Source organism: Carcharodon carcharias, chromosome 4 (genome assembly GCF_017639515.1).
Source record: "Carcharodon carcharias isolate sCarCar2 chromosome 4, sCarCar2.pri, whole genome shotgun sequence".
Classification (NCBI taxonomy): Eukaryota; Metazoa; Chordata; class Chondrichthyes; order Lamniformes; family Lamnidae; genus Carcharodon; species Carcharodon carcharias.
In genome coordinates, this window is record NC_054470.1 from 130173210 (window position 1) to 130245298 (window position 72089).

Below are 72089 nucleotides of genomic sequence, written 5' to 3' on the forward strand. Positions count from 1 at the left end.
GCCTGAAGCTAAATGCAAACAAATACCCACCAATGTGAAAGTATCTACGCTGGTGGAGAGCAAGGGGGAATGATGTGGTACTGCACTTTCTGAAATCCCCTCCTCTTCCTCAGAGGCAGATGACTGCCCCCTAGAGATGGCAGTTCTCTGTACATGTTATTGACCTGTGAGAGAGAGCAGAAGGATCAAAAGGTTTTGTCTTTCCAAACACAAGTCTCCAGAATTTGCTGATGTTCAGATCTATGTATGTAGGGTGGAGGATATAGGAACACCACTCTGCACACTCTCCTAAGGCTCCTTCATGTCTACATATAAGGCTACTCACCCTCTTGTGACTCCTGCCTCACTGTCCATGATGGGACAGCCGTCCATGCTGCCATGCCAGTTCAAAAGATTCCTCCTCAATGGCTAGCAATGGATCCCACTGCTGGTTCTGGATCTTTCCTTTGATCTTGTGCCCTCTTCTCCTGCAGAAATACTGAAAAGTTTCCCCAGTTTCCCCACAAGAACAGACACAATGCCTAAGCAGCTGGAAGCCTAGCTGCTGATTTTGAGGCCAGTGCCATGCATGTGGCATTGGGCCATTCTGGAGTGATATTGGGAGAGTTGCCAAGGCCAGGGTCTTGCTCCTTGACAGAGCCACATCCATTCCTTTCAAAGGAGATGCTGCAATCTTGCCCTATTGTCACTGATATGGTTTTCTCTCCCCAACAGTCAAACAACTGAATATATGTCCCTTTGTTGAAAGACAGAAAAACTCTGTCTGGACTTCGCTAGAAAACTCTCGAGTCTCACCTTCCATCACCAGTATCTCTTTGCCACAACCACACAAAACTAAATGTGTGAAGGAATTAAAGACAAAAGACTACATTCCACATAAAAATATAGAACAGATGGACTATGAGACAGCCCAATCCCCTACTTTATAAATTCCATAAAGTATGTAAATTATTGAGAATTTAATTAACTCAACCTGACAACATATGATCTATGGACTTTAATACAAAATGCAGAGTGCAGCAGACCATTCATTTCTATTCTGTAAATTAAGGACACTTGAATTTTGTAAAGTATTGTAATTATTTGTATGTTGAAATTATCATAATTATACAATATTTTTATTATGTTACACTTTATTTTTGTTTGATTTTAATGATTATCTATAACTATGTCATGAATTATGATTACTTGTTTTACATTAAAATTCAGCACCTGCTGCCATGATCATTTTTCAATAAGCCAATTATCTGTCTCTCACACACTTATCCAGTTGCTGTGTACAGAGATTGGAGAAGGCTGTTGATCCACTTGTGGCACTGCAATCAGGTCCTTTGGATGATACCACATGCTGACCTCCCCTGTGGCCTCCATCTAGGCTTGCTTGATTAGGCAGGTAAGTCCTGTCCTGCTGTCCATGGGGAAGAGGACTTCCTACCTTGCCTGGAAGCGAACATGCAAGGAGTCATCACTGAACCATGGGGACACCTGGGAACTTCCTTCTGACAGGCCGATAAGTACCTACTTCCTCAGACCTTCACTACATCTGCCTTGTTGACATGTTGGCCTTCTCTCAGGTCTGCGCTGTTGGCTAGAAGTCTTGATGGGAATGGTCTGAGGAAGCTGTGGAGTAGGTCAGAAGCTGGTAGGCAAGAAGACCTGATGCTGAATTCTGGTGCTGGCAGACCTTTAGAGATGGCAATAGCAGATCTGACTGTGGCAGTTGACTATGTGGCTGCCAGCTCAGTTTCTGTATCACCTCACCACCACCTCCTGACCACTTATTTGCTGGCTGGCATGAGATTCCATTGAGGACAAGGCTCAGAACAGGAGCTTCAGCACCGCCGACTTCCAGTCCTACCTCCTACCACCCCCCCCCACCACACCCACACCCACCCCAGGTCGTGGAAAATTCCAACCAAGGGAACAGAGTTAGTCCATTCAATCTCTTGAGCCTGTTCCTCTATCCAATTTGATCATAACTGTAGTTCATTCCATTTACCCACACTTGATCTCTATTCCTTGATACAAAAACTATCATCATAATCTTGAAAATTTTAATCTATCCAGCAAAAACAAATCTTTTGGGGAGCAAAATCTGAATTTCCACAACCTTTGTGTGGTAAAGTGCTTCCTGATTTCACTGCTAAATGGCTTGGCTCTAAGTTCAAGTTGCAATAATTTCTCTGCATCTACTTTTTTTGGCTTCTCCCATTTTATTTGGGGTCACCAAAATGCTGGCAGATCACCCTTCTCCATCTCTTCCTGTCAGTCAGCATTCCTCTTCCTCCTGCTGCATCTAAGTCTCTTGTCACCACATATTTCCATCAGGTTCTAGGCCTTCATCTTCTCCTTCTTCCTGGCAGCAGGCCCATCACTCATCTAATAGCATCTCCTCTCTCTCTCGGTCTCTCTCCACTAAAGATGACCATATCATTTCAATTGCTTCTCAGTTACTTTCTTCAATGCTTGGTAATCTTCACTGGCTCGCTGATGCATTGGTTTCTGATCTTGTCCTTTCTTGTCAGTCCACATATGCATCTCAGCATTCGCATCTCATTAATATCCAGTCGTTGGTCTTCTCTCCTTGATCTTGCCCAAGTTTTTGCATTATATAACAAGGCCGGTCTCACAACTATCTTGTTGATTCTCTGCATCTGCCAAATCAAATTCCTTAATCATCTTAAGTGCTTTTCTTAAATCGATCATAAACCTTCTTAACTCAAAGGTATACTAGTCAAGTTTATGCAACCTGCACGTCCTTATATTTTAATCCTATAGCACTAGTGTAATTCTGTATCATATCTGCTTCAACGTCAATATATCTTTCCTAAAGTGCAGCCCCCAAAACTGAATACACCATTTCAGATAGTGTCTGACCAAGGTTCTTTGCAATTGAAATATTATTTTTCATTTTTGAATTCCAATCACCTTGAGTCAAAATACAAAATTCTATTTTTGATAATTTTTGTACCTGTATTAAATCTTAGTGATTTGTTCACATGATCTAAATCCCTTTACTCTCATGTGCCTCTTAGCATCGCACCATCAAGAAAAAAATCTGATTTGTCTAATCAAATCCAAAGTACATTTCCCCAAATAGAACTCCGTAGTCTATGTTCCTTTGTAAATCCGTTTCTCCCATCCACAAACTTAATGTGCCTTCTAACTTTTTATCATCTGAAATTTAAATATGAAATTCTTCCAAGTCATTAATAGAGAAATCTGAGGGGTGACTTGATTGAGGTGTACAAGATTATGAGGGGCATGGTCAGGGTGGATAGTGAGCAGCTGTTCCCCTTAATTGAAGGGTCAGTCACAAGGGGACACAAGTTCAAGATGAGGGGCAGGAGGTTTAGGGGGGATGTGAGAAAAAACTTTTTTACCCAGAGGGTGGTGACGGTCTGGAATGTGCTGCCTGGGATGGTGGTGGAGGCAGGTTGCCTCACATCCTTTAAAAAGTACCTGGCTGAGCACTTGGCATGTCATAACATTCAAGGCTATGGGCCAAGTGCTGGTAAATGGGATTAGATAGGTAGGTCACGTGTTTCACACGTGTCGATGCAAACTCGATGGACCGAAGGACCTCTTCTGCACTGTGTGATTCTGTGATATATATGGTGAAATGCTAAGGCCCCAGTTATGCTTTCTGGAGGACACCACTTATCACATCTGGCAATCAGAGAACAAAGCCTTTATCCTTACTTTCTAACCCCTACGTCCCAACCAATTATCGACCCATGTCAAAAGATTATCTCCAATTCCATGTGATCATATTTTTTGCTAATCTCTTGTGCGGAGCTTTATCAAATGTCTTTCAGAAGTCCATGAAGTCCGGCTGATGTGTGACTTGGAGGGGAATGTGCAGTCGATGGTGTTATCATAATGTTGTTGCTCTTGTCCTTCTTAAGCATAGAGATCAGAAGGGAGGAAGGTACTGTCACAGTTGCAGCCATGGTGAGTTGCTGAAGTACATCTCTATCAAGGACCAGAGGCAAGGTGAGGAGATTCTTTTATGCAGCAAATCATTATGATCTGTAATGCAATGTTTGAATTGGTGGTAGAAGTAGATTCAATAATACATTTCAAAAAGGAAATTTGATAAATAATTGATGGGGAAAAACTCGCAGGACTATGGGTAGTTGAGTAGGACTAATTAATTAGCTCTTTCAAAGAGCTAGCATAGGCATGATAGGGCGACTGGCTGCTTTCTGTGCTGTATCATTCCATGATTAATGAAAATCTTGAAGTTGTAAGAATATTAGCAGATCTTTTTTGTTAATGAATTACAGATATTGATAAGCAAGTATCAAGGTAGGTCAGTGAGAAATACTATCCCTAATTCTAATTTAATTTAGTTAACCACATTTTAATACCCAAGAAAAATGTTATAAGGATTCTTGTATATCTCTAAGAAATCCATCCACTAGTAAACTGCCTTTAATTGATGTTTTTAGTCCTTTGTGCTTCATCCATTATTACTTGGTTTATTTAGTCAGTTGATGCAAATTAGCAGTAATGACTAAGTGGTACTTTACCTTCAGTGCTAGCAGTGGTAGTCAGACAAAAAAATAACATTACCACATGGAGTGTAATCTGATAGAAAATGTTAATTCCCTTATGCCTGATATTTCATTGCTTCTTTCTCTCTTTTCTTGCTGGATACAATTGTTTCTGCTTGAGCCTAGCTTATAAATAAGCATAAGAAGAGACTATTCAATTCTTCTGATCTTCCCTCCCAGTCAAATCATTGTACAGGATCGATTTAATCTCCTTTCTGTTTTAACGTAAAATTCTTTCCTTGAACAGAATCAGAATCATTTTTTGAATAGTCAATCAAGTTTACATTCACCGAAAACATCCTAAACTGAAAGCATAACTTTACCAATCTAGCTCCTCATTTGATCCAAACATTTATTTCATTTTTGCTTTAAGTTCTGGTTGCTCTAGTTAATGCTAAAATTAAAAAAAAAAGATTAGACCAGCAGGATCATACATACTTTACAAGAAGTGAATACAATTTCAAATATTTTGGAGTCACCTTCACACCTAGTATAGCCATACAAAGCTGACTGAAGATGTTCTAAGCAATGACTTAATTAATCATAAGAATATTAGAAAATGTGTTACAACAAATGGTTGCTTTGATTGTCAAGTCAGCTTTTTCAACAGAGCATGTGCAATCTAGTCTGGAATGGATTCTATGCACCAATGTGGTCTCCTGTGGGGAGAAAAAGACAAAGTAATCCTTGATTCAAACAGGTGTTGAACAACACAAGAAATAGGAACAGGACAAGTCCAATCAGCCCCTTGAGCCTAATGTGTCACTCAATAAGATCATGGCTGATCATTGACCTCAACTCTTCTTTCCTGCCCGATCTCCAATCTCTGTAAAACAAAACAGAATATTTGGTTCTTCTTACTTCATCACTATTCAACCCTGGTCTGCTGCAACACCCATGCCAGCAATATGGTAATCATTAAAAAAGGTACCCTTGGTATTCACTGCTAATTGGAACAATGAAAAAAATCAAATAAATAAAAACTTGCATTTATACTGCATTCTTCACATCTCAGGAACTGCACTTTGCAGCCAATGAAATATTATTGAAGAGAAGCCACTGTGGTAATGTATTAAACTCTGTTGATGGTTATGGGCATGCAAAACCTTATTTTGTTGTCTGGATAGTTTGACTTTAGAAGTCACTTTAGAACATTACTAAAGTTTATTGTACTCCAGCTACTAACTGTTTACGACTAACACAATGGCCAGGATTTCTCGCTTATTGGGCAGTCGTGCACCGGACCCGAACGGGCGTAAAATGACGCATGATGACATTGGGCGAGTGCCCCGGCGGTATCACACACACTCGCACGATATTTCAGTTGGCAGTTGCACGTGGGAGTCGGCAGCATGCCCGCTGACAATTAAAAGGCCTGTTAAGGCCTGTTAAAGTCATAATTAAAAGAAATTTCTTTTAATTATGACTTTAATGGCCTTAACAGGCCTTTTAATTGTCGGCGGGCATGCTGCCGACTCCCACGTACACCTGCCAACTGAAATATCGTGCGAGTGTGTGATCCAACCTTATGGATGGTGGGCAGGTGAGAAGGCCAAGCAGCCTTTGGATTTTTTAGGAAACCTCATCCATGGGCAGTATGAGGTCTCCAACGCCATTTAAAAATTAAATTTAAATTGTAACATTTCATTAATAACATGTCCCTGCTGATGTGACAGAATTACTTGAGCGGGGACATGTTTTTTAACATTTTAAAATCCTTAATTTTTAATTTTTTAAATTGCCAGCTCCCTGAGGCAGCTCTGTGCTTCAGGAATCTTTTCCTGCCTGCACTTGCATGAAGCTCCCTACTCACTCTCCTGCCCCCAGCCCCCCCACCAAACAGGCAGAGCTGAGCACTGCAGCATGCGTTTCACGCTGGGTGGGCCTTAATTGGCCCGCCAGCATGAAATTGCGATCGTGGCCTGATTGCGGGTGGCAGTTGGCTTCCCGACTGCTCCCACTCGCCCCCGCGGAGCCCGCTCGACGAGGGCAAAATCCTGGCCAATGTTACTTTGTCAGATCCCAGCTCTTGGACTCCCATTCATGTGGTTTTGAACCGCTTTACCAAATATAGAATGGTAAGTGGTATTAATAAACTCAGATTCCCATAAGCCATGATTTAGGGAAGGGAGTAAATTAAATAAATGATAGTTTTGAGAGAATGTGTTAACAATGCAATATAGAGCAATTATTTAAGGTAACTTAAAATATACCAATCAGTCAAGTCAATACTAATTCTTCACATCTGTCAGAATTGTCTCAGCACTGATGCAGCAATGACTTTAATCTTGTAGGGGACTTTTAACTTTTGAGGGGGTGGCAAGTAACCACTAAGCTATCTTGTTGTGAGAAATAAAATTTAGGACAACATACTAGATTAACAGTTGAGTTGGAGTACTTGCTGAATCTGCAAACACTAATATAAAGTTTTCAGATAATATCAAAAACCACAAACACAAGCTTAAATAAATTGTGAACTTCACCTGAACTGCTCTGATTTGTAGACAGTATGCAATTCACTTAAACTAAGTAATTAAAGTATAAATATGCTGTATGAACATATAAATGATTATGGCACTGGATGCTACTTGTTTAGATATGGCAAACTTTTGCCATAACAGTCTTCTGTAAATAGTACCTGTTGTTGCACGATATGACAGAATGTTTTGGTGCAGTAGGAAATGCTCTGGTAAATTGTATCACTAACAGGAAGGGCTGCTTGTACATGAACAATTTCTATAGTAAAAATAGGAAATAGTATAGACTGAATGGCCTAGATTTTTTTTTATTCTTTCACAGGATGTGAGCGTAGTTGTCTAGGCCAGCATTCATTGCCCATCCTTAACTTCACTTGAGAAGGTGGTGGTGAGCTGCCATCTTGAACCGCTGCTACCATGTGATGCAGGACACCCACAGTGCAGGCCCTGCTGCATTCAGGGTAGCCATTCCACATGGGGCTCAGAGGCTTTCAAAAGGATCACTGGAAACCACCACCAAAGATACGAGCTTTGAAAAAAAGCTACCTGAGTATGGAGCAAGGAGAAGCATGAATTCCCCACAGCAATCCAGATGACCATTGCCATGGACCTGATCATATGCCCCTCAATCGCCTCCTGTACTGCTCAATAGCCTTGCTCCAACCCTTCTGATTGCCTTCCCTCTTTCCCAGAAGCTATTAGAGGTATGCTACTGATGCTACACATACTCATAGTTAATTTGTCTAGCAGAACCTGTGGAGAGAGAAGAAGGGTCACATGGACTCGAAACGTTAACTCTGTTTCTCTCTTCACAGATGCTGCTAGACCTGCTGAGTTTTTACAGCATTTTCTGTTTTTGTTTCAGATTTCTAGCATCCGCAGTATTTTGCTTTTACCCAAAATTAGTTTGCTTTGCTGTCAAGTTGCATGAGGTAGCTTGACGGCCTAATTGAAATGAGGGTAAAGGCCCAATATCGAATGCTTATTGGAGCTACCTGTTCTAGTGCAGGGATCTATCCACATAATCCAAATTCACCTTGACAATTATTAAAGGGAAAATAGTTAGAAATGTTTTATTTTTTTAAGAACTAACTGGGGTATACTCCATTTTGCTATATATGACCTTGAACCACAGCTAAGCTCAAGACTATCTAGTTTCCACTCTAATTTTTCTACCTGTGCCATAGTTAGTAGGTTATCTGACTTTCTTTTTCCATTAGCTCAGACCTCAAAAATCTGTGGTTGTTCTGACAAATTCCTGTAATAGGTCCAGTAGGAGACCAGAACAGCTGCAATCTCGACTGAGACCCACATACTCCAAGTCCCCTGCCTGAAGTAGCAGATCCTACAATGGCCTAGTGAGAGTAGAGCATCAACCTGCCCCTAAAAGGCTGTCAACCTCAGTGGATAGGGAATCGGGCTGGTTAAGGGAGTAAGGAAGGCTGGAATCCCCATACCTGACCCAAATCAGGGCCTAGCAGAGCATTAGTGAAAGTGCACCTGGAACCTCCCTAATCTCAGATGGAATTGTAAGACTTGAAAGAAAGACTTGCATTTATCTAGCACTTTTCACAACCTCAGGATGTTCCCAAAGTGCTTTACAGCCAATGAAGTAGACATTCCCTCAGCCGGTTACAGATTCCCGATGTCTTCCAGGGTCCACAGAGGCTGCAGGGATGGCTCCTAGGGAACAAGGGCCACCCACAGAGGACGTGGCTGATGACACTTCTGTGGCCGCCTCAGACTGCAGCAGAGCGACGGTATAATGAGGCTCATGCTGCAGGTCGCAGCTTGGTGGAGCAGACCTATCGGGATGCTGAAGGTGAGGTTCTGGTACCTGGACTAGTCTGATGGAGCCCTGCAGTATAGTCCACAGAGGGTGTCAGACATTGTTATTGTCTGCTGCACCCTTCACAACCTGACATTGCAACGTGGAGAGGAGATGGCAGCAGAGGAGATGGAAGAGCTGCAGGCCTCCTCCGATGAGGAGGACATCGACGGTGATGAGGATGAGGAGGTCCTCAAAGGTGATGATGATGACAATGAGGCCCTTGCCTGCCAAATGAGGCAGGCACACTCAGGAGGCCCTTATAGCTGCTAGATTTGTGGAGGATGATGATGACATGCAGTGAGTAAACACCATGGATCCTCACATTGCATTTGTGAACATTTGACTCCAGTCTGGCTTATGGCAGCGCACATACCTTCTGTGATAATGGTCCTGTCATGGAGACACAGTGGAGGCCCTACTAGTCGCTCGATTGCAGGAGGATAATGATGACATGCAATGAGGGCGCTCCATAGATCTTCACATAGCCTCTGAGAATGTCTGACTCCTGTCTGTCCAAGGGCAACTTGCTTGCACTCTGTTATCAGGGTCATATATCATAGCGACGCAGCCATGATAATTTAAAAACACCTGATCCTTTGTCTGCCTTCAGCACCTGAATCCTTCAGGAGCACAGTGTCACTGGTCACAGATGTTGATGAGATGGGGGTCAGCCCAACCTTAAAGGTGCTGAGAGCACACAGAGAGATTGACAGAACTTTGTGATGCCTGCCCACAACATTCTGGCAGCAATGACAGACACCATCGAGGTGCAGGCATCAGTAATGTGTCCAGACAGTGAGGCTGGACCATCACTTTGGTCTGAAGGCTGCACAAAGCACAGGGAAGAGGCTCTGGACTAAGATACCTGCCTTTATCTTGTGCAGGGTTTCACATCTGAGTGACATGAACACTGCTCATCAGAACAAGGAGCCATAGACAGGGAGACATTGTTGAGAGTTTATTTACAATAGTGAACATTATGTACAAGTGATTAACACCTGTGCCCAGGCTGTGCAAATATATTTTCCTAACCTTCCTAACACTGCTGCTACGTCTTGGTGCTCTCCATAGATCCACAGTGGAGGTGCAGACAGTCTGCTGACTGCTACGCCCTATCTGTGATGACGCTGACAGGCATCCTTTGGAATGCCAAGACCTGGAGGGCCCTGGCCTGCTTTCAGGGCCCTACAAAGTGGCAGTGACACCGTCCTCAGCCTGTGGAGCTGGGGCTGTTGGGGTCACAGGAAGAGGGGATTCGGATGAGCCAGACACTCCCAGAGCCATCTGGATGGATGGCCCCGGCATGTGCATCTGCTGATCCTCCTCCCTAGGGATGCCCAAGGGCCCCTGACTGACTCCTTGGGGAGGAGGGGTAGCTAGAGTGAGAAGAATTGCCCTGCACCCTTCTCGCATGCACTCTGTTGGAGGCCAACTCTTCCTGAAGATTGGAAGGTAGCAAATATCACCCCACTACTTAAGAAGGGAACGAAAGAGAAGACAGGGAACTGCAGACCTGTTAGACTTACATCAGTAGTAGGCAAAGTGCTAGAATCTAGGATGTGATGAATGGATACTTGAATAATCATAATCTGATTGGGCATAATCAGCATGGATTTGTGAATGGGAAATCATGTTTGATGAACTTGTTGGATTTTTTTAAGGATGTTACTCAAAAAATTGATAAAGGAGAGTCAATAGACATAGTATACTCGGATGTTCAGAAAGCTTTTGATAAAGTCCCCCAGAGGAGGTTGCTTAGCAAAATAAAAACACATGGATGGAAGGCAATATACAGGCATGGATTAAGGATTGGCCTACAGGCAGAAAACAGAGAGTAGGAATAAATAGGTCATTCTCACATTGATAGGCTGTAACGAGTGAGGTACTGCAAGGACCAGTACTTGGGCCCCAGCTGTTCATAATACATATCAATGATTTGGATATAGGGACCAAATATAATATTTACAAGTTTGTAGATGATACAAAGCTAGGCGGGAATGTATGATGTGAGGAAGGTGTAAAGCGGCTACAGGAGGATTTGGACAGACTTAGTCAATGGGCAAGAGCATGGCAGATGGAATATGATGTGGAAAATGTGAGGTTATCCACTTTGGTAGAAGGAAAAAAATAGAGATAGAGGGGCTGTAAGCAGGATGCCTGTCAGGCCAGATGATAAGTATGCCTAACATGTGTGGGTGGTGAGTGGTCCCGTTGATGGGATGAGGACAATGAAGGTGTGTGAGAGAGTGAATGGTGATATCCCTTGCACTGGCAGTGAGTGGGGTCCTTGTGGATGTGTGAAGGGTTTGAGAATGTGTGAGTTGAGAGTGATGAGAAGAGTAAACTACCCTGGCAGAACAGAGAAGGTCATTCATCCTCTTTCTGTACTGGGTTCCTGTCCTCTTTTGCAAAACATTGACGCTGACCACTACTGCCACCGCCTCCCAAGCCAGATAAGTGATGCTGTTGCCTCTACTTTGGCCAGATGGGGGGTAAAGGACATCACGTTGTGCCTGTATGGTGTCCAAAAGGTGCTCGAGGGACACGTCATTAAATCAGGGTTGGGGAGGGGTGGCTGCAGTCTTTCTGCCATTTGGGGGCCATCCTGTCTTCCATTCAGCAGCCCTGGGCTGGAAGCACTGAGAGGTCTGCGCACGGCTGCACTTTAAATATGGCGCCTGGTGAGGTGATGGGGTGGCAGGTGAATGAGACCCTTCCCGCCATCCAAACAGCCTGTTTCCCTGGGATGCATAATTAATACAGCAGGTTTGGGATGATATGGTGTGAGAAGCTGCCATTGCGGCTAGCTGTTAAAGCATCATTTCCCCATCCGCCACCGCACTTAGTGCAAATCTGGGATGATTCCGCCCACAGTCTTCACCAAAATGGTGCACTTTTCTTGGAACCTCCTTGGTTGTGGTCAATGACGGTCTTGATGGCATGGGTCCACCAATGTTACCTTTATCTTAACACTCAGTGACAACCCTGTGCACTGTATGGCTGGTGCTGGTTGTTCAGTTATTCAAAAATAACTGAAGCAGCAGCAGAAACCTTATTTTTCTCTTATTTCTGCTCCTAGATCCAGCTTTCATGTCCATCTTTTTATAACTACACCACAACCTCTCTCCAATCACGAGTCACATGGACTCATTTTCTTGCTGCACAGGGGGTCACGGGATTGCATCTGATCTGCAGCATCCCACCACCAGAGTCTGGTCACCTGATTCCCAAACATTCTATCCCCAGCAGGAAATCAGCCCCAACTGCTGCCTGGCAAGTGCCGTCACGGCCAGGAACAGGGACCGATACAGGCGGTTGCCGCTGCCCCAGCTGTTTGCAACCCACCCCCACCGCGCTTGCACCTTTGCCGTCTCCAATTAACCAGTGTGCACCGACTCCACACACGATGCCGCCGGGAACCATCACTATATAAACAAAGCTATGACAATTGTTTACATTGTTGCTGTGTCTTATATATTTTAGGTGCTATATCTCAAATGCTGCAATCGAAACTTAGGTTTCTAAATACTTTTCAACTGCTTACCCATATTGTTGAGTTGCTACTGGTTAACTATAAGAATCTGCTTTAAAATAACTTACATTTAGTCGATTATAATTATTACATTGTTACCTTCAATTTAAATAGTTGATTGTATTAATATTCCATTTATTTTTACATTTTATCATTTTATATTGCTTGAGTACCTCATCATGGAAACGCGAATCATGACAGCAGCATTGTACAAACTAAAACACCTTTTCTTTGTTTTCCATCCTAAATTTTTATCAGTCACAGCCATATTTTCTGTTTTGCAGTTTGTCTGAATCATGCTGCTAAAATAATCAATGGGAATATAATCAATTAACTGCGAGCATCAAACAGTTTCCATCTCTGTTGTCTACTGCATGTTTCAGCTGGTGTCTTAGGTTACATGTGGTGATGTATTTCCCTGCCTTTTTGTTGGCTATGAGGAGTTTACACTTACATTTGAATTAACAGGATAAAAGGTCCCTGATTGGAGCAATGAGTGTATTATTATGTAGAATGATAACTTGGGGTTAATAACAATTGTTCCCCATGTTAATCTCAAGTGGCCTCAAGTGGTAAAAGTAAACATTGAGGTAGATGATTCATGACAGGATGAAAGAGAAGGATGCTGAGAATGTGAAATGGCTGAAATCAACCCTTTACATCTTGAAGTAAATGGTTGCAGAACAGCATTGACAGCTGCCTCAAAGCTATTTGCTTTTACATTATCGTGATGCTTTTTGGAAAGGGATGACTAATAGAAGGTGGGAAAATTACTTTACAAATTTTTGTTGAAGGTTCAGAATATTTCAGTGAGCTGCTGCCCCTTTTAACAGTCTCACTAAACTCCCTCCAAGTGGATCTTATGAAGCTGCAGCCTCTCAGATTGCTACTGCTGGTATGACTGTCTCAGGCTTGTATTAAATCTAGTTTGACAATGACCTCAGAGGTCACTTCAGAGGTCACCGGATGGCTAGTGTGTGAAATGGAAAAATATATGACGCTCTCGTGCAGAAGGGGTTGGGGGCAGTGGTGTTTGCTGTTGTGTAGTTGAGGCTGAGAGGTATTATTGGTAGAGTAGAGAGAGAATGAGAGATTTTTTTGGCACATCTTGTTGAAGGCACACACACATTTAATGCCCATTGGATGTATGTACAGCAGGTGGATCATGGCGTCATGCCGATTTTATGATACACTAGGTATGAAACTCAAAGGGCAGAATCTTATGCTGACCAGGCGAGCGTACACCTGACCCAACTGGGCATGAAATCACGCAATATGACATCGAGTGAGCGTGCTGACATCATCCCAGGCGCGCGAGCTATTTCGGCCAGTGGACACTTGCAAAAGTTGGAAGCGCGCCCGCTGACAATTAAGAGGGCAATTAAGCCCATTAATGGTGCAATTGTCTGCCATTTTGTGTAGCCTGTACAATCTTACGGTTGGGGAATGGGCAAATTGGCCTGTGCATTTTTCAAAAACCTCATCCACGGGCAGGATGAGATCTCTGTGATGAAAATAAAATATAAACAAATTACTATGGACAGCAGTTTCATAAGCTAAATTTTCAGGTGACTAATCATGATGCATGGAGACTTCTTATCAGCTTTTGAAACATTTATTTTTGCTGTTTCAGGTCTTCAGCTCCCTGAGGCAGCCCTCTGTCTTCAAGGAGCTTTCTGTTAGCATGGCCTGTGCCCGCATTGATATCATCGCCTGCCCGCTTAGCACCCCCACCCTGGCAGCGCTGAGCTTTTCAGCGTGCGTTTCACACTGATTGGCTGTTATTTGGCCAGCAAGTGCATCCCCAGGAACCCCTGATTCAGCTCCTGGAGGAGCCTCTCCATGAGATTCACCTGTCTCCGTGGAGGAGGCATTGTACTGGGCGATGAGGGTCATTGCATTGCTCACGCTCCACAAGGATTCCTCCCCACAACGGAAAACATTCCCTCATGTATCTCTGCCTCTGTCAGTATTGGGCATCTTGTCTGTGTTCCACCTCTTCTGCCAAGACCTCCAGTTCAGCATCAGGACTTGGTGCCCATGGTCTACCCTGACCAACCATTGTTGATTGTTACACGGTGCCATTCCCAATGATCTCAGCACCTCAAACAGCTATGACGCATCTCCCCTTTAAGAGATGCAGGCTAGCTTTAGGCAGTGCACGGAAGTAACCATATTGAGCCCCAGCTGATGTGCGAAGCCAATGAACACTGTGCGTGCAGAAATCATTATGATGAGCAGGCAACATAAAATTGGGGTCTTCCTGCACTCCAATGAACGGGTGCAGGTTAAACACATATTATGATCCCCATGCCCAACTTTGGGTGTTAACCGGGTGACTGCATCTGGCTGAACTACAACTGACATGAGACTGTTTGATACTGCCATTGGCTGCTTGAAATGGATCATCCCCCAATCCCCCAATTTAACATTCCACAAGAAAAAATACACTCTTATTTCTTTAGCAGTGAATGTATAAATTATTTTTGCCCTTCACTGAAGCGTGAACGTTCAGCCCAATTCTGCAAGAGTATTCTGTCTTGTGTTCCTTTTCCAGATTGTCCACTGTCTCCTGCATTCCGCCAAGAGGGCCTTAAATGCCACCTTTTGTCATTGATTTGCCTGAAGATCACTATAAAATCAATATGGCCATAAAAATGATCTGTTTTAAAGAGGCTTGTTTGTACATATGTCACTTTGATAATATCTGTTTCAAGTGAAAAGTGCATAGAGTTTGTTGCTCACACCTCCAAAACATATTCTTCCTGGCTCAATTAGCACATCAAACAAGTCTGAAGGTCAAGCGCAGAAAACGATTACAATGTTACAGACAACCAGGCGACAGCTACTGGAGCGAAAGCCAGATGTGCCTTAACTTTTAATTTGTACAGCGAATTTATACAGGGAATATATGAAAATGTATATATATATATATATATATATGATTATTCTCATTTAAATGTATGCAATAACATGACCACTAAACCTGTTGTAAAAATAAAAAAAGTCTAAAAAAAAGTGAATAAATTATTTAAGGGAAGGAAGTGTAACTCAAGAGGGGTCAAATGTTTAGAAACAGATAAGAGGATGTTTTTCTACCCTCAGAGTGATGTGACCCATATAATTTCCTGCTCAACAGATTCTTCTGTGGAACCACAGGAGACTGCAGTATTTGCGACATTCATTGCTGTGTTTTTTTAATGGAAGTTGAGGCGGGTAAACCTTGTTATGTCACTGCCCAGGTTTTTAAAAAAACTGTAACAAAAAGAAAAATACAAACAACTGCGGTGCAGACAAGCGACGGGGAAAGAAAGAAAACAACACACTTTTATTATAAAGCAGCTTTCACAACCTAGGGACCTTTCAATGTGCTTTGCAGTTAATTGTGTCATTATAGGGTGCTAGACTCTGCCGTTGTCAGTGTAAGTCACACAATATGCGGTGAACTGCAATGCCCCAAACCTAACCCCAGCCTTCTAGTTACAATTTGGAAGTTATGCTTTTCCAAAATGAGAGTGAAAATATAAGAATTAAGATAATCAGCCAAACTGAGCCTGTGCTCCATTAACTTCTTTTCTCCAGCTGTTTTTTTTTCATTCTGAGGCCTTAATTCAGAACAATCCATTGGTGATTATTTCTTCCCCTAGTATGGACAATGCTGCCATTCCACATTTAGCAGAGACTGGTTCTTTAACATTCAATTCCTCTCTCAAGAGTGAAACAGATGTAACTTATTTCAATGTTTTGCTGAGTCTTACTTTGCAATCGAATGAAAACTGCTGACAAGTTTGCTTATGACAATGAAAATTCTTATTGAAAATTGCTGTTGCACTTATTTGCAGCAGAGATTGAGATTTTGGTGCCTAGATCATCACTGAGGGTGGTGATTCTGAAATGCTTGCGTGGTAACAGCAATTATAGATTTGAGGCCTAAATACAGACAGGAGACCTTTATCATTTTGGTAACAGATAGAAAAAGATTGCCGATTCCATTATGAGCATTTTACTCGGGCATTGTTAGTAGATGGGTGTTTGTTTCTAGTAGCAGAAAATTTGTAATTCCCACTTCTAATATGTAGTAAAGCTTTGAAAGACTGGTGAGTACATTTCGGTATTGAACTTGTTCCTTCAATGAGGTCAGTCGGTTATTTGTTTAATCTTTTTTACAATATTCCTGTGTTGCAATGGCACATGTAATTTAGTGGTGATCACCAAAACCTTCAACTTTGATGGGGCTATAAAAATGGCTTTATTGAATTGGCTGCTGGATGTTCATCCCACACAATTTTCCTTTCCATTGAATTCAATGAAACAGGGTGGTGCATATAATGAGCAGCCAATCTGCTATCACTCGCTTTACATCCTCGCCAAACTTGAATACCCGATATCTGAGTCTAGAGTTTTCACTCATTTGTATTTATTTTATCAGTGCATTCTCCAGAAATCAGCCAAACCAGCATAAACAATTGCAGAATTTTAATTGCAAGTTATGTCAGATGTAGCTCAAGTTTCTGTGAACTTTATGCTAGTTTTTTTTTCCCAATTCACTTTATTGTCCATACAGGAATTCATTTTGGCCACATTGCTCATTTGTTAAAAAATTACATATAAATGAGTGATAACAATAAAAGAAAGAAAATTACCCTATCACAAAGATCTAACTTTACTTAAAATATCTATTAAAAACTATTCCAATATATTAAAATAATTAGTCATTGAGTCCCGCCCTGAATGCATAGCCTCATCCACACATCAAGCTCCTGTTAAAAGTTTTTATGGAGAAGGGCACAAATGAGTTCAGGGGCAGAATTTTCTGTCTGCCTGGTGGGCGGAGCAGGACCAGGCGCAGGTCCGGGCACGGGTGGGTGTGGACCCAATTGCCGCCCACGATTGGGTCTGCTCCGCCATTTTATGTGGGCGGGCCAATTAAGGCCCCCCCCCCAGCATGAATCATGGCTCCCGAGGACAGCGGGAGTCGGTGGGCAGCGGCGGGACTGCAATGACCACCAGGTCCAATGGTGACCCGGCGGCCTGTTTAAAAAAGCTGCTGCAGCCTTTCAAGGCTGCCAAACATGGCTACTGGAAGGACTCCCTGGAGTGCTGCTGATGAGCAGGCCAGGCAGGAGGATATGCCCTTCACTTTTTGGACGATTGCCTTGCTGCCCTCCTCGAGGAGGTGGCAACACAGTGGGAGGTCCTCGTACCCCAGGACAGGAGGAGGAGGAGGTGCCCCCACATGATCAACTGTGCCTGGGAGGAGGGTGTGGGGTTTTGAGCTCCTATGAAGTGGTGTGGCGCACGTGGATCCAGTGCCACAAGCGCATCAACGACCTCTTGCACTGGGCAAGGATGAGTACCATGTTGGCATTGGTCATCTAACCCAGCAGGTAGGCTTTCCTCCCTGGCAGCCCACAGCCCCCCAAGCCTGACTGTAGTGACTGTATTGAATCATTGATGGCATGTGTCCTTCACTGGGTGGGCCAGCAGATATTGCCCATGCCGAGGTCACTCTGAGAGGGTAGTGACGAGATGGGTTCTGCACCAGCAGCATGTGGTACTGTGACACCCACAGTACTGTTTTGGGGTGATGAAAGTCAGGGTGATGACATGCTGGGAAGGGAGCTTCAAGGTGGCATTGGCACTGATCGATCTGCTCTCCTCTGCGCTCCATGTGCTTGTGCCTCCTTGCTATTGAAGGTTAGACCATGTGGTGCCTAATGTGATGAGGGCAGCATTTGGCCAAGGGGCTGGGGACAGGCCTGGCATCTTTGTGTGAGTGTTTGACAGCAGCAGGGTGAGGAGGCTCTGGAGCCCTGATATGTCCCATTCTGGTTGGGGTGGGCCGTCCACGAAGAGAGTCCAGGTACAAGTAGCACTAATCAATGCTCTTCTCTCCTTTTCAGGAGAAGAATGCACATAATGTCGCCGAGCGTATGAGGGCTGGCGGATCCAGGTGACGATCTTACCCAGTTCGAGCAGGAAGCCCTCGATCTGGAGAGGCACCATGTGCTCAGGTCAATCTGTGTTGGTGAGGCTGGGGTACCTCGGGCAGGTATGTTTGCCCAGCAGTGATGTCACCATTGTTCTCCCAGCAGCCATGGCAGTGCTGAATGTTCAGTGATTGAAGTTTGCAACATGGCTTGACTATTGCTTATGGAAGGATGAGCGCATAATGATCCGGGGGACAGGGATGCACATTGACATTGTCTCCACCTTAACTAATCAAATGTCCTTGTTCTTCCTTTCAGCATCAGTGGAGCAGGGCCGGGAGGAGGAGCAGCAGAGGCCCCCTCTCACACCTGAGGGCTCTGAAGTCTCGGAGTTACCTGCGTCACACCATCTCTGCCAGGCAGGCACCAGCGCAGATACTAGCACCTTGGGGGGAATTAGAACATTGGCTCATGTCTGGGGCACAGCTGTGAGGGCACTTCACAGCCACTGGAGGAGCTGGCAGAGACAGAAAGTGCCCATAGTGCCAGCAGCCGGAGGACTGCAGGGAACCAGGCACATGCTCTGTTGGTGCCTGATGATGTGCCTCTGGAGTCGTCCGTGAGGCAGCAAATGCTGGAAGTCCAGCAGGGTGTGCGGGAGCATCTGGGGGAGATACATGAGGCTATACTTGGCTTGGTCTCCGTGGTGGAGGAGTCCACGGGGGCCATCGCCAATGCAATGAGCCTCATGGCCGAGTGCCATGCGTCTTCCATGGAGACAGTGGCGACTCTCGTGGAGAGGCTCCTCCAGGAGAACAATCAGGGCTTCCTGGGGATGCGCTCTGACCAGCAAGCCCTCACATTGGCATTGACCTCAGCTGTTCAGTGTCAGTGTGGGAGATGGTGTGGGCATCAAGTTTCCCAGCCCATCCATCCACGGTGAGCAGGGAGGTCCAAACCGACCTCATGTCGGCTCAGCAGCTGCCTGATCTCTCTGTGGGCTCCTCTCAGGGTGTTCCAGATGAGGGCCGCAGCTCCTCTGCCCCTCTGCCAGTGACTGTTGCATCCAATGAGGCTGCAGAGACTGGGGAGAAGCCAGCTAAGGAACTGGCAGCTCCCTCCCAGGCAGGGCTAGCACAGGCTCCACAGGCCAGAGTATGGCCACCAAGGTCACCAGGACAGCAGGCTGTCTCAGATGCCAGCCCCGGCGAGGGCTCAGCACCAAGACGTAGCACCTGAAAGTGTAAACATAAGGCATTTAGGCACACCATGGGTTTATCACTATATTTTTCTTTTCCCACCTATTTCCATTATTTTTAAATGTATTTCCATCCATTGTTTTATCTCTACCCTTTAGCCTATTTCGATCCCCCCCCCCCACCCCTCCCTCACTCGGGCTATCTGTTCCTTACTCGTCCCGCTTTCTACCCTTAATGTCACGTTTAGTACATTTCTTAACTAATATCACCACCTTTAACACCTCTTTGTCCTTTTGTCTATGACATCTTTTGGCTATCTCCACCTATCACTGGCCCTCTATCCAGCTCTATCTGTCCCACCTCCCCCCTCAAACCAGCTTATATTTCAGCTCTTTTGTATTTTTCCTTAGTTCTGATGAAGAGTCATTTGGACTCAAAACATTAACTGTGTTCCTCTCCGCAGATGCTGTCAGACCTGCTGAGTTTTACCATTTTTATTTTTGTTTTTGTTCTAGATTTCCAGCATCCGCAGTATTTTGCTTTTATCTTATGGGTTTATCACTGGTGCTTTTGTGTTGGCCCGCAATGAGGTCGTTATGAGTTGGTGTGATGTTTAACACCTTTGTCATTTTGTTTTCTTAAGTTTCTTTTGTTATACCATTAAATTTAGACAAGTCACCATGACTGAGAGTGCCTCTTTTCTTCTGAGGTGGATGGTTACCGATAATGTTATGAGTGATTTGTGTGACATTCAGCTTTATTGACAAGGCCCTTGGCCAAAGCTCCTATCCTGGCAGATTTAGCACTCAGGAATCGAATATGGAGCCTGCAGCCTAGGCTTGTGCTGGAGGTCCATCAGTGGTGTGCTAGCTGAAGGTTCGTTGGATTAAAGCCTCCCGAGTGTCCCTGCATTCCTGGAGTATGCCCGCGTCAGCGTCTACTTCCTCAGCATTTCCCTGTGCATGCTCCTCCTCGGACTCACTGCTAGACTCTTTGTGTGCAGCCACAGCCACTGCATCTACATCTTCATCATCCACAGTGTGGCCCTTTTCCAGCGCAAAATTGTGGAGAGCACAGCATGCAACCATCGACACACGATCAAAATTCTTTGAGAGCAGATTTCGTCTAAAATGATCTGCTCACTAAATACCTTTCCTGCCTGATTCAGTAATCTCTATACTCTTAAAGGGAAGAATTTTCCTGTCGGTGAGTGGGGGCGAGGCCCGCTCATCGACGTGTAAAATGACAAACGGTGACGCCGGGTGGGCACCCCGACGTCACCGCGCATCATTTAGGTTTTCAGTTCGGTGGGAGTTAAGGCCTTTTAAAACCTAATCAATTCAATTTAATGAGCTGCCCATCACGGACGGGTTGAGGTTTCATGAGGTATTCTAAAATCTAATAAAAATTTATATATTTATTCTTTGACACGTCTCGGCACATGTGATAGTTTTTAAAGACTTTTATTTAAAACTTTAGCACTGAAACAAATCTCCCTGAGGCACAAACGCAGGGAACCTCTCAGGGAATCCCTCCCCGCGTGCACAGGGAGCGCTCAGCCTTAATTGACCCGCCCACATAAAATGGCGGCGCATCCCCGATTGGGGGCGCCCATCGGATTTGCACCCACCACCACCTGCCGCCGCACAACCCCCCTGATGGGGGGATATTTCTGGCCAAGGAGTCAGCTTTCCTATGACAACAATACCAGGCGAGGCATAAAGGATTGCACTCCCAATACAGCCATATAGAAGAGTTTCATGATTGTAGGAACCACTTGAAGGGATTTTGAAGAAATACGTTGTGTTGGAAGCCAACCCACCCACAAGATTAATCATGGCCCCAGATCAAATTAAATGCCATGCTGAGTTTCTGCTGAATAGGCTTGTTCATGAACGTTCGAGAAGGCTCTTCAATTACAATATTATTTTAGGTGCAGAGGCACTGGTAGGCATATTTTAGTTTTGCTTAAAAACAAAATTTACTAAGAAACTGACTAGTCTATACCAGTGAAACCAGTAAATTGTTCAGTATTGATTTTAAAGTAATTTATTGTGACTTAAAATCAGGCTACTGGCAGGTTTTAATTCAAGCCAGATCGGATAAAAAAGTACATTCTAAATTGCTGGTTTGAGAAAGATTTTATGTTTATCATTATGTAAATGGACCTGAGCAGGAACCAAGTACACTGGGTGCAGTGAGTTTCAGATAATTGAATGGCCATTAATTAAGAGAGTAAAGAAAATCGAACAGTTTCTTTACAGTGTTCACTTTGATCCACCTAAAATTTAATTTTATCCAAAGTATTTTCTTGCTTAGGATATCAGAATGCTTTCAGCCCACCACTAAACAATGATACTTTCAGATCGATTCCTATCTTTACCATTTTTAGTGAAATTAATTCATCAATTTTTTTTTTATTCTGCTCCTGAAATGCATGAAAGGAAACATTGGGTGAGAATTTTAATTGTCGCCCATCCATTTCTTACTTGAGGTATGAGTGACTAGCAAAGGAACAGTGGAGACGGGAACCTTGCCACAACTGCTATGCCCAAAACCCCCTTGATGCAATGTTTAGAGAGGCCATTTCACACCTGATTTGGATGGTTGTTTAAAATTGTCCTCATGATATGTAAATTGCTTCTTTCTAATTCATTCTCCAATAAACTGCTTGGTAGCAGCTTGTCCGTGTCATACATGAATTCCCTCTTGGTATCACTGAAAAGATTCAGCACATTCATATCCTCTTGTGAGAGGAGTTCAGAACTTTTACTGGATCCAACTTTATATCAACTAACTCAGTGGTTCACAAACTGGGATCCGTTCACCCCTGGGAATCCACAGAGACTTCCCAGGACATTTGCAAAATATTGTGAAAGTGCATGACGTGAGGTGGGAGAGGAATGTGACTGTCACATGTACAGTGTGGGTTGGCTAAGAGGAGACTGCACTAGGTGGAATGCTGAGAGTAGAATGAAAGCAAATAGCTGTTCACTTAAAAAAAATTATTAAAACATGCTTTACATGCAGCACTTCCATATCATATAGTGTTCTAATTTAGGTGGGGAGGGGTCCATTTGAAAAGGGGCTCTTCAACCAAGAAAATTTGAGAACCACTGAACTGACCACTCACACGTTCTCCTTCCTTCTCACTCCCCCTGCTGGCCAATTCCATTCAACTGCAGCATTCTATGATGGATGAATTTCCTTGAGGCTCCATCAGCAAAACATTGAAGTTTGAAGTTTGGCAGAAACCACAGGCAGTATTTTACAGTTGTTGGTGGGGGTGGGGGGGGGTGGGGTGGGGTGATGTTGCGGGGGTGGGTGGGTGTGGTGTGCAGACTGGAAGGAAAGTTGGCCGGAAGCTGACACGCTCAGAGCAGGCCCACTCCGCAGCCACAGCACACTCAGGACAGGCTAAATTGGTTGGAAGTAGGATATTCGTCCCTCGATGAGAGGAAGTCCTGCCCTCGGGAGTTTCTGGCTAATCTGATTGGCCAGAAGCACTGGCAGTCCCTGCAGTGCTAGAGCTCCTGGTACTGCCGGGGCTGCAGGAAGGAGGACGAAGAAGATCATGGCCAGCCCAGAAAGATAGGTCCTGGGGTTTAGGGTAGGGAAAGGATCCTAGAGCCCAGGGAGGGGGAGCGGTGGGTAGGGATCTGGGTTTTGGAAGGTAGGTGGTGGTGAAGAAAGGGGTGTTTGACATCTTGGGGGTTGCCCCCCCATTTGTGCAGGAGTCCCTTCCCACCGAATGAATTGTCCCGCTTCCTTCCCACCCTTTTTTATCAAGGTCACAAAAGAAATCTTGCTCACTCCCACCTGCTTGTCCATGTCAGCCATATTATGGCATGAGCAGCATATTATCCAGGCCAATGTACTTGTTAACAATCCTAATTGACCTTTAGTTATTTATTTTGCTGATTTCAGCACCCGTACACCTAGTGTTTTATGGAGGTCAGTTCAGGGGTGGGTGGGAAGGTGGTGAGCTAGGCACCTGATCTATTTTACATGTCCTCACCCCCACCAAAAACATGCCCAGTGGGGGGCATGTAAAATCCAGCTCCACATATATGTGCAAGTCATGGATGAGTCAAACTTTTTCTGCAAGCAAACATCAGGAAAACCAAAGCCATCATTTTTGAACACTATCGTAAATCTGCATTTTTATCATTAATTACATTTCCTTCCTTACCCACTAATGTGCAACACTTTGGTGTCCTGTGGGTGGGGTGGAGTTCGCCCATAAGAGGAGCAGATATGGAGGGCTGCAATGTGAATGATGTGACAGGGGCTGCTCCCAGTCTTTGCTGGGAACATGGTCCACAGTTCCTTGCCCATGAAGCGAGCCCATTGTGAGAAGTGCCAGAAGAAGTTAATGCAAGGGGAACATGCAGCATTCCAAAGCAGGGCTTGTAGTCTGTCTGGCTGCTCTTTGTGGATAACAGCCAGAAATTTCTTAAACCAAAGGCAATTCTAATTGCTCAGGATCACAGAATCACAGAATTGTTAAACTGCAGAAGGAGGTTATTTGGCTCATTGTGTCTGCACCAGCCCTCTGAATGAGCAAGTCACTTAGTGCCGTTCACCCCCTCCTCCCCGTAACCCTGCATATTCTTCCTTTTCAGATAACACTCTAATTCCCTTTTGAATGCTTCAGTTGAACCTGCCTCCACCACACTGTCAGGCAGTACATCCACACCCAAACCACTCGCTGCATGAAAATGTTTTTCTCATGTCACTATTGCTTGTTTTGCCAATTACTTTATCTCTGTGGCTACTTGCTCTTGATCCTTTCTTGAGAGGGAACAGTTTGTCTCTATCAACTCTGTCCAGACCCCTCATGATTTTAAATACCTCTATCAAATCTTGTCTCAGCCATCTCCAAGGAAACAGTCCCAACTTCTCCAATCTATCTTCATAACTAAAGTTCCTCATCTCTGGAACCAATCTAGTGAATCTTTTCTGCACTCTCTCTAAAGTCTTCACACCTTTCCTTAAATGTGGTGCCCAGAACTCCAGCTGAGGCCTAACTAATGCCTTATACAAGTTCAACATAACCTCCTTGCTCTTGTACTCTATGCCCCTATAAATAATCCTAGGATATTGTATGCTTTATTAACCACAATTTCTACCTGAAGTGTCATCTTCAATGATTTATGCACATATGTACCCAGGTCCCTCTGCTCTTGAACTCCCTTAAGAATAGTACCCTTTATTTCACATTGTCTCTCCGTATTGTTCTTACCAAAATGAATCACTTCACATTCCTCTGTATTGAGCTTCATCTGTCAATTCCCTGCCCATTCCACTAACTTGTCTATGTTCTTCTGAAATTTTACACTGTCCTCCTCACAATGTTCACAATGCTTCCAAGTTTTGATTCAGAGCTCTCGGGTACGCAGTAATAGTGGCATTTCACCCCTATTTCTTGGCACAAGATGTGTCTGCAGAGGGGGCCGGTGGCCTGGCTTGGAGCACTGAGTGTAAGAGAATGAACTCAGAAGAAAAATCTGTCATTTCAGATGGAGCGCAGTTCAGGTATGCTTCACCTGCCTGGTTTCTAGCTACAGCTAAGATAAGAAATTGGCTGCCTCCTTAGTTTCACCTTTGCTTCATTGCCTTGCTCTGCTTATGCCTCAGACTTTCCACCTTTATCTACAGTTTTGTTAGCTCTGAACTCAATTTCTTCAATGTCTTCCATTCTGACACCCATCATTGCAGGGAACAGGGAAAGAACAGTACAGCTGGTAATGGGAAAAATCCACAGGAACATTGGAAGAAAGTGTCCTGTGTGATATCCTGCTGGGGATGCTTGTGCTAGTGCCTCCTATGGTGCCTCAGGCTCCTTTAGCTTGTCTGCTTTGGACTCTTGATCCAGCTGCTCCAGGATGGCCCTTTGATTAGTGAGGCTGTAGAGAAGGCAACAGGCTTTAGCATGCCAATGCTGTGCTCTATAATAGATCTGGTCAGAGCATGTATCCAATTTATCTTTTATCTGCTGCTATGCTGATAATTTGTTTTATTCCTTCATGGGATTTGAGCATCCCTGGCAAGACTTGCATTTTATTGTCCATCCCCAATTGCCATTGAGAAGGTGGTGGTGAGCTGCTTTCTTGAACCTCTGCAGTCCATCTGGTGCACCTACAGTACTCAGGAAGGGAGTAGGACTTTGACCCACTGATGGTGAAGGAATGGCGATATAGTTTCAAGTCAGGGTGGTGAGTGGCTTGGAGGGGAACTTATAGGTAGTGTCATTCACTTGCATCTGCTACCCATGTCCTTCTAGGTACCAGAGGTTGTGTGTTCGGAAGGTGCTGTTGAAACAGCCTTGGCAAGTTGCTGCAGTGCATCTTGTAGATCAATACTTCCCAAACTTTTTCCCACTGTGACCCCATTTTGACGCTTCAAAATTGGCATGACCACAGATGCCAACAAAAATGATACAGCAGGAGAATAATATTCAATATTTAATTATTAAAGTTCATGCACTAAAGATAAATGTACAACAATTTGTTTTTAAACTATTTTGTAAAAATGTTATCTTATGTAGTCATTGGGCTTAATGAGACACATAGGCATGCATGTTCTGACACAGTCACTCAAAATCTGGCAGTGGGGTTGAAACTGCATATCTAATCTCCAGTGTGACATCCAGGGTTGAACAATATTGAGATTTGGTGCAGGCAAGTATGCTAAATACAGCTTCACACAAAAAAGTGCTGGCATCACTTTCAATGCACATGGTGCAAAGTCAGGGTAGTTAGTCTTCACATTGAACCAGAAATCAAACAGAGAAAGTTTGGGCATTGAATTGATCACGTGAAATTTTGATGAGCTGTTCAATTTTAGCTGTGGGCAAATCCATGTCATTAGACTGACATTGAAAAGGGTTTTGGACCCAATCAAATTTTGTCACATCTAAATTGGGGAAAAAGGATGCAAAGTGTGCCATCAGTCAGCTGAAATGGCTGGTCTCCACGAGTGGGACACTGTTCAATTTCATTGCCAGACACAAACTTGGAAATTTGTGGGAAGGGATTGTTGTTTAACTCCAGCATGTTACTCTTCCAAAATATAATGTTTTTTTTTCATGAATGCTGTGCAGCAATCATTCAGTTGAAGAATGTTTGTGTTCTTTCCTTGCATATTTACATTCAATTCATTTAGTTTCCTAAATATTTCTGTGCGGTAAACATGGAGGCAAATCTGGCTTTTGGTCACAGAGAAAATCAATTAATTCTGTCTTTTGCTGGTCATTGCAAATCCAAGCAGCTGATCCCTCCATTCAAAAAATCTTTGCTGAACCCTTTGTCTTCACAGCCAGTGGACCTCAATGTGAAACAAAACATCATGATCAGCTAAACCTTATGTCTTCACACAGGTTTGCAAACAAACACAAAAGATGTGGGTGAAGTTTAATGTAGTTCATGTTTGATGTGACCTACTGCAATACTTCACCTAGCTCTCCGCTCAGTTCTTCAGTTGCTGGTTGTTCAATGTGAATTATGCAGCGAGTCCAAACGGCAGATGGAGAAACTTTCTTCATAAAGGCACACAGGTCTGACTTGTGCCCTTCCAGAGCTGGAACACCATCAGTACAAAATCCAATAATGTGACCCTAAGGAATAACACACTGAATATTCCCTGCTTTGTTTTGTTGTCAGAAATCGGGAGACAGAGCAGAAGGCCTTCAAGAATATTAGGCCATAACTTTCAATGCCCCAGGGGCACTCCAAAGATGCGCTTGGAGACCACACCCTCCCCCACCTCCAAGAATACCCTTATGTAAGAACTGCACAACAGTTGCCCAGGAAGTTCAAACTTCTGATGGGCAATTGCCCTGCACTGGGAATCATTCGATACTCCATTTTAAATTGCAGCCTTCAGGTGGTTCTGACTGTCTTACAGTAAGAGTTACCTATGAAAAGTTAGAAGAATTAAAATCACTTCTAACTCCTGTGTAATTCTAGTATTGACCTCCTCAACACTCCAGGGGGCCCCCGACTACCTCCTCAACCCCCAACTAAGCCTCAAACCCAATTACATTCCCCCACCCCATCCTCACTGATCAATCCCCCAATCACCCCAATACCCCAGTGACCATCCAGCGCCCCCCCACTGACCAATACCCCACTGACCATCTGACCTCCCCACTTATCAACCCCATCCACTGCCCACCCAAACCCCCCACTGACCAACTCCCTATACTGACCACCCGGCCTCCTCACTGAACACCCCCCAAACTGACCACCCAACACCCAGGCTGACCAAACCCCCACTGACCTCTCAACCCTCCCCATTGACCCACTCTCCACTGATCACCTGGCCCCCTCACTGAATATCCTCCCCCCCTCCACTTACCACCCGATGCCCCCACAGACCAACCCTCCCCCCGGACCATCTGACCCCCTTCCCTGCAACTGACCACCCCAACTGACTACCCAATTCCCTCCAACTGACCACCCACTGACCACCCAAGCCCCCCTGAACTGACCAACTTTCCCCACTGACCATCCACCCATCACACCACCCACCACCCCCACCCCCCCCATTCCTATCCAATCACACACTGATCCTATCCTTGGCTTCTCAAAGTGGATGAACCTTTAAACCTATCTGCTTTACAGCAGCTGGTGCTGTAAAATGGGGCATGGCTTCCTTAGCCTTGACTTTCCTGCAGTCGACTGAAGGACTCGGGAACCTGCTGCGCTGCACTGCACTGTTCTCACCCAGCTTGAGTCAGAAGGCTGGGTGAGAAAGATGTGGCTCCATTTCATGGTAACTAAGAGCAGAGTGGCAATCTGACTCTGATCGCCCCTCCAGGGAAGTTTTGGCCCAATAATATTTCCTTACATGTTGCATACAAAAGTCAACATATGTGTATCAAGCCCCTCAGCACTCCCTTTTCGAATTTGAAGAACAGAAAAAGGTGCGCATTTCAGGCTTTCCACAGTGTGAATCCCTGATCAGCTGCAGTTGCCTCAATTCTTCGTTTCACCATGTTTTTTGAGAGGGGCACAGTTGCAAATCCATTTGCCTCTGCCTCCCCAAAGATTTTTTCAACCATATTGTTTGTAGCAGGTAAAATCAAAGTTTCTGCAATTGTGTGAGGCTTCTTTTCCTTTGATCCAGCGACAGTGAAGGAATGGCGATATATTTCCAAGTCAGGATGGTATCTGACTTGGAGGGGAACTTGCAGGTGGTGGTGTTCCCATGAATCCGCTGCCCTTGTTCTTCTAGGTGGTGGAGATTATGGCTTGGAAGGTGCTATTGAAGGAGCATTTGTGAGTTGCTGCAGTGCATCTTGTGGATGGCACATACTGTTGCCACTGTGTGTCATGGGTGGAGGGACTGAACGTTGAAGTTGGTGGAAGGGATGCCAATCAGCCGGGCTGCTTTGTCCTGGATGGTGTCAAGTTTATGAGTCTTGTTGGAGCTGCACTCACGCAAGCAAGAGGAGAGTATTCCGTCACACTCCTGATTTGCGCCTTGTATATGGTGAACAAGATTTGGGGAGTTAGGAGGTGAGTTACTCACTGCAGAATTCCCAGCCTCTGGCCTGCTCTTGTAGCCACAGGCCAAGATTTTCCATCCCTTTGGCATCAGGGTCAGGGCGGGCTTGAGCAGACAATATGGTGAGAAGGCCAAAAGTCAGCCCTTGTCCACCCGAAAGGAGGAGGATCAGCAGCTGGACACCCTGGGTCATCACTCAGGGATCTCAGAGGCTGTACTCTCCTTCTGAGTCCCCTTTGCCCGTGATCCCCTCCACCTCGTCCTCTGTCACCGCAAAGGGAGCAGCTAGCCCACAGGAGGACAACCAAAGCAAGCCAGGGCCCCCAAGGCCTCGACTCTCCAGAGGACACATGCCAAAGTCATCAGAGGCAACAGGGCCAACCATTGCACATGCTGTATCCACCCCTGCTGTGGAAGTCAGGACAGCACCTAGAAGAAGAGGTGGGCCTAGAAAAGCTAAGAAATTCTGATCACAAATGGTTGCATGGATGAACATATTTTGTCACTTTATAATCTGAAACTTTATTCACTTTCACTGAACAATGTGTAATGTTATCTTTCAGCCTCATTGACAGGCTTTGTGAGTCCTCCCCCTGCAACCCCACCACTAGCAGTTCAGCTGCACACAGCCAGACCACAAGTGATTCTGGAGGGAGAAATGTGTGTGTGGCATGGCTTCTCGGGGCCTCGTGTAAGCTCTCTCCCATGCACACGGATCCTTCATCAATCTCACTGTCCCGAGCATTTTCAGTGCTCTTTCAGTTGTCCATCTAAGCTGACCTGCATCTCTGCCCACCCACAGATTGCAGTCCTATGCAGTGCCTGTGCCCATCCAGCAGAAGGCTCTGCTCACTTTTGATTTCAACAATGATGGTTGTAGCCAAGTTTTTGATTAGTTCCCCCATCTCCTCCCTCCCCCAGTCACTCATGTCCTTTCCCTCATCACTGTTGACCCCCGACATCACATTCTGCCTTCCCACTGTCACATACCAACCCAAACCCTTGCCTTTCCAGGATGCCCAGATGAACATGTACATTCCCTACCTTCCTGAGAATCCCAGCCCCATCCACATTGACCTCCCTGACCTCCTCCATCCCACCCCCTAAGATCTGTGTCTGCCTCCGAGACCCCACCAGCTATCCTCGCTTTCCCTTCTACTGCTACTGATGTAACCTCATCCTCCTACCCTCCCGGCTCCCTCTGCCCTCTCTCGTTCTCACCATTCCCTCCTATCACGCCCACCCTCAGTTCCCTCCCCAGGAGGCAGTCATTGACTCCACAGACTCCGACCTTGTATGTTCACCTGGACATCCCCTCCCCTACCCCCTCCTCCGCCCTTACTCCCCCCTCTCCTCAGACACCTTTCACCTTCCGAAGTTCCTCTTCCCCCAAGACACCTTCCCCCCTCCGAACTCCATCCTTCCTGGACACCTTCCTGCCCCCGGAATCCTTTCCCCCTCCAAACTCCTTTCCTGCTTCAAGCTCCTTCCCCCTTCCAAACTCCCTCCCTTACATCTTTCTTCCCACTTGCCCCATTCTCCCCCTTATATGCTCCTCCCCCGTACTCCATCCTTCCTGTCCCAATCTCACACCTCCTGACATCCTCAACCCCCCAACCTCAACCCCTCGACACCTTCGTTCACCCCCTGCAACTTCACCCTTCCGACGTCTTCACTCCCCCACCAACCTCATCCCCCCATTACACCTTCCTCTCCCAGTCACGCCCAAACCTTCCTCTCCCACCCACCCCCACTCCCAGCACACCTTCCTCTCCCACTCACAGCTGACCTTACTCTCCTCCTCTCCTCGCCAAAAGTCCGTAGCAGCCCATGGCCAAAACCACGATGACCTGAAGCAGACCCAAGACATCAATGGAGACCTCCCACCTTCCATGAGCTGCTTTGAGCAGAACCATGACCATGGGCAGATCTTATGGTCGGTGTGCAGGGCTGGGCCCCGCATGCCTTGCGTAAAATGGCGCGCAGTGATGTTGAGCATGCGTCCCAACGTCACCACGCGTCATTCTGAGTTTCCATTCGGCAAGCACGCACCGGAGTCAGCTGCATGCCCTCCGAAATGTCAAAGGCCTGTTAAGGCCATTAATAAACTAATTAAGGCAATTCTCAGGGCCGTCCATCCAACCTTAAGGTTGGTGGGCAGGTGAAGAACCCAGGCAGCCTTTGAATTTATCGTGAAACCTCATCCACGGCTGGGATGAAGTTTCATGAAGTGTTTATTAATTAAATAAAAAATGTTATTATTAACTCATAAACCTGTCCCAGCTCATGTGACGCTAATTTTATTTTTTTATTTTTACCAGCTTTTGCACTAAACCTAATCTCCCTGAGGCATGGAGCTGCCTCAGGGAGATTTCTGCACTCTTTCACATGCATGCACATGTTCCTCCAGGGTCTGGTAGCTGTAGAGTTCCAGCATTTTCTGCTCCTCGAAAGCCTGCGATGTGAACAAGGCCCTAAGGGTAAGTCCCAACTTCTGCATGTCACACTTGTCCAGGTGTGTTCTGGGCCATCATAATTTTCTGCTGGCGTAATGGTAAATCATCCCATTAGCGGCCTGCAAATTGGGTTCATGCCAGCCTCCAGCGGGATTCGTGGTCCATGGACATCATCAAATGATCCCACTGTGCTTTCATGCCTGCTTCAAACCAATTTTTGACCTTCTCGCCATATTATCACCCCCGCCCGCCATAACGCCCAAAGCCAACGGGGCCGGAAACTTCCAGCCAATATTTCTCCTTACCGCATTTTTTTCTTCTCTCCGTTATCATTCTAGCTCCTCCTGGCCCCCCTCCCCACCTTTAGTAAGTGATTCTTCTTGCAAAATAAAAGAATAATTATATGAACCTGCACTTCTTTCTTGCCTTGAGATACTGAGGTCAACTGTAGCACCCATACACCCAACTTTTTTGTGATCAGCTAATTTGTACCAAGATCATTCCTGATACCCTCAGCCTTCATTATATGTGTGGTTCAGTGTTACACTGGATGGTACACACTGGGTAGTACATTTACTAAATAAATGCACTTTGAATGATATGAATTTATATTTGTTGAAATAGCAGAATGGGCCTTGGTGTGCTGATACTCAGTTTATTAAAGCTGCCGGCGTAAGTAAGTAAGATCATTAAGAAGTGGAAAATGGTATCTTGGTTTTGCTTTTGGGCCACAGAATACAAAAACAGGGAGTTAATGTTAGAACTGGTACAAGCTCTGATTTAGGCTGTGAGTGAGTTTTAGACACCTTGTATAAAAGCACTATAAAAGGTGCAGATTGAGTTCACCAGGGATGAGAGGTTTGAGTTAAGGCTTTTTTTTAAAACTGGGATTAAGAGGGTTAAGCAGCGAACTAGTGAGATTTCCAAGACAATGGAAAATCACCAAAAGAAAAACAATGATATATTTCACTAGTCAGTGAACCAGCAAACAAAGGGCACTCAATTAATCACACAAAGGATTGAAAGGGAAGTTAGATGAAATAGAAAAATGCAGAGAATGGTGAGAAAGTGAAAGTCTCTGTCACAAATCATTGTTGAAGCAGAGTTCATAACCAAATAGAAACACAAGAATGTTGCAGATGCTGGAAAGCTGAAATAAAAACAGAAAACCCTGGAAATTCTCAGCAGGTCGGAGAGTATCTGTCCAATGAGAAACAGAATCAACATTTCAGGAAAATGGCCTTTAATTTTTAATCAGAACTGGGAAAAACTGGAAATATAATAGGCTTAAAACAAATAAAAGGGGGGAGGGTGGAAAAAAGAACCAAAGGGAAGGTCAGTGATAGGGTGAAAACAGGAAAAATTAAATGGCAAAAGGGTTCTAAGTACAAGGCCAAAGGAATTTAGAAATTTTGTTGAAAAAGTGGCATGTTAAAGTTTATGAGGCGCAAGCAAGGGGACAGGATTAAACTAGGTGGCTAATGTGGAGAAAAATGCAGACATGGACTTAATGATGCTTGATTTTCTGGGCCCATTGACTGGAAGACAATTTTTGTTGCACGAAAAATTTATATCAATCCTCCTCTAAATGCTCCATTACTTTGAAACCTTTCTTGTCAGTTTTGCATTATTGTAACAATGTAACTTCTGTGTGCCCCCTCACCTTCCCCCAATCTCGGGTCAAGTGTAGGATTCATCAATACATGCACAAGGATCTGCTGGATTTATTACATCTCTTGACCACAGTAGATCTAGCGGGGCTATGAATACACTGCATCTGTGGTTAACACTTCTATCACAGTTAGAGCAGCAGGGTGGAATTACTAGAACTTGTTGAAATTTTGTTGTCGACTATATTTCTTTGAATGTTATGTTCAAAATGATCACATAACCTAAGATTTTGTTTTTATATGATTAAATGTATTTACACATGAACAGTTACACACTTCCTGTTGTATGAGTCACAAATATGGGTAGAAGGCATCCATGTTGATTTAACCACAGTTCTCAACTAATTGCTAAACTGAAGTTCACCAGCAGTTTTAAGGCATGAAAGCTGTTTTTGAGTACTCAAAGGAAATGAAGATTTTATCATTCATGAATCTGAAAACCTAAGCAGTTTTGTTGTTTGAACTCAATTGGATATTCTCTTACTACTTTGCAAAACATACTAATCACATACAAGCTTTGAGAAGTACTGACCCCGATTTAACTTCTCACTTTCAGCACACAATATGCACTTGAACTTTCTGACGTCTGCAAATTGGGGAATAATTAATTTCTGCCGGGTTGCCACCTTGTTTGGCTGCACCGTTGTTCCCAATCAGGTCTGAAAACCTCCCCCACTGTACTTTCATGCTACCTGTAGCTGACTATAATAAATTGTACCAAGGATAGCCAATTAAGGATTGGCTGAATTCTGTGACTTAAATCTCCAATGCACCAAGGATCATTTAGAAGAGGCATACCTGTTGCCAGCATGGATTAATTATAGTGAACTTATTTTAATTTAGAGTCTGCAGCCTGGATAATATTTGAAGAATGATTACTTCAGTAACGGGAGAGTTTGGAGCATTTTTCATAAAGAGGTGACCTTGCCTCTAACAGTTTGAGATATTTCTTTTGCCTCATCAGTGTGAGAAAATCTATATTTCTGGATTGTCTCTGGGTGGTTTTGTGACAGGGGCTGTGTCCTGGTTGAAGGTGCACAACTCCCAGCATGCTGGGGTGCCAGCACAAGCACAGAGCATGGCAGGGGGCATGTGCCATGCATGCTGCATTCCAGATTCCCTTTGGCAGCTGCTCGGAAATAGCACAAAAGCAGCGACCATGGGAACTGGAGAGATGGCGTGAAAGTTGTTCAGATGACCAGGATTTTAGGTCTGAAAATGAGCCCACTTGACAAGAGTAGTCATGAGCAGAAGAAGAAGAGTATCAGCTTCATGCAGTTGAAATGCTGTTGTTAGCTCTGTGCAACTGGGGCCCAGGAAAAACCCAAGAACAGTTGAAAGCATTGTGCTGCTGAGGAGCTGGGGCTGAGAGAAACCCTGGATCAGTGTCAGTTGAGTGAAGTTGAAGGGGCATCTGCTCAGTGCAGCTAGAAACGGGGCATGAAAGAAAGCCCTCGGGCAGTAGTAGTCAGTTCTGGGAAATTGAAGGGGTTGGTTGCTCCATGAAGCTGGCAGCTGGAGCAAAGAAAAGCCCGTGAGCAGGCATCTTCTGATCAGGGTAGCTTGAAAGCTGGGATCATGCCGGTAATTAGATACTGGGGTGCTGCCTTGTAAACCCAGTGGGATGCAGTCTTGGGAGAAGAGATTTAGCAACTAGGAGGCAAACAGCCACTGGGGCAGTGTGAGCTGAAGTCCTGTTTCCTGACAACTCATTACAGGCAAAAGCAGCAAAAGAGATTCCAGGTTGAGTTGGAGCTGCTAGAGTTTTAAATCAGAAGCTAAATCCTCAAATGAGAAGAACTAAAATGCCTTATGAATAAGATAGGTTGCGAAAGGCTTTTTTGGTGGCTCACAGTGATCGCTGACATCTGGGTGGGCTGCTGAGAATATTCATGGGATTTTTCTTGGTTGTGTCTGCCATTTTGTGTGCAGTTTATGGTTTGTGTTCAACCACAGTTTGCCTATTAATTCATGTTTACCTCGTCAATTCTGAAAGAGTATAAGATAGATAGTATTGACTACTTGCTTTGTTGGCTCTTGTTTAGCAAAAAATTCATTTGTTTGTTTAAAACTGTGGAACCTGGTGACTTTATTTTCTTAGTAAGTAACTGCAATTTCAAATTTCGTCTACCTTAAAAAACAATTTACTTGTCCCAAACCGGATCATAACAAATTGGGGACTCTTGTGGGACTCCAAATCTGCAGACTGGTATGGGTGCAGGAACTTGCTAAAGTTAAGGTCATCAGGATCTCACAGTGAACATTTACTATACTTACTGAAAAGCAGAGTGGCTTCATCAGGTGCTACGACTTTTCTGGAGAGGGATGATTTGTCCCTGAGTGATTTGCAACAATTAACCAAAGCTATGTTAATGGCATTAGCAGGAAAGCTGAAGGTAGTGTTAAAAATGCAAATTTAAAAAAACAGATATAATTGAGATAATAGCACAGCATCTGGGATTGGAAGAGGAAAAGCCTGACCCAGCTATAACACAGCTTGCGTTGGCTGGATTTCAATTGCAGATGAAGTAGCTTGAAATAGAAAAAGAAAGAGGAATGGAAAACTTGAAATTGAAAAAGAAGAAAAAGAAAAAGAAAGAGCAAAAGAAATGGAAATGCAATGACACGAAATTGAACTCCCGAGAGAGAAGTCAGCAAGGGAGGAAAGATAAGGAAAGAGACTTCCAAAGAGAGAAAGAAATCAAACAGTATGAACTGGCTAAAGAAAAGCTAAGCTTATTGGTGAAAGAGAGGTTAAAAGTTCGAGTGGTGCAGTGAGTCCCACTCTGAGTTTTGATGTAACAAAGAATCTTTGCTTCATGCCTAAACTCATTGAGGACAGAGCTGAGATATATTTTATCTTGTTTGAAAAAGTGGCTACAAAGCTAGTGTGGCCAATAGATATGTGGAGTCTTATTTTGCAAAGTGTCTTGGTGGGGGAAGCAATGGTTGTGTATTCTGGTCTTTCAGAAGAGCAATCCTCAACTAATGAAACAGTTAAAACTATATTATTTAATGCATCTGCACGTGTCCCTGAAATGTATCAATTAAAATGTTGGACTTTCAAGAAAAGACTGAATGAAACGTTTGTAGAATTTGACAGGGAGAAACAAATATTGGGCTGAATAATATGCAGCAAAAATGGGACTGTCTTGCACCGACATATTACGCACGATGATTTCGGGTCATGTTCCCGATATGATCACGCCGGGGGCAATATTAGGCAATATTAGGCCCGGCGGGTGGCCCTAGAAATCAGGAGCCCACCCACCATATTCTAATTGTCAATGATTGGGTAGTTATGCTTGTTAGCAGTCCAATTAGCTGCCATAATACATGCTGGTTGCAATAATATGGTCAGATTGTGGGAAGATTGCCAGGTTTTTTTCAATGATTGAATGTCAGGGTGGGCTTAAAGACATTAGTTGGGCTTTTTGTTTGACTTCAGCAGTCCAACCTGCTGTGAGTGGTGTTAGCAGCCTTTATTAGTGGGTATATATTGAATGGATTATTTTGGAGTTTTAAGGCTGAAATTAGCCTGCAGATTTATGCACAGAGTGCCTCATCTGCACTTCACCCTGCTTGGTTTGAACAGCATGGGGATAGTGGTCTCCATGGGAGACACATTTTCTAGTGAGGAGGAAGAGGAGAGGAGGAGGAGAGGGAGGAGGTCAGATGTTCAGCGGCAAGATGCACTGCAGCTGCATGATAGTGGCAAACCCATGCAGGAGCAAGGAGCTGTTGAAGTCAGGATGCTGCAACCATGGAGGGGCATAACAAGGCCTTATCCTTCTATTTGAGTGTTCAGGGAGAGAATGAGTGACCCTCAAATGCCTGAGACACAGTGCTGGAGGAGACTCAGGCTGTCATGAACCACAGTGACCTCTTTATTGTCAGGTGTTGGTTACAGTTTGATAGGTCTAAAAAAGTCTTTGTAGTCGTATGTAGGTTAACTGTAAGTCTTTATTGATTCTTAGATCTATTACAAACATACAGTAAAGGGTACAAGCTAGGAGCTATCTCCATGCTGCTGTACACAGGGATCTGTCCAACAGTAAACTGACTCTGGAGCTGGGTCGTGTGCTTTCTTACATTACTGTGTGGGCGGTACTGTACTCAGTCGCACATTAACCCTATATGTGCCAGACCCTTATATTACATCTCCCTCCAAGTTTTTATCCAATGCATTTTAAGTGATGATAGTTTACTTCATGTCTTACATTGTTATTATTATCATCCATTTACATTGTCATAACTACATTATCACTAACCCATCTGTCCCCTTCAAGTCAATGAACGCAAAAGCTCAGGCAGTCTGGAGGACGTAAAACCCTTCCATATTTCGCTTGCACTACTGTTGGAGAGTAGTAGGCTCTGTTGCTGCTGGCACTTCCTGCAGGTTTCGAGGTTGTTCTGGCATCATGGAGTGTTTTCATCCTTTTCTTCCATTCTATCCTGTTGAACTGCACTTGGTCGGTTCAGTGTCCTGCTGGTTGGTGGCTGCTACCCTAACTCATTTCTTGTGGGGCGAACAAACATTGTACACATCTCCTTGTCATTTCTTTCACTTCTTCCATCATCATGTGGGTCATGGCGATGTCCTCTGTGGTGGAAGATGGGCATTCCTGTGACTAGAATGAGGTTTAATGGTATGCTTACCTTTGTGTTTTGCTGTCAGCACTGGACAGTTTCTACGAGGTTCCAGCATCTTTTGTCGTTTTGGCATGCTGACTGGGAGTTGCAGTGCATGTTCAGTGGTTGCAGTGTTGATCTGCTGTACCGTCATTAGAGCTGGAGTTTGAGGCTTATCGGACTGCTGGTCACTCTCTTTTACACCCTGCACTGTAAATACCGTGGTTACCTCCTGAATGGTCTGACCATTGAAGGTTTTCCAGCACCTGTAACAAGAATAGGGAAACCTGCTACTGAAAGAGAGAGGACAGTTCAGAGCTGAAGTCATAGTCAAGATACTCATTTTTGCTTGAGCACTTGGGAGCTTGTGGTTCTGTATGATTAATGACAGGGGTTGTCATGACATCTTATGCCGTTTTGAGGAGATCCAGATCTACACAGACATCTCCGCTCGAGAGAGAAAGGCTGGTTACGGATGATGTACATTAGCTCGAAGATAGTTCTTCGTCATACCTTAGTGATTCCAGAATCAGGCCCATGACCGGAAGTCAGATTCCTCTGGGCCCATAGAGTGGTGTGTTTATTGTTTGAAGCTAGAGGTCTTTTAGCCACGGTTCTTTGTCCAACAGGACTGTTCTGTTGGATCCTTAATCTAATTTACAATTTGTTAAATGGCCATTAAGTGAAATGTCTATATTCCAAAATGAATATCCAAGATCTTTGACCTCACTCAAGCAGCATGGTAGTCTCAGCTTCTTGGATGATCTTTGGGCCTTCTGTGTGTTTCAGAGTTTTTGCCCAGCACAGTTTGCCATAATGTCCAATCTTATTGTACTGAAAGCATTAGGCTGAAATTGCAGGACATTGATCTAACCTCTAGTAGCTCTTTGCACCACAGTGTTGGTATGGTTGTTCTGCTGGCCAGTTCAGGTATTACTTTCCCTGGCCTGGTGTCTTTGTTGCTTAACTAGCTGAACGGTAGGTAGGTCTCTGCACCATGAAATATTTTCTCCCCTTAAAATAGTCATGTGCTGCTCACAGAGTTCTAACTGCCTAACAAAAATAAAATACCTGGAAAAACAGGTCTGACAGCATCTGCGGAGAGGAACACAGTTAACGTTTCAAGTCCATATGACTCTTCAACAGAACTAAGGAAAAATAGAAGAGAGGTGAAATATAAGCTGGTTTAATGGGGGAGTGGGCCAAGTAGAACTGGATAGAGGGCCAGTGATAGGTGGAGATAGCCAAAAGATGTCATAGACAAAAGGACAAAGAGGTGTTGAAGGTGGTGATATTATCTAAGGAATGTGCTAATAGGTGACATTAAGGGTAGAAAGCAGGACAAGCAAGGTACAGATAGCCCTAGTAGGGGTGGAGTGGGGGGAAGGGATAGAAATAGGCTAAAAGGTAAAGATAAAACTATGGATGGAAATACATTTAAAAATAATGGAAATAGATGGGAAAAGAAAAATCTATATAAATTATTGGAAAAAATGGGGATTGGAAAGGGGTTGGGGATGGAGCTGCCTGGATTGTCTTTTCCAGGATTAGACCTTCCTTTGCTTACATGAGGTTAGAGAGTGCATCGTTCACTACTCCTACCACTATTGTCTCCAATGAGTTCAGATTTTAAGTCTCCATATTCACATTCTTCTGCCATTCTGCAACGAGTAATTCATTTCCTGACTCTGCAAAGCCTGCACCATCTACAAGGCACAAGTCAGGAATGTGATGGAATACTCCCCACTTGCCTGGATGAGTGCAGCTCCCGTAACACTCAAGAAGCTTGATACCGTCCAGGACAAAACAGCCACTTGACTGGCACCACATCCACAAACATTCACTCCCTCCACCACCGATGCACAGTAGCAGCAGTGTGTGCCATCTACAAGATGCACTGCAGGAATTCACCACGGCTCCTTAGACAGCACCTTCCAAACTCGCGACCACTCCCATTTAGAAGAATAAGGACAACAGATGGATGGGAACACCATCACCTCCAAGTCACACAAGGAATGGTGATATATTTCCTGGCTTGAAAATATATTGCCATTCCTTCACTGTCGCTGGGTCAAAATCCTAGAACCTCCTCCCTAACAGCACTGTGGGTGTACCTACACCACATAGGCTGCAGCGGTTCGAGATGGCAGCTCACCACCACCTTCTCAACGACAACTTGGGATGGGCAATAAATGCTGGCCCAGCCAACAAGGCTCACATCCCATGAATGAATAAAAAGAAATTCTGTGTAGATCATTGATGATTGAATCAACAGGCTTCTGGAGTCGCTTGTTAAATTTAACTCTTTCAAGTATTTTATTGATTCTTCAATTAAAATAAACATTGAATGATCTTATGTTGACCTTCCCAGTTTCTGACTTTTTGTGTATACCTGAAGCGATGCTGTATTGTAGGAATCTTTTCCTCTGAAGTCCCCATTTATGTGATTGATCTTGGATTGGCCTGAATTGATTTGGAAGTGTGGAATTCTGATCCATGATTACATTTTTAAAAATATAAATTCTGCTTTAAGAGCTTCCTGAATTTCAAGAAGGTTTTACTGTTCACTTGGAGAGGTAGACTTCCTGCACTTGCAGGTTTGGCCACCTCCACTGCAATGGTGATCACGCTCAGCTGAAGAAGAAATTTTCAACAGTGGCTGCCGTGATGCGATCCACGCAAGCCTGCAGAGTTCTCTTGCTCAGCATTTTTCTTTAGATCGCGAATTTGACAAATCCTAGCTTTTGCTTTCTCTCAGCTGACTTTAGAGTCATAATTCTGCCTGATTATTTAATTAATGCTTTTTTTAAACTTCGGAGCTAGCTCAAATGCAAATGTTCAAGCGCTGACTCGGGGATCATGTTTTAGTGATGGGTATTTACCAATGCAATGTTCTGAAGGACAGGTCAGTACATTGCATTCTTCCTGGACCACTACAGTTAACTTAAATGAGCCAGAGGCTTTGCGTTGCTGGCAGGTTTCAGGGAGTGATAGACTGCACTCAGGTCACCATAAAAGCTTCTGCAGGTCAATCCTGTACATTTACAATTCAGACCCTGAATTATTTAAGGATTTCTCAGGACTTGCTGTAGCCTGGAGTTTTAAAAACCCTAACTTGGACTGCGGACTCTGCACTTTGGGATTTGAAGCTGAACTTCCAAAGGATATTGCTGCTGCTGTAAGGAATTTTAAATTTCTGCCTTCAGCTGGCAAGCCTTTCTTTGGAATTTATTCTTGGTGATTTTTCTTCCATGCAACTGCTTCTGGAGATTCTTATCAGGTCAGAATGCCTTTTTAAATTTTTTCTCTGTCTTCCAGCATTTTAGTTTTTCACTGCATTTTCTGCAAGGTTTTGGGTTTGTCTACCAGCTGCCACCATGTTGTAGGGTATTGGTTACAGTTCACTAAGTCTGAAGAAGTCTTCTCGATCATACGTAGGTTAACTGTAAGTCTTTATTGGTCCTTAGAGCCATTTACAAATATGCAGTAAAGGGTACAAGATAGGCGTTGTCCCCATGCTGCTGTACACGTGGCTCCGTCCAACACTGGACTGACCCTGGGTACAGCTTTGTTACATCACGGTGTGGGCAGTACTGCGTTTAGTCCCACATCAACCCTATGTGTGCGAGATCTTTATACTGCGCTCTCTATGTGAGCTGATGGCAGGGGAGATAGCTTCCAACTGTGTGGGTAGTCATCCAATTCCAGTAGCCGTGAAGGTCACTGTAGTGCTGAATTTTTTGTGACTGGATCTTTTCAGGCTGCCTGTGGAGACGTCAGTGGAGTAATGCAGCCTGCTGCCCGTCACTGCACTAAGGTATTTACCAATGCAATGTTCTGAAGGACAGGTCAGTACATTGCATTCTTCCTGGACCACTACAGTTAACTTAAATGAGCCAGAGGCTTTGCGTTGCTGGCAGGTTTCAGGGAGTGATAGACTGCACTCATGTCACCATAAAAGCTTCTGCAGGTCAATCCTGTACATTTATAAACACGAAGGGGACATCGCTCTTTAAATATGCAATTAGTATGTGATCACCATTGAAGAATTATGCATGTCTACGCTAGGTACCCGGGCAGCAGCCACGCTTACATTCTCAGGAACTCTCAGGTGTCAGACATGTATAATAGACCTGATGCCCTGGATGGTTGGCTGCTGACAAGGTCTACCCTTTGAAGAAGTGGCTTATGATGTCAATGAGGACCCCTAAAACAGACACAGAGCGGAGGTTTATGACAGTCACAGCACAGCAAGGGCCTTCACTGAGCAGACAGTTGGGCTTCTAAAGGTGAGGTTTGGAAACCTGGATAGTTCAGGAGGAACACCACAGTATGCTCCATCCAGAGTGTTGCTGATGGTCGTTGTTTGCTGTGCTCTGCACAATCTTGGGTTTCAGAGAGGGGATACCCTTGAGGAAGAGGAGCCACAAATAGCGATCATTCCTCTTCTGATGAGATTGATGAGGAGGTGAGGGAGCACCCCAACAGAGAAGTGCAAGGGCCTGTATGGGATGGCTGTGACACTTAATAGCACTGAGGTTCCAATAGGTCATGTATTCGAGGCTTGGAGTGCCTATACTCCTGGCATTTCTATTTCATCCCATCTACACACCGAGCTCATTGATAAAGTTCTGTCAGCACAATCAACTATCTCCATCCCATAAACCATTGCTGCATCTTGTCACACCTTCACATTAAAACCTGCATCTATCACATCTCCCATCATTTCCTTTAACCATAAATAATCTACTCGACTTCTGCATGATGGCCATGAAGTAAATGGTTTCTTTACAAATGGCCAATGGCTCCCTTAAGGATATATAATCTACCCGCACCCATGTGAACTGGTTTGTGGCTACTGTGGATTCTTCCTAAATCTCTTACGTGTGCTGCGGCAGTGTGCTCACCACTCACATTCAGCTGCACTGAGGAGAGGCTGTTGATCTGTTTTCTTCTTTGCCCTGGATGACTCTGGCAGGTGTCCTCTGTGTGGCTGAAGTCTTGAGGGTCCCACCATATTAGAAGTCTCCTGCAGAGTGGCAGGAGGTCCTGCTGTTGCCGCGGCAATTAAGGCTGACTGCCAATGGCAGCGGGGCTGAGGAGAGGCTGCCTCCATCAGAAGAGCCCTGAGAGCTGCTTCCAGTTGACAGCAGCTGCTGCTCAACCTCTACCTTGAGGACCGATTGGGCCTCTCTGCCTTCCTGAGAGGGACCAGGAGATGGCACAGTGTCCAGGCTCCCAGTCACCTTGTCACCCTGGCTCTGGGTCACTATGCTCAGAGCCAGGGTGACGGATTAATGGCCAGAGTGCATACCCATGATTGGTTCTGCAGTCTGCTGGGTTTACACCTTCAAGACAGCCACCAGTCTCTCTCTGGAGAAAGCATAATGCCCTGAAGAATAGGTAATCGCAGTGCATGTGGCCTGGATAGACACCTCCATAGTCCGGGCCAGAGCACGCAACCCCTCTGGTATATCCATCAAATCTCCTTGCTTTGGACATCCAACATTTGCCTCCTTACTCCAGAGGCTCATCATCCAAATCAGACTCAGTCACAGAATCACACAGTGCAGAAGAGACCCTTTGGCCCATCGAGTCTGCAAAAACATGTAAGAAACAGCTGACCTACCTACCTAATCCCATTTACCAGTACTTGGCCCATTGCCTTGAATGTTATGATGTGCCAAGTGCTCATCCAGGTACTTTTTAAAGGATGTGAGGCAACCCGCCTCCACCACCCTCCTAGGCAGCACATTCCGGACCATCACCACCCTCTGGGTAAAAATGTTTTCCCTCAAATCCCCCTAAACCTCCTTCCCCTCACCTTGAACTTGTGTCCCCTTTTGACTGACCCTTCAACTAAGGGGAACAGCTGCTCCCTATCCACCCCTCATAATCTTGTACACCTTGATCAGGTCACCCCTCAGTCTTCCTTGCTCCACTGAAAGCAACTCAAGTCTATCCAACCTCTCTTCATAACTTAAATGTTTCATCCCAGGCAACATCCTGGTGAATCTCCTCTGCACCCCCTCCAGTGCAATCACATCGTTCCTATAATGTAGCAACCAGAACTGCACACAGTACTCCAGCTGTGGCCTCACCAAGGTTCTATACAACTCCAACATGACCTCCCTACTTTTGTAATTTATGCCTCGATTGATAAAGGCAAGTGTCCCATATGCCTTTTTTACCACCCCACTAACATGTCCCTCTGCCTTCAGAGATTTATGGATGCACACGCCAAGGTGCCTTTGTTCCTCAGAACTTCCTAGTGTCATGCCGTTCATTGGATACTTCTTTGTCAAATTACTCCTTCCAAAGTCTCAATCACCTCGAGCACTCCTCCGGCTGCATGAGGCCTGCTCCACTACATGCTCTGGCAGTTGCATATGTGATGTGCCCTCATCAGATTGTGCTTCCCCTTGCTCTGGTGCATGAAGCCCTGCCAAGGCGCCAGTACCTGGGTTGGTGCTTGGTGCAGGGAGAGGATGTGATGCTGCACCCTCCGTGGCCTCTTCTTCCCCTGACTGTGGGTCCCTTGGGGCTGGTGGTCACAGCAGCTGATGGTTCACCTGCATGGGACAAAAAATAAAGGGCACGGTATGGCCATTCACAACCTTCATGGTGTGTGCAAGGACACAGCATTCAACTACATCAGCAATACAAGGAGAATGAGATATTGCTCTTTGCTAGCATTAAATAACTTCTACAATGCTCACACTGATTCCTTCTCAATACATGAAACATCAATGTGCAATTCATAATAGCATACCAGGCATCATGCATCACCACTCCTCACCACACTGCTCTCGCCCCCACCGCCCCTGCCCTTTTAACGCCTCTCTCTTTCAACTTTTGATAATGCCCCTTGCAATCTCACCACCCCAAGGCATTCCTCCAACTTTGCCTCAACCAATTGACTGGCTCCATTCACTGACTGAAAGCTGTAAAACCTCCTTCTTCAGTGGGGTGAGTTTAGACAGATCAGGCACATCGCCTCCAGTGCTGATCCTCTGCCTGGTACTGTGGGACCCGCTTCTCCCACTGAGGTGGGACAGTGCTATGAATTAGATTCTCAGGGACACTAATTCCTTCACTCTTTCATGTGCTGTGAGAAATATACAGCCTACAAAATGATTAGTAGCCAATATCCTGAGTGGCTTCCACACCACACACCGCATTTCCCCACCACCACCCAATACCAACCCGACATAGGCCTCAGGCCCACGAACATAACTTTGTGTCGGACTTCTGAGCAGCACACAAAGCATTCGCAAGGTAGAGCCTTTCTATAACCTTCCATGTACGCTGATATCCAGAGTGCAGACAAACTCAACCTTGCAAGTATTAATAGAACATTAAGTCTCTTTCCACATTGCCTCCAGGTTCGAGGTCTACATTCATGCTGCTGACCTCTGCGGCCATCTCCGACTAGGCTGCTCTGGGAATTGTGGGAGACCTTCTCTTCCCAACGGCTGGCATTACAACCTCACGCCTGTTACTCACAGCTTGGAGGAGGGCTTTAAGGGAGGCATCATCGAACATTGACGTAGCTCAGACCCTTCCCCCCTTCCTCTCACCTCTCTCCTTTCTCTTGGCCATCTATGGAGGGAAAACAATAATTAGGTGTCAGGTGCTCCATACTCCCATATTTTCCTGATGGTTATGCTCACAATGCATGCCATGTCTGTGTGTTCCCTGCCAAAGGTCCTTAATGCTGTGAGAAATGTCAAAATATTTAGAAAATTCAAACATATCTATGCCAATTATTGCAAATCTTTTTGTTTGCCTTCAACCTGAGGTGATAAGGCCAACATATCAATGCACTGAGGTTAACACTGGTAGGATGGCGGCCACCATTTTATTTTGTTGTTTTTAAAATTCATTCATGGGATGTGGGCTTCGCTGGCTGGGCCAGCATTTATTGCCCATTCCTAATTGCCCTTGAGAAGGTGGTGATGAGCTGCCTTCTTGAACCGCTGCAGTCCATGTGGTGTAGGTACACGCACGGTGTTGCTAGGAAGGGAATTCCAGAATTTTGATCCAGCAACAGTGAAGGAACAGTGATATATTTCCAAGTTAGGATGGTGAGTGACTTGGAGGGGAATATCCAGGAGACCTTGGTCCAGGACATTGGTCCTGTACTTCTGCGTGGGCTGAACTCCATTGCTGATGCAATAGTTGGCCTCCAACAATGTCAACACGAGAGGGGTGCGTGGCAGCTCAATCTCACTCCAGCTTTCCCTTCTTCTTAAGGAGTCCGGCGAGGGCCCTTGAGACCCATAGAGAGGAGAATCACCAGGTGCATACCCCGTGGGCCATTCACCCAGGCGACTCCGGGGGTGTACAGCCCATCTGAATCGCCTCCTTCTGTGACCTTTTTTTCATTTATTCACATGATGTGAGCTTTGCTGGCTGGGCCAGTATTTATTCCCCATCCTAGTTGCCCTTGAGAAGGTGGTGGTGATCTGCCTTCTTGAACCGCTGCAGTCCATTTGGTCTAGGTACACCCTCAGTGCTGTTAGGAAGGGAGTTCCAGGATTTTGACCCAGCAACAGTGAAGGAACAGGGATATATTTCCAAGTCAGGATGGTGAGTGACTTGGAGGGGAACTTCCAGGTGGTGGTGTTCCCATCTATCTGCTGCCCTTGTACTTCTAGATGGCAGTAATTTTGGGTTTGGAATGTGCTGTTAAAGGAGCCTTGGTGAATTTCTGCAGTGCATCTTGTAGATGGCACACACTTGCTGCTACTGTGCATCGGTGGGGAGGGAGTGAATATTTGTTGATGTGGTGCCAAGCAAACAGGCTGCTTTATCCTGGACAATGTCAAGCCTCAGCAGCATCTTGAGCTCCACAGGCTGAGGAGGGTGCCACTGCCACACAGCAGGATCCTAAAAGCAGGCTGGGGCCTCCAGGCCTTGACCCTCCAAAGGACGCCCATCAAGATCATCACAGGTTAAGGTTAAGGGCACAGGTGTCAATCACTTGTACATAATATTTACTTTGTTAATAAAGTCTCAAGAATGTCTCCCTGCCTATGGCTCCATGTCCTGACGAGCAGTGTTATGTCGCCAAGATGTGAAACTTGGTTCTTGCACAAGATAAAGGGAGGTGTCTCAGTCGAGGGCCTCCTCCCTGTACTTTGTACAACCTTCCCAGCGCACTGATTGACTGGTCAAATTAGTCGTGCCAGCACCTCGATGGGGCTTATCATTGCTGCCAGAATGTCCTGGGCCAGCGGCACAGAGTTCCATCATTCTCTCTTTGTGTTCCCAGCATCTTTGAGTTGAGGCTGCCCCCCCTCATCTCGTCAGCATCTGTGTCCGGTGACAATGTGGTCCAAAAGGATTCAGCTCACAATGGATGTCATAGTAACAGGAGAAGTTTCTCCACTGTATCTCCATGATATGAGCCTGTTCACAGAGTGCAAATGATTGTCATCAGCCAGATAGGAATCAGACATTCACATAAGCTATGTGAGGGACAATGGAGTGCCCTCACTGCATGTCCGCATCATCCTCCTGAAATGTAGGGACTATGGGCATCCACTGCGTCACCAAGACAGGGACCTTATTACAGAGGGCATATGCACTATCATCAGCCAGACAGAAGTCAAACATTCACAGATGGAATAAAAGTATCTATGGTGATCCTTGCATGTCATCATCATCATCCATGAATCTAGCAGCTATGAGGACCTTCCGAGGTGCCTGCCTTGTCTGGTCAGTGCAATAGCCTTATTGCCGTCATCCTCGCCTTTGAGGACCTCCTTGCCCTCATCCCCATCGATGTCCTCCTCATCGAGGGAGATGATCAGCTTCTTCATCTCCTCCTCAGCCAGCTCCTCTCCTTATTGCAGTGCCAGGTTGTGAAGGGCACAGCAGGTGACAATTATGTGTGACACTCTCTGTGGACTGTATTGCAGGGCTCCTCCAGACCGGTCCAGGCACCGGAACCTCATTTTCAACATCCCAATAGTTTGCTCCACCAAGGTGAGAGTTGCAGCATGAGCCTCGTTGTACCTTCGCTCTGCTGCAGTCTGAGGCCGCCACTGGGTGTCATCAGCCACGTCATCTGTGGGTAACCCTCGTCCCTTAGAAGCCAACCCTGCAACCTCTCTGGACCCTGGAAGACATCAGGGATCTGAGACCTACTGAGAACGTAGGGGTCATGGGCACTCCCTGGGGATTATGCACAGACTTGCAGGATGTGTTTGTAGGTGGTCTCATAACAGCTGAACTTTCAGCCAGTGGAAGCCCTTGCGGTTGACATAGTTGACTGCGTGTTGCCACGGAGATCTGAGCACCACGTGAGAGCAGTCGATGGCACCCTGTAGCTGTGGGAAACCTGAGATTTTGGCAAATCCCAGTGCTCTTGCATCCTGGTTTTCCTGATCCTGGGTGAAATGCACAAAGTTGTGTGCCCTCAAGAAGATGGCTTCCATCACCTCATGGATGCATTTGTGCATGCAAGTTTGTGATATCCAACAGAGGTCACCTGTAGAGCCCTGAAAAGAGCCACTGGCCTAAAATTGAGCGCTGCAGTCACTTTCACAGCCACTGGCAATGGATGCCTTCCATGTCCCTGTGGCACCAAATCCTGCAGCAGCTGGCTGATGTGACCGACCAATTCCCTGGACATGTGCAGTCTTCGATGACATCTGCAGGAATGAAAGGCAGCATCTATAGAGCTTGGGTCTTTCTAGGCGCCGACCAGCGACGGCTTACTGTAGCTCTTCAGCAGATTGCGCGGGAGTCCCAGCCACCCTTTTTTCCTGAGGGTGCTTTCCTCTCTCTGACCAGCAGGGAACCTCCATCACCTTCTTCTCCGTCGCCTCTGCTCTTTGTAAACCATGAGGCAGACAGCTCATTCACCAGGCTCCATGCTTCTGATGTACTCGCCCTGCAGGATGAAAGAGAGAGATGCATGGGTTAGAATGGGTGTACTAAGAATGTCTCTTGATTAAGTCTGGAGGGCCCCTTAATGCATTCTGGAGAGTGCTGGCCGCCACTTGGATGGCCAGAGTTTAGTGCGCTACATGGCTACACGAAACCCCGCCCACCTCCACTCCACCACCTGACCGAATGGTGGCAGCTTTACCCGCTGAGCTGCATGTTGTGCTCTCAGTTTAGGTACATGCATTCTTTTAAACAGCACTGCAAGGCTGCAGTATTCCCTTGAGCCATGGGGAAGACTGGTTCGAACCTGAATGATGACATTGCAAGGGGCTGTGAGCACCATCACCAGTGACTGCTCCATGGTCAGCTTCCGCAAGGAGATTGTACAATGTGCTCAGTCATCCAATTGTTCTGCAGGCCACTAAAATGCTCATTAGTTTTCAGTCTTTACCCAAGGAGTGAAAAGCTCTGGAGCATTTCATGGCACTTTCAGGCATCTGCGTTGCTTGAGTGGGCACGTCAATGTGGCTGCACCTGAACTGTCCCAGCTGTGTGGAATGGTCACTTTATACAAGGTTTCCCTTATGTGTGGCCACTTCCCTCCACAACCCCCAGCCCCCCAGCATGTGCATGATCCAGTGTGGGGGATTGATTCCGGTGAGCAAGGCTTATAATGATTTGCAGGTGTATTAAAATGACATTCCCGACGTGCGGCAGCGCAAATGCAACCTGACATTGATGGGTGGAGCAGACCATTGCAAATTGGTTTTATGACATTGTGAAACCGATTTTTAGCTTTCTCGCCATATTGTCCATGCATGGACAGGCAGGTTGGCAGAGGGGGTGGTGTTGCTTTGTTAGTAAGAAATGAAATTAAATCGATAGCAGGAAATGACATAGGGTCAGATTATGTCGAATCTGTGTGGATAGAGTTGAAGAACTGCAAAGTTAAAAAAACCATAATGGGAGTTATGTACAGACCTCCGAACAGTAGTCAGGATGTGGGGCACAAGATACACCAGGAGATAGAAAAGGCGTGTAAGAAAGGTTACAGTGATCAAGGGGGATTTCAATATGCAGGTAGACTGGAAAAATCAGGTTGGTAGTGGATTCCAAGAAAAGGAATTTATGGAATGTCTACAAGATGGCTTTTTGGAGCAGCTTGTGGTGGAGCCCACTAGGGAACAGGCTATTCTAGATTTAGTCTTGTGTAATGAGGCAGATTTGATAAGGGAGCTTAAGGTGAAGGAAAGCTTAGGAGGAAGTGACCATAATATGATAGAATTTACCCTGCAATTTGAGAGGAAAAAGCTGGAATCAGATGTAACGGTATTACAGTTGAATAAAGGCAACTACAGAGGCATGAGGGAGGAGCTGGCCAGAATTGACTGGGAGATGAGCCTAGCAGGAAAGACAGTGGAACAGCAATGGCAGGAGTTTCTGGGAGTAATTTGGGAGACACAGAAAGAATTCATCCCTAGGAAGAAGAAGCATACTAAAGGGAGGACGAGGCAACCATGGCTGACAAGGGAAGTTAGGGACAGCATAAAAGCTAAAGAGAAAGCATACAATGTGGCAAAGAGCAGTGGGAAACCAGGGGTTTGGGAAGCTTACAAAGACCAACAGAGGACAACTGAAAAAAAGAAGTAAGGAGGGAGAAGATTAACTATGAGGGTAAACTAGCCAGTAATATAAAAGAAGATTGCAAGAGTTTTTTTAGATATATAAAGGGTAAGAGAGAGGCAAAAGTGGACATTGAGCTGCTGGAAAATGACGCTGGAGAAGTAGTAGTGGGGAACAAAGAAATGGCGGAGGAACTGGATAGGTACTTTGCGTCAGTCTTCACGGTGGAAGACATGAGTAACATCCCCAAAGTTCAAGAGAGTCGGGGGGCAGAGGTGAGTATGGCGGCCATTACCAAGGAGAAGGTGCTAGGAAAACTGAAAGGTCTGAAGGTGGATAAATCACCTGGACCAGATGGATTACACCCCAGAGTACTGAAGGAGATAGCTGAAGAGATAGTGGAGGCGTTAGTGGTGATCTTTCAGGAATCACTGGAGTCAGGGAGGGTCCCAGAGGACTGGAAAATTGCTAATGTAACCCCGCTGTTTAAGAAGGGAATGAGGCAAAAGACGGGAAATTACAGGCTGATTAGCTTGACCTCGGTCGTTGGTAAGATTTTAGAGTCCATTATTAAGGATGAGATTTCAGAATACTTGGAAGTGCATGGTAAAATCGGGCAAAGTCAGCATGGTTTCATCAAGGGGAGGTCATGCTTAACAAATCTGTTAAAATTCTTTGAGGAGGTAATGAGTAGGTTAGACAAAGGAGAGCCAATGGATGTTATCTACTTGGACTTCCAGAAGGCCTTTGACAAGGTGCTGCACAAGAGGCTGCTCAGTAAGATAAGAGCCCATGGTGTTGGAGGCAAGGTACTAGCATGGATAGAAGATTGGCTGTCTGGCAGGAGGCAGAGAGTGGGGTAAGGGGATCCTTCTCAGGACGGTGTCTAGTGGAGTTCTGCAGGGGTCAGTGTTGGGACCACAACTTTTCACTTTATACATTAATGATCTAGATGAAGGAACTGAGGGCATTCTGGCTAAGTTTGCAGATAGTACAAAGATAGGTGGAGGGGCAGGTAGTATTGAAGAGGCGGGGAAGCTGCAGAAGGATTTGGACAGGTTAGGAGAATGGGCTAAGAAATGGCAGATGGAATACAACATGGGGGAGTGTGAGGTCATGCACTTTGGTAGGAAGAATAGAGGCATAGACTATTTTCTAGATGGGGGGAGAATTCAGAAATCTGGAGTGCAAAGGGACTTGGGAATCCTAGTCCAGGATTCTCTTAAGGTTAACTTGCAGGTTGAGTCAGTTGTTAGGAAGGCAAATACAATGTTGGCATTTATTTCGAGAGGACTAGAATATAAAAGCAGGGATGTGCTGCTGAGGCTTTATAAGGCTCAGGTCAGACCACATTTAGAATATTGTGAGCAATTTTGGGCCCCGTATCTCAGGAAGGATGTGCTGGCCCTGGAGAGGATCCAGAGGAGGTTCACGAGAATGATCCCAGGAATGAAAGGCTTAACCTATGAGGAACGTTTGAGGACTCTGGGTCTATACTCGATGGAGTTTAGAAGGATGAGGGGGGATCTGATTGAAACTTATAGAATACTGAAAGGCCTGGATAGAGTGGACGTGGGGAAGATGTTTCTATTAGTAGGAGAGACTAGGACCCGTGGGCACAGCCTCAGAGTAAAGGGAAGACCTTTTAGAACAGAGATGAGGAGAAACTTCTTTAATCAGAGAGTGGTGAATCTATGGAATTCATTGCCACAGAAGGCTGTGGAGGCCAGGTCATTGAGTGTATTTAAGACCGAGATAGATAGGTTCTTGATTGGTAAGGGGATCAACGGTTACAGGGAGAAGGCAGGAGAATGGGGTCGAGAAACTTATCAGCCATGATTGAATGGCGGAGCAGACCCAATGGGCTGAATGGCCTAATTTCTGCTCCTATGTCTTATGGTCTTATGGCATGCCCGCTGTGCGCTCAATGGACACAGAAAATTCCGCCCTATGTGTTTTATTGTTCTCCATGATCAATGTATTTAAATGTGTGGGATTAATATGTTTTCTTACCCTCAGAGTGATTTGTCCCAATTTAAATGATTTCCAGCAGCAAGTTTTTGTGAATTTACAAGTGAAGAGTATTATTTATTAGCATACACTTGTTAGGAAATTTAAACACAACATCTTACACACACCATCACACATACAAAGATTAGATATAGTTGAGGGATGTTTGATAGCTTAGATGGTATTTTGGATGATATCTGTCGTGGTGTCTCTGATCAGAATAGCTTCTACTTTATTTTTTAAAAGGAGGTAACAAACATAGCTGCCTTACCCGTGTGGTCTGGTACCAGTCCAAAGCCCTTTTCCAAATAAGGAGGGCTGTGAGGCCATTAAACATACTGTGTTTTGGCTTTTTACATTTGAAAGTTTCAAACCATCAAGGTCTTTGGGATGGGATGAGGAGCCACCACAATACAATGAAAGGTGAATGGGATCCATGTCATATTCGGCTAACACACATTGAATTTCAACATGTTGATTGTCCATCGTGAAGCAGAAAGACAAATCAGCTGGCATGTCATAGTCCTGATTCTTGATGGCTCATCTTTAACAAAGGAATGAATGAATTTCACAAGAGGCTGTGATTGTCCATATGTAATTAGGAGTGGAATTGTCCCAGATTTGCACTAAGTGCGGTAGTGGGCATGAAAAAAGGCATTTTGGCTGTCAATTCCAATGGTGGCTTTTTGCATTGTATTGTCCCCTTCCTACTCATAAATTATACAGTCACGGGAAACACGCTGGATCACTAGCAGCTGGCCTCCGATTTGCCCATCATACCGTTACCTCGTTGCTTCCTCATGCCGGGTGCCATATTTAAACTGCAGCCAAGCACACAGTTCTCAATGCTTGTAGTCCAGGTGAAGATATGGCCCAAAAGCCAAGAAGAGTGCAGCTCCCCGATTCAGTGACACATCCCTGGGATGCCTTCTGGATGCTGCGGCAGTCCACCACAATATCCTCTACCCCCACTTTGGCCAGCAGTCCTCCAAGTGCCGGCGACCAAGGATGTCCCTGTCTCCACCTGCTGTGGAACAGATTGTGTGCTGTGCTCACCAGATTGTGATCCCGAGGCTACTCCTACATCTACAAACTGAGGCGTATGTCACTGCACTGATAGAGGGTGTGGGTGAGCGCCATGGCAGATCTTCAATGGTGCTGCCCTCATGGTCCTCATCTGAGGTGCTCTTGGCGCTGGGGTCGGGGTCAAGGTTGCCTGAGGGCAACATGTCAGATATGCCTAGGACAGAAAGTGGAGATTATTCATGCTTGGCAGCCACATTGAACACAGTACAGTGGACTCAGAATGGCATTGAGAGAGGGATGATGTCTCACTACTCCAGCTTGGGAGGTGGTGCTAGAGGTGGTCAGTGCGAGTGCTGCACACAAGAGGTTGGCCATCCAGTGCAGAAAATGGATGTGTGATCTTATCTGTGCCGCCAGGATAAGGCAATCTCAACTCACCAACTCACAAAGATTAAACTCACAAGCCCATCACACATTCACTGGCATCTCACTCATGGCCAGTTCAAGGTACATCACCACTCATTCTCTCACACACACCTTCATATCTCCATCTGGCTTCGTCTCCTCTGGATATTGCCTCTTCATCCTGTCCAGGGCTCCACTCAGCACACACACACACATGCTTCTCATTTGGCCTGGCGTGCGCTTTGCTCACACACTCTCCACCTGTCTTTATGCAGGACAAGATCACCCACAGTCAATGGGAGAGGGTCCGGGATGGAGGTGGAGTGCCGGGCATCATGGTCCTTACTCCATTTGAGAGTTGCGCATTGGGGCTTGCCAGAGAGGACATGGACCATTCCTGCGGTGATGGTGAGGTTGGTGGCGAACACCCACATGAGGATCCTACACCACATCATCCCTCTCTCAATGCCACTCTGAGTCCACTGTGTGGCTGCCAAGCATGAATAATCTCCACTTTCTGTCCTAGGCATATCTGACATGTTGCCCTCAGGCAACCTTGACCCCGACCCCAGCACCAAGAGCACCTCAGATGAGGACCATGAGGGCAGCACCATTGAAGATCTGCCATGGTGCTCACCCACACCCTCTATCAGTGCAGTGACATACACCTCAGTATGTAAATGTAGGAGTAGCCTCGTGAGAACAGCACACAATCTGTTCCACAGCAGGTGGAGGCAGGGACAACCTTGGTCGCCGGCACTTGGAGGACTGCTGGAGGCAAGGAATCTGCTGAGTCCAAGTCAGATGATAAGCCTCTGGACTCGGTCCTCAGTCAGTTGGTGGAGCTAAAAGACAATTATGGGAACAGCAGGAAGGGTGTCTGCTGCTCTCCTCAGATTGCAAGGGATGATGGAGAAGTCCGTCTGCCTTCAATCTGAGGTTACAGCACTGGTATGCTGATGCACTGAGGTCAACACTGGCAGGATGGCAGCCGCCATGGAGCCTTGATCCAGGACATCGATCCTGCACAGCTGCATGGATTGAACTCCATCACTGAGGGCATAATTAGCCTCCAACAGTGTCAATGCGAGAGGGGTTCAGAGCAGCTTGATCTCACTCCAGCTCCCCCGTCTCCTCAAGGAATCAGCCAGTGGCCATCGAGCACCCATAGGGAGGGAGACTAGCAGCTCCACACCCTGGGGCCAACCAACCAGATGACTCCGGGAATATCCGGTCGATCAAATCCCTTCTCCCTGTGTCCACCGCAGATCCAGCTCCACAGGCCGAGTAAGGTGCAAAGCAGGACACCCAAAGCATGCTGTGGCCCTCCAGGTCTCGGCCATCCAGAGGATGCCCGTCAAGGTCATCACAGATGGGGCGTCGCAGTCAGCAGGCTTCCTCCATCTCTGCTGTGTATGTCGGGTGGGCACCAAGATGTAGCAGCAGGCTTAGGAAAGGTAAGAAGATTTAGTTGTGCAGCTTGGACATGGGTGTTAATCACTTGTACATAATGTTCACTATTGATAAACTCCCAAGAATGCCTCCTTGCCTATGGCTTCATGTTCTGATGAGCAGTGTTCGTGTCACTCAGATGTGAAACCTTGGTCCCTGCACAAGATAAAGGCAGGTGTCTCAGTCCAGGGCCTCTTCCCTGTGCTTTGTGCAGCCTTCAGAGCGAAGTGATGGTCCAGCTTCACAGTCACTGGACACATTAATGATGCCTGCACTTCGATGGTGCTTGTCATTGCTGCAGAATGTCGTGGGCAGGCATCACAGAGTTCAGTCATTCTCTCTGCATTTTCTCAGCATCTTTGAGGTGGGGCTGGCCCCCATCTCATCAGCATCTATGTCCAGTGATGCTGTGGTCTGGAGGGGTCACGTGCTGAAGGCTGACAAAGGATCAGGTGCATGCAAAGATTCAGGGCTGCATCTCCATGAAATGACCCTGATCACAGAGCGCAAGCGAGCTGCCTTCATCCAGGCAGGAGCCAGGCATTCACAGAGGCTATGTGAAGATCTATGAGGTATCCTCACTGCATGTCGTCATCATCCTCCTGGAATCTAGTGACTATTAGGGCCTCGGTTGCATCTCCATGACATGTGCCTGAGCACTGAGGGTATGTGCACTGCCATCAGCTACATAGGAGTCAAACTGGTTTCACAATGGTGGGAAACTGATTTTTGGCCTTCTTACCATATTGTCCACTCACGCTTGCCATGATGCCCACTGCCAGCAGGACCAGACAATTCTGCCCTAGGTATTTGCCTGAGTTTCAGGGTTTGTCTAAGTTTCAGGTCTGTCTAGAGCAAATACTGCCAAAATCACATGATATGCTACAGCCACCTGAAACAGCTTGTGGTGTCCATTTTAAAACAAGATACAGCTTTAAAATCTATAATATCTTCATGCCTGTACTGGGCATGACAATGAACTTAAAAATGGAGATATACCTACAGCTAAAGATAAGAGCAACAATTTTACTGTGGGCCTAGCTGAGACATTCTTTGCAGAGTTAAAGAAAAGGCATAGAATAAAACCTGGCTCCAAGTTATGATTATTCTATGATGTCTAAACCCTGCTAATCCTACTTGTTACATGTATTTGTTTATGTTTTGGTTAAGCTCTTATAACTCAGTTAATACAATGTACAGTGTAATTATGAAAAATGAAAACATTTCCTGTACAGTATGTAATAAGCTAGTTTTTAAAAATTCATGATGATAAGAACTTGTTATAAAGAAACCATAAAGGTATGGCAAAGAAACCTTCACTATGGTGAAGCTTTCATTTTCTCAAGGGATATTAAAAAGGGTGAGTGCATCTATATTTCTGGATTCTTTCTGCCTTTTTTTGGGGCAGAGGCCAGGCCCTAGTTGAAGGACTACAACTCCTGGAATGCCTGAGGCTCCGACACAAGCACAGAACGCAGCAGGAGCTGAAGGGCCATGCATACTCAGTTCCAGGTTTCCTTTGAAAGCAATTCAGAGCTGGCATGAAAAGAAAGGCCATGGGAGCTGGAGCGATGGCACGAAATTTGCTCATGTAACTGGGTTTTTGGACATTGAAATGAGCCCACATGACAAGAATAGTCAGGGACAGAAGAAGAAGAGGGTAGGCTTTGTGCAGCTGAAGTGCTGTCAAAAGCTCTGCGCAGCTGGGGCCCCGGATAAACCCAGCAGCAGTTGATAGCTCCATGCTGCTGGGAAGCCGGGGCTCAGAGAAGCCCCGGAGCAGTGTCAGCTCAATGAAGCTGAAGAGGCATCTATTCAGTGTAGCTGGAGGCCAGAACATGGGAGATGCCTAGGTGGAGTAGATGATAGCCCAGGGAAGTAAAAGGGGATGCCTACTCTATGACACTCAAACTTGAGACAAAGAAAAGCCCGTGAGCAGGGGTATTCTGGTCAGTGCAGTCTGGTAGCTGGGGTCATGCCAGTGTTTAGATACTGGGGTGCTGCCCTGTAAACCCAGTGAAGTGCAGTCTTAAGAGAAGAGATTAAGCAGCTTGGAGGCAAGCAGTGACTGGGGCAGTCTGAGCTGGAATCCTGTTGCCTGGCAACTCATTACAGGCAGAAGAAACAAGGGGGCCTCCATGTTGAGTTGAGTTCTAAATCAGAGGCTAAATCCTCAAAGGCAAGGAGCTGAAATTCCTCATGAAGAAGACTGAGTTTGAAGGTTTTGTTTTGGTCTGCTGGGTGGGCTGCTAAGAAAATTTGTGGAATCTGACTTGGTTGTGTCTGTTATTTGGTGTGCAGTTTGTGGTTTGTGTTCGATCAGTTTGCCTGTTAATTCATGTTTAACCCATGTTAACTCTGAATGTTAGATTTTAACATGGCTGTTTGCTTTGTTGACTCTTATGTAATAAAAATTCTTCTGTTTGTTTAAAACTATGGGATTTGGTGCCTTTATCCTCTTAGTAAATAACTGGGGTTTCAAAATACGTCCACGCTAAACAAAAAGTTACTGGTCGCTAATCGGATCCGAACACCAGAGTAACAGATTTTTTGTTTTGCGCAACCAACCATTTAATGATTCTTGACTGAAGAAAAATAAGTCTGGGTCATGGTAGTGTCAGAGTAGTGCAACTGTCCCAGAGGAAAAATCAGTACATTCAGACTTGCACAGCATTCAAGTTAACATATTTAAGCCTTGCAGTAATTTTAACTTCAACCTTCACATTCTAACACACAAGAGAACTTCAGTATAATGAGCTACATTCTGACTTTAAAAGCAATGCTTTTCTGAGCATCTCCAGTAAGTTGAGGGTGGACTCTGAGCAGATCTGGACAGATGTGTTACTCTCTGTACTCAATCTTAAAAATATCTCAGAACAGCAGCTTTTACTATGATTTTTAGTATCTTATCCCTGAGAGTTCTTGTAAAAATGAGAGATCTGTAATTCGTCTTCTTACTTTTCAATGAATGTTGAATTGAAAGTTGCTCATGTGAAGAGGTGTATATGTATGGATGGGATTGTGATTAATTCTCTCCATTTTGTTAACAAGCCACTTTACATTGCATTTAGAGCTTTTGTCTTCATAATTAGAACCTGTGCTTGCAGTTTTATTATTGTGAAAAATATGCAAGAATAATCAATTTACAGGTGGATGTAAATGATAGCCTGCACTGAGTTGCCATACTACGTTAATGTATTGTCTGGAAAGGCTCATTTATCAATTAGTAGAAAAGTGTTACCGTTTCTCTATATTGTTATATTTCCACCACATTTTTTGCTGCATTAATCTGTGCCAATTAGTTTTGGAAACATTGTAATATGCACAAATTCAATCAAAAAACTGTTTTTAAAAAATCTCTAAAACATTTTGAAGTGTTTAAGGCATAAGCAAGTTTATTGGTTTCACAAGATTTAACTCCGTCTCTCTAGCAAAAATTGATATACCGAAGCAGTTTATCAGCTACATTTTACCTTTCTGTAAGAACAACTTTGCTTGTTTCCATGGTAATCTAAGGGATTCCATCATATATGTGCCTGCTCATGTTGCAACATTATATTTGTGCTGGGGTTTCATTAAAATGATTTAGGCATGCATTCAACATTCCCAGTGCTACTTATTGATTGCTGCATGTGGGGATATCTCTGTTGTAATTAAAGGTTGACAGCAACTCCTAAGTGGAGGTACATGCTGTCTGCAGACAGGAGGAAATGTTGTTCAAAGCCTGAAATGACAACAATAGGCTGGTAGACCGAGAGGGGCAACACGTCCCCTGATGTAGTGTTAAAGGTCTCAGTGTGGGCAATGGATAGGAGGAGGGAAATGCCTTTCTCCCCTCACCAGAGGATAGTAATTTTCTCCTAGTAATACCTTCATGGCCAATAGGAAGGCGTCACAGAGGAAATCAATGCCAGTAGCATAGCTACCAGGATCTGTCTGCAATGCCAGAAAAAGTGCAATGACCTCACCAGAGTTGTCAAGGTAAGAAAACTGCTCTCTTACCTTTTGCTCACATCTCCACTATTCCAGTCTCAGTATGCACAATACTCACTGCAGCTGTTTGCGTTCCAAGAATCATTACACCATGCTTCACTATACATACTTCTCTTCATACCCACGTTCAAGACTACTGCACTCCTCATTTCCCCACCTTCATATCTTATACATTGCATGCCAACAATATGATTACGACAGGCACAATTTTTAAACACCTCAAAAGCTTGTCACTAATGAACCTGTCCAATCGATCTTGCACCCAGCCTGAGACAGGAAGCTGCCACTGGAGGAAGCCATGCTTGATTGTACAGCTCTCCCCTGTGGAAGAGGATGTGCTGGCCATCATGGACAGGGAGAGAATCATGAATGTGAATGCTGGAGGAGACATGGTGCAGGGTTTCTTCACACCCTTATCCTCTTATTGCCTTTCTATTGCCATCCCTCCCTACAAACCCCACATGACAAACTGCAACTGTTTGCACCAGCCACTCTTTTCTTTTGTCACACTTCAAACTAAAAGTAAACCCTTGCCCCTCTCCTTCATTTCAGGTGCTGAAATGTGGAGATACACTGGCCGTTTCAGAAAGTGGAAGCAAGTTTTCCTCACTCAATTTCACTCTAGAAAATACCAGCTCAGACACTGGCACTATGTGCATTTTAGGGAGGTAGACTAGAAGAAGGGTTTTCACATGATGAATAACTGGGCACAAATGTGCAGGAGTTGGGGCAGGAGGATAGGATGCCACAAACATAAACTCACTGGAGGATGAGATTGTATACAAGCTCTGCTGCAGAAGACTCAGGTGCAGACTTTGAGGATTCAAGCTCCCAAAGAAAGCTAGAAGGCATACACCAGGAAATGTTAGGTGTACTAGGCATAGAGAGGTGTTCTTACCAACATAGTCTGAGCAGTCAGCTCCATGAACACAACAGTGGTGCCCAATTTGATGGAGCCTCTGCTGACAGATCTGACAACTTCCATGGCAGCTAAAACAATTGTCAGAGCAGCTCTGTGTTCTCGCTTTGAGTTGGTAGGTGCTGCAGTGCAGTTTCAAGAGAGTGGCTTTGGCCTTGTGGAGGAGGAACCATCTGATATTCCTCAATGGAAGCACAAAAATCTTCCAACTCCCAAACTGTAGGCACAGGCAAAACACATCACAGGCGCATGAGGATAAGTAAACAATCACAAATGTTAGGCACTAAGGACTTCTATAAAGATGATTCATAACTAATTCCTGCTAACCTTTGACAGTTGTGGCTCATTTGGTGCCACACTCGCCTCTGAGTCAATAGGTTGTGGGTTAAAGCCCACTCCAGGACTTGAGCACAACAAAGTGGACACTCCAATGCATAATGGAAGGGGTGCTGTACTAATTGATATGTCAGCTTTCAGATGAGACATTAAATCGAGGCCCCATCTACCTTCTCAGGTGAGCATAAAAGATCCCATTGCACTAATTTGAAGAAGAGCAGATGAATTATCCCTGATGTCCTGGTAAATTTTTATCCCTCAACCAGCATCATAAAAACAGATTATCTGGCCATTACCACGTGCTGTTGTGGGAGCTTGCCATGTACAAACTGGCTACCACATTTCCTGCATTATTGCAATGATTACACTTCAAGAAAGTAATTCATACCTTGTAAAGTGCTTTGGGATGCCCCTCCCTCCATTACCGATGCACACTGGCAGCAAAGTGTACCATCTACGAGATGCATTGCAGAAACTTTACAATGCTGCTTTGACAGCACCTTCCAAACCCGCGACGTCTACCACTTAGAAGGACAAGGGCAGCAGATGCATGGGAACACCACTGCCTGCAAGTTCTTCTCTAAGCCACGCACTATCCTGACTTGGAACTGTATCACCGCTCCTTCACTGTGATTGGGTCAAAATCCTAGAATGCCCTCCCATACAGTACTGTGGGTGTACTGTGACTACATAGACTGCAGCGGTTCAAAAATGTGGCTCACCACCAACTTCTCAAGGGCAATTAGAGAGCGTCGCCTGGCCAGGGACGCCCAAGTCCTTTGAAAGAATTTTTTAAAATTAACCCAATATGATATTCTGCTTAATTATAGTCAATGCAGGGCAACAGCACATCACATGACTAGCTCCTTGTTAACAGTTGCATCCACACTTGACAAGTGAAAAACACCACAGGGTCCCAAACCAATGCTGCAAAGATGTCGAAGTTGAGCAGTCCTATTCTGGGACCATCACACTCCCTAGCAATTAAAACTTAACAGTTTGCATTCCCTAAGATTCCAAAGTCTATTATGTGAAGTAAAACAGCTACAAGGTTCTAAACAGTTATTCCTATTTTCCAAGAATTAGTTTAGTCCTTTTAACATGTAGTATTGTAAAAAGAGAAGAATCAATCACTTTCCTTCACAACATGTAACCATCTTTGGTTTTGTAAGTTTTGAATTAAGTTCTGTAATCAGTTTTTGTAACTATTTCATTCTCTTGATTTCTATTCCTTGTGAACATGTCATGTATTATGCTATATTTTTAACTGTATTTTCTTACCTTCAACACACCAAACATCTTTGTGATTTTATATAGATTTTATGTAATTTCTGTAATCTTGTAATTTCTGTAAGTCTATGCACTATTCTGTACTCTTTTTCTATTTTTAATTAACTGGTATCAAGCACAGGCAGACACTCCAAAAACTGTTCCCATAACCAAAGCATATTGATAATGAGAGTTCTACAGAACATACAATATTGATAGCTGTACATTAATTGACATTTGGGACAATTAATCCAAATGTTAAGCATTAGAGCTAGATATCACATGGTCTCTTATCTCAAATAAATAGATGCCAAAAATACCTTAAGGCCCCCGTTATCTCAGTAAAAGGTCATAAGATTTAATGAAATAACAGAAAAAGCTATATGAGAGGGATGATCCCATGAGTAATTGACACATTAGGGAACCAATCAGCAGTCAACAGGAAATAACATTAATAGGTGACCACCACTCTCGAGAAACCAATCAGCAATTGATCATGCACTGCCTGATCCAATCAGATCATACATATGGGTTGTGGTTTGGAAAGAGTTAAAAAGCACCAGCTTTGAGCTGCCAGGCATGCTGAATTTGAAACCGAAAACAAGAGACTACAGAACTGACCGAGTGTTATGATAAGGCAGGTGATGTTTGCCAGGCTGATCAAATGCACAATGGAAACTTGGCCATGCTATCACAATGGTTTCGCTATTTGTATCCATTATGAGAAGATTTGTGAACTGAATTAAGAAGTATGAGTCCACTAACGCCTTTAGGGATTTAAAAAATTAAATTAAAACATTTATTAACAAAAAAAAGAATAAAACACATACACAAGATTACAACTACATGATTACTTAATATTATAACAATTCCCCAAATTCCTAGTTAACCAGACTCCCAATTACACACCCACTTTAAGGCAACAGTCCAAAATAGATTATAAATTTATAGCAACAATTCAGCAAGGTTATCACAAGCACCCAGTTGACAGTGGAATTCCAAAGGCTTTTAACACAACTTTGGTAACTGGAACAGCAGACCTCTGCAACATAGCTTGAGGCTTTTCCCCAAGTCTGTTTCACATGGTATACCTTTTAGATATTACACACCCATAGCCTTCTAATCCTTCTTTAAACATATTTCTTCCTCTTTAATTGGTAAATCCCATTATTCCACCTTGTCTTTGGAGTTCACTTTTCCCATAATATAAGAATCTTTTATGTTGTCACTTTGGGAAAAATCAGTGTAATAACTCAGCTTTTTTATCTTGTTAGTTGTAAGCATCCTGCCCTGTCTCTTTGAAAACCAAATACCTCACTACTTATCTAAAAATGCAAATTTCATTCACACCCTATATACCGACTTGACCCTAGCTCACTCATTTGCAATTCACATGCTATTTTACACCTAACTCTTTTGATAATTTCAACCTTGCAGTCTATCCATTAATTAAATCAGCCACATAGACAGAATCAGCCACACACACACAAACATAAACATACTTTACAATATCCCCCAATAATATGAAAAATATGATAGTTTTGTGACACCGAGAGAGAGAGAGAGAAAAGACTATGTGTCATCTTGTGCCCTACGCTGAATCAGGGAGCAAGAACCGCGTTGAACAAGTAAATTGCTGCCTAGCTTGTTAAGCATTACTTTAATTGCTTAATAAACATTTCCTGAGTTACATCACTAGATTGTCTCCTATTGCCTGAATGGTTAAAGTTTCAAAAGAACAAACTAATATTGAGTGAGTGTAGACTTACGGATTTGGAAATTAAACACCCCTCAAAACAATTACAGAATGCCTCAGTTGAACCTGCCTCCACCACACTCTCAGGCAGTGCATTCGAGATCCTAGCCATTCTCTGTGTGAAGAAGTTTTTACTTATGTTTCTAATGGTTCTTTTGCCAAATACCTTAAAATTATGCCCTCTAATTCTCAATCCTTCCATCAGTGGGAAGAGTTTCTCCCTATCTACTTTGTCCAGGCTCCTCATGTTTTTGAATACCTCTATCAAGTCTCCTCTCAACCTTCTCCAAGAAAAACAGTTCCAACTCCAATCTATCTACATAACTTAAGTTCCTCATTTATAGAACATTTTTGTGAATCTTTTCTGCATTTTCTTTAATGTCTTCACATCCTTCCTAAAGTGTGGTGCCCAGAAATGGACTCAGCACTCCAGTGGAGGCCAAACCAGTGTTTTATATGATTTTAACATAACTTTCTTGATTTTGTAATCTATGCCACTATTGATAAAGCCTAGGACGCTGTATGCTTTGTTAACCGCTCTCTCACCTTGTCCTGACACACCTTCAATGGTTTATGCACAATACACCCAAGTCCCTCGACTTCAGCACCCTCGTTAGAATTGTACTCTGTATTTTATCTTTACTCTTTGCATTCTCTCTACCAAAATGAAATCAGTTTGTGATTCTTTACATTAAATTTCACCTGCCACTTGTCTGCTCATTTGACCAATCTATCTATGTTTTCTTGAAGACAATCACTATCCTCCTTACAGTTCACTAGACTTCCAATAAATATGAGTACTATAATGATATTGTCTTCTAATCAAAGAGTTCAGGTGATACGACAGTTGCCTGCTATTTTAAAAGGGCTCCCAAGTTGGCCCGACTCAATGAAAATCTGGGCTTTTATCTCTCCTGCCCTCCATCCTATCACAGACCTTCCCTTTTTTCCCCTACCCTCCCCCCTTTCAATTGCTTTAAATCTGTTACATCTCCAACTTGCCCCAGTCATGACAAAAGGCCATCCACCAAAAATGATAATTCCATATCTCTCACCACAAAGGCTGCCAGACCTGTGAGTCTTTTCAGCATTTTCTGTTTTTATTTCAGATTTCCAGCATCTGTAGTATTTTACCTCAACATCACTGAATGTACTTTTACCAGCTATAGTTTTCACTTTTGACCCAGCTGAATATACAGCCATCTAAATAGTTCACTTTAAATTTCAATAAACTAACCCAGAAACTAATCATTTCTTTTTCAAAGCTTCTACAGAAAGTATCTCCACAGAGGCCTATTTCTTCAAAATGCAGCCTTGAATTCTGCCTCAGTTCCAGAATTGGAAATTTCTCTCATGTCCTGGGGTAGTTGCATCTATGGAACATAAATGCCTTGACTACACTGTCTTATGTCAATAAGACATGAAAAGAAATCAAACCTTTATGTATCAAAACTTTATTCTTTTTGCTATTTTTAAAATGGACTTCTGCTCGACCACAAAATGACTGCTACATGTTGCATGTCTCATTAGATTGACCATCTGTTCTGGAAGGTTCCAACAGAGACTACAAGAACAAAAGAGTTCCACTCCCATCCTTATTGAATCTCACACCCCATTGTAATGCCACATTATAATCACAAAACTGGACGACTATTGGATGACCTAAATCCCCCAGCTGGGATGATAACAAAGACAAAGACATGAGAACTCACTATACCTTAAGAAATATTAACATCCACCATTTCGCCCCTAAGGAAAACAATAGACTTTAGCCAGAAACACAGAAATTGCTTGCAAGGCTGCAATCAACTCATTTATTGGCCAATTCACCTGGTCCCATGATTCCAGCCTTTTGGATTACTTAAATATTACATTTCGAGCCTCGCAGCTAGGCTGCTGATTTAACACCAACCAGAAAGAGCTCCAGGAGCTCCTGGCTGACTAAGCAGCCGGCTACCATCTCTCAACGCCTTGACGCCTGTTTGATTTTAAAAGTGTCTGATCTTTGACTGCCAAGCAGTCTGGACTGCTCTCCTATTGCCTGGAAACATGGACTTTGCCTTCTTGGATTCTGGGAGGTGGTGGCATTGTGGTACTGCTGCTGGACGAGCAGGTAATGCTCTGTGGACCTGGGTTCAAATCCTGCTACAGCAGATGATGAAATTTGAATCCAATAAAAACCTGGAATTAAAAGTTTGATGATGGCCATAAAACCATTTCCAATGGTTATAAAAAAACTCATCTGGTTTAGTAATGGCTGTTAGGGAAGGAAATCAACTGTCCTTACCTGGTCTGGCCTACATGTGACTCCAGATTCACAGCAATGTGGTTGAGTCTTAAATGCCCTCTGAACAAGGGCAATTAGGAATGGACAATAAATGCTGGCCTGGCCAGGGATGTCACATCCCATGAATAAAAAAAGTCACGTGAACTAATATTCATTTCTGTAGTTCTTTTACTGTTGTTTCCCATTGTGATAAATCTTCCTCTTTTCTATCCCCCTTACTGTGTGTGAGTGTGTGTCTATGTGTAAGGTTGCAAACACTCCCTCGCCCCTGGATTTGAATGTAAATAAACTAACCACCTGAGTTAATCATAACATGAATTTGCTGCGAGTTATTATTAAATTGGATCACACAAATCGAGGGTTTGGGGAAACACACCACAGTCTACTTTAAAAATAATTCAAAGACACCTCTGCTTACGGACAGATGGGGGGAGGATAAAGAGGTTCAGTTTCTCTCTCTCCTGTCCATAACAACTGAAAACCCAAAACTGAGCAAAATATGATATAAGTAGCAGAGTTTAGGTGAGCTGGAGTTTAAAGCTTGGAGAATAAGAGGTTGATCAGGAGAGATTTGGAAGTGGTGAATCTGATGTTAGAAAGGCATGGATGAAGGTTGCAGCAATAAATTGGCTGAGGCAGTTGCAAATATGTGTGATGTTACAGATGTAGAAGCACATGGTCTTTGTGATGAAGACAGTATGGGCTGGCCAAGCAGGATGCTGAGGCTGCATGCAGTCTGGCTTAATCTTAGCCAATGGTGAGTAACACCAATGGAGTTAATGATAAGGGTGTGGAATTAGTGGCAGAGGCTAATGACATTAGCTTTTGTTTTCCCATACCTAACTGGAGGAAATTGGGTTCCATCTAAGAGTGGATGAAAGACAAACAGTCTGGAGCAACGGACTGTTTCATGTTCCTTTGCTCCAGTTGAACCAAGTGCTGATCATCGAATGTCAGTTTTAATAAATACAATGGGCTCGCGGTTCTTTGCCCAGCATCCATGAAGCATGTAAACACTTTTTCCAGTCCAGTCGCTTCATCACCAAACAATTAGAAATCCTGGAGTCGGCTCAATTCAATGCTATTGAATTAAACATGTCCTGCCAGCAACTTGTTACTTTCACCATGGAGCCTGGAAAATGTAGGGAGAAGTGAAGTATTGTGAATATTGGGCCAGGAATTTCTGTGCCCACCAGCGTCGGGTGTGTTTGGTGGCGCAAGTGGACAACATGGCGAGAAGGCCAAAAATCATTTTCACGATGCTGTGAAGCCAGTTTACGATCATCTGCTCCGCCCACCGATGGCAGGCCACGTTCCCCACCATTGGGCATCAGGAACCTCATTGTAATACATCAGCATATCATTATAAGGCCAGCTCACCAGACTCATCCCCTCCCCCCACCGTATCATCCACCCAGGTCGGCAGGAATACACGCCAACATGTTTCACAACAGCATTTACAATGCATGCACTTGGAGGGCTGCACTTCGCTCAGGACTTCAAGGTTTGTTTGCCAACCTTCAGGTACATTTGCAGTCATCAACACCAGGCTTCACATACAGTGTCACATCACTTTTAGGGGGCTCACGGGTAGGTTTCTATCTACCAGGTCAGCTGTATGTGGGCGGCTTTCCAATGGCTGCAGAGCAAGGTCTTGCTTGGGGAAGGGGGAGAATCGACCTCAGGCAAGGGAAGAGGCAGCAGGGTGAGTGCTGTACTGGGGAAGGTGGGTATCCCAGAGCGTGTATGGGGGCACATGTTGACCTGTGCAAGTGGCCTCAAGATGGTAAGGGCTGAGGAGGCAGTCTCCAGAGGACGTGAGGCCAGATGGAGATGTAAAGGTGTGTGTGACTGAGTGGTGATGTCCGTTGAGCCGGCAGTGAGTGAGATGCCAGTGAATGTATGATGGGCTTGAGTGTGTGAGTTTGGATGGTTGCCATACCCTGGCTGAACAGATGAGATCATTCATCCTCTATCTGCATTGGATGGGGAGATGATGGCACAGTGGTAATGTCGCTGGACTTGTAGCCCAGAGATCCTAATGCACTGGCGACATAGAAAATGGTGGAATTTGAATTCGGTTAATAAAAGAATCTAAATAAAGCTACATAAAGGAATATAAAGCTAGTCTCAGTAATGGTGACCATGAAACTATCATTGACACTATCATTGATTGTTGTAAAAACCCATCTGGTTTACTAATGCTCTCTAGGGAAGGAAATCTGCTGCCCTTACCTGGTCTGGCCTACATGCAACTCCAGACCCACAGAAATGTGGTTGACTCTTAACTGTCTTCTGAAATGACCTAGCAAGGGCAATTAAGTATGGGCAACAAATGCTGGCCTTCCCAGTGATGTCCACATCCCATGAAAGGATAAAGACGTCGAACCTCTTCTGTGTAACATTGGCACTGACCACCACTGCAATTGCCTACTAAGCCAGAGTGGTAATGAAGCTGCCCTTCCTGCAGCCAGAGCAGGGGTAGAGGACATCACAACGGGCCTCCAAGGCATCCAAAAGGTGCTAGAGGGCTGCAGGCTTCTTCACTTTTAGGGCCGTGTCTTCTTTGCTGCAGTCCTGGCCTGGAAGCACTGAGTGTAGCTGTACTTTAAATGTGGTGCCTGATGTGATGAAGCAGCGAGATGATGGCGTGGCAGGTGAATTGGAGCCTGCTTGCCATCAAAAGGGCGTGTTTTCCAGAAATGCATAACGTATCATCCCAGGGATGATACGGCATGAAAAGCCACCATCGCAAACAGCTGGTAAAACGTTGTTTTACCCGCCCGTTACCACACGTAGGGCAAATCTGGGATGATTCCGCCCTTGGTGTTTTTAAAACTGGATTGCTCTTAAATGATGTAACAAGTAAGTGATTTCAAAGCGTAGCAAAAAGGAACCAATAAAGTAAGATATGAATTTCGGAAAATTATGTAAATTTAAATTGAGTAAGACAGGGTGATAAAGTGTATGGCAAAAGACCTGCCAGGACAAGAGCCAAGACCATTGAAAGGAAATGGTACAGGTAGAGACTGCCAAATCCCTAACTCCAAACTGCCCCTGATGCAGGACTAGATTTGATTCTTACACTGAGCCAGCCAAGGTAGGGTAAGTGGCTGCCCACCTAAGTTACCTCTCTGCTGCGCCTTACGACTCACTGACCATTCATCCCACTAGCCACGGCAAGGTGGAAGGGTCGGCGAGTCATAAGAGGCAGCCAGTGGGAGAGGGAGCGAAAGGGAGGGAAGCGGCGAGTGGGATGGTTTTGGGAAGGAAGCAGCGAGGGGAAAGACTGCGGGTCAGGAGAGTTGGCCAGCCTCGAGAGGTGGTGAGCTGCAGGCGGGAAGCGGCTAGTAGGAAGTTATTAGGATTTGCTAACCTATTAAGACTAGGTAATTTCAAACATAAAGAAAGCGTAAAAATTATTTTATTAAGGCATCAATGCTAATTTTTTTTAACATTCTGTCACGAAAATGAATAATTTTGTTTTTTACCTCAAGAATAGACACATATAAGATTCTAAAAGGCTACTGAAAAATTTGCAGTGTTAATTTAAATTCAAATAATAGATCTTGAATATAAAGCTAGTTTTGATGATGATCATGAAACTATCATCGATTATTGTAAAAACCCATCTTATTCACTGATGTACTTTAGGGAAGGAAATCTGTTGGCCTATATGTGACTTTAGGCTCACAGCAATTTGGTTGACTCTGAAATGGCCTAGCAAAACACTCAGTTCAAGGACAATTAGTGATTCGCAACAAAATGCTGGCCTTGCCAACAACACTTACTTCCCATGAAAGAATAAAAAATTCACACATTTTTGACACAAAACTGGACGGGAATGTGTGTTTTGACGATGATGCAAAGAGGCTTCAAGGGGATTTAGTCAGGCTAGGTGAGGGGCAAGAACATGGCAGATGGAATATAATGTAGAAAAATGAGAAGATATCCACTTTTGTAGGAAATACAGAAATGCAGAATATTTCTTAAATGATGAGAGGTTGGGAAGTATTGACATCCAAAGGGACCTTGGTTTTCTTGTTCTTGAGTCATTGAAAACTAGCATGCAGGTGCAGCAAACAATTAGGAAGGCAAATGGTATGTTGGTTTTTATTGCAAGAGAATTTGAGTATAAGAATAAAGATGCCTTGCTGCAATTTTATACAGCCTTTGTGAGACCCCACCTAGAGTATTGCATACAGTTTTGATCTCCTTACTTAAGGAAGGATATACTTGCCATAGAGGGAATGAAGGTTCACCAGATTGATTCTTGGGATGGCGGCACTATCCTATGAGGAGAGAGGTTGAGACTGGACCTGTATCCTCTAGAGTTTAAAAGAATTAGAGGCAATATCATTGAAACACACAAAATTCTTAAAGGGCTCGACAGGGTAGATGCAGGAAAGATGTTTCCCCTGGCTGAGGAGGACTAGAACCAGGGGACACAATCTCAGAATAAGAGGTAGGCCATGTGGTTAAATGCCCTCTGAAATGGCCTAACAAGCCGCTCAGTTGTATCAAACCTCTAGAGAAAATTGGATAAGGAACGAAACCAAATGGACCACAAGGCATCAACCTAGGCATCGGAACTGACAACGGCAAACTCAGCCCTGTTGACCCTGCAGAGTCCTCCCCACTAACATATGGGTGCTTGTGCCAAAATTGGTGGGCTGTCTCACAGACTAGTCACCTTAGACAGCATCCTCCAAACTCACAACTGCTACCATCTAAAAGGACAAGTGCAGCAGACATGTGGGAACACCACCACTTGGAATTTCCCTCCAAGCCACTCACCATCCTGACTTGGAAATATATTATAGTTTCTTCACTGTTGCTGAGTCAAAATCCAGGACTTAACGGCACTGTGGGTGTACCAAACCACATAGACTGCTGCGGTTCAAAAAGACTGCTCGGCACCAGCTTCTCATGGGCAATTAGGGATGGGCAATAAATGCTGGCCTAGCCAGCAATGACCCCTGAAAGAATAAAAATAAAACTTAGGTGCCACTAACTAGACTTGTCACCAATCAAACAGCTTGTGGAAGTCTATGTACACCACATCAACTGTATTACCATCATCAGTCCTCCCTGTTCCATCATTAGAAAACTAAATCAAGTTAGTAACTCTCATTTTGTCTTAATAAATTCCTTAATGAATCCACAATTTTCCTAGTGACTTTAATTTTGTCCTGGATCGTTGTACTTGAAAGCTTTCTCACAATGAGGTTAAATTGACTGGCATTTACTTGCTGGACTTATAGTTACACACTTTTTATGAACAAGGGTGTAACATTTGCAATTCTCCAGTCCTCTTACACCTGTATTTAAGGAGGATAGGGAAATTTTGGTCAGTACCTCTGCAATTTCCACACTTGCTTCTCTCAATATCCTTGCTTGCATCCCAGACTTATTAACTTGAAGCACAGTCAACATCCCTAATACAATTGCTTTATCAATTTTTAGCCCATTCAATAACTCAACTACCTCCTCTTTCACTATGACTTTGGCAGCATCTGCTTTCTTGGTAAAGACAAATGCCAAGCACTAATTTAGCATCATCCTCTTACTGCCCTTTTACTAATTATAGGCCCCTAGAAAACTTTTGGATTGCCTTTTATGTTAGTTGCCAGTCTCTTCTCATACTGTCTCTTTGCCTCTTTTTTTTTTGCTTTTTCAGAAATAAAATGGTTCATTCATGTCCTTCAAGGAAGGAAATTTGCTGTTACTTGATCTGGCCTACATATGACTCCAGACTCAGAGCAATGTGGTTGACTCTTAACTGCCCTCTTAAATGGGCCATCAAACCACTTAGTTGTATCAAACCACTACAACAAAGCCAAATAAGAATAAAACCCAACGGACAACCTCTTCTTGCTTCCACTTCTTTTCGATGGTTCTGGGATGGTTGATAAGTCCAGTGCCCAATCTGTAGACTCTGCCAAATGTGCAGCAGGTGGTGCTTCAAGGGTTGAATAGATGTGCTGTATGGAGGGTTCTGCGCTCCCTCTGACACCTCAGAATAGTCCCGACAAATTCTATTGATGTGTCAGTGCCTCCCCAAAGTTGCCTTTTCCATTTTGGTCGGTCACCAGCCAGGTCTCCCATGAACTGGCAGGGATGTTTGACCTCATCACAGAGGACATTCTTAGAGGTTTTCCGCTATCCACCTGGGAGTCTCCTGTCATGACCACGTTCTCAGTAGTACAATTGCTTTGGAAGTCTGATGTCAGGCATACAAATGACAAATCTCGCCCAGCAGAGCTGGTTTTGAGTGATTAGTGCCTCGATGCTGGGCAAGTTGGCTTGAGAGAG